This window comes from Pungitius pungitius, chromosome 17, assembly GCF_949316345.1.
Source record: "Pungitius pungitius chromosome 17, fPunPun2.1, whole genome shotgun sequence".
NCBI classification, from domain to species: domain Eukaryota; kingdom Metazoa; phylum Chordata; class Actinopteri; order Perciformes; family Gasterosteidae; genus Pungitius; species Pungitius pungitius.
In genome coordinates, this window is record NC_084916.1 from 14,852,557 (window position 1) to 14,918,200 (window position 65,644).

The 65,644-nt window shown below is 47.8% G+C and overlaps 1 protein-coding gene across 2 annotated transcripts; it reads right to left on the bottom strand.

The window, feature by feature from the left end:
• Positions 1–18,605: 18,605 nt before the first annotated feature.
• ptprua (protein tyrosine phosphatase receptor type Ua) lies at positions 18,606–59,845 on the bottom strand. Of its 2 annotated transcripts, XM_062558416.1 has the most exons (26): positions 59,686–59,845; positions 58,799–59,092; positions 54,566–54,892; positions 52,560–52,669; positions 50,561–50,762; positions 48,493–48,595; positions 46,738–47,032; positions 45,573–45,609; positions 42,101–42,239; positions 40,585–40,614; positions 40,000–40,160; positions 39,564–39,751; positions 37,211–37,283; positions 36,901–36,977; positions 34,589–34,606; positions 32,396–32,432; positions 30,094–30,191; positions 29,376–29,492; positions 29,122–29,276; positions 28,402–28,537; positions 27,462–27,611; positions 26,058–26,372; positions 23,075–23,200; positions 21,058–21,215; positions 20,401–20,536; positions 18,606–19,588 (listed from the first exon to the last, which is right to left on the bottom strand). In XM_062558416.1, the coding sequence occupies exons 1-26, from the start codon at positions 59,795–59,797 to the stop codon at positions 19,526–19,528; spliced, it is 3,657 nt and encodes a 1,218-aa protein (XP_062414400.1). In that variant the 5' UTR covers positions 59,798–59,845; the 3' UTR covers positions 18,606–19,525. The 2 variants fall into 2 exon arrangements, with proteins under 2 accessions (XP_062414400.1, XP_062414401.1); XM_062558417.1 differs by lacking the exon at positions 34,589–34,606.
• Positions 59,846–65,644: the final 5,799 nt, after the last annotated feature.

Here is a 65,644-nt window from a genome sequence, read left to right on the forward strand (position 1 = left end):
TTTAAAAAAAAAGCAAGCCAGGAATGTTAAAGCTCGCAGGGACACAAAGTAATGCATTCCGATCCCATCGAAAGATTGTGGTGTGTCCGTTGGAATTAAGAGGACTCAATGAGACTGGCGATGGTGACGACCATTTGTTGATCTCTGACGAATGGTGCTGATGAAGTGGATCGGACGAGCGATCTCACAGTCCTCATAGGTTTTCTGGAATGATTGACGTTTGAGCCATGAGCATATAGTCTTTGGGATTCAATCCAATGGTAATGGACGGTAATAAAAAGGAACACGTCGTATTGTTTTTTGACAACATGTTGTCTCTGAGCCACAAGTGGGTCTCTGTGGCGTCAGAGACAACATGGCGTATCAGGTTATGATACGTTAATTTGTTTATTTGATGTTATCATGGGATTTATTGACAGATTATGTATCCAGTCTAATCCTCTAACGTTGGTATGCCGCTGCTATTTTTGCTGTTTCCTTTAAAGACGACGTCTTTTAGGGCAGTTTAGGGGATAAAATATTGATTGTAATACAGCTGGGTGTTCTTTGATCCCTTTGATCAGTATGAACCCGGACACTTTTTTCTTATTTATTATATGACTGAATATTCTGCTAAGTTTACGCTGTCCCTGATGCAAGCGGAGGGGAGGGGAGGGAGGGTGGGGTGGGGGGGTGATGGATATTCATGAAGGTCAAATATCTGGCACATGGAATCTCTGTCTTTCCAGCCATCATCCTTCATGAAGCCCACACTGACGCTTTTTGAAGAGTTGTTTAAAGGAGGTTAGCCCCCTGCAGTCGCAGCATCCCATTTAATTTGCATTAGGGGAGATAAAAAAGTCCAGAGATCATTTTCCACAGCGATTACGCTTCCTGACTGAAAAACGAAGTCGAGTCCTCCGTCTTTTTTTTTCTTCTTTTTTCGGGCCCACGTCGCCCGGGGGGGCCGGATCCCTGCCGCACTAGAGCCAACACGTCAATTAATGGGGGGAGACGGCATATTTGCTACGGCTGTCAGTGGAATGAGAGGTTGCTTTGTCCTCGTCTCTGCTTCATTTCTGAGATGCGTATGGATGAGTAAAAACCTTTTCAGAGCTTCTGCCGAACCTTTTTCTTTACATTGTTTTTTTTTTTTCTTCCCCTTTCCAGACTTTGATCTTTAGTTATTCAACATTAATTAAGCGTTTGATGATGGGACTCTATGGGAGTTCAGGGTAGTTAAAGGAGGTATACAACCGTCAGGTGGTTCGATGCAAATCTATGAATATTAAGGATATGTGATTTTGTTGTAGATTGTTACAGTGATTTTACATTGAGTTGATTGTGGTCAATTTAATAAAAAATTTCAAAATAAAAGGGATTTGGAACAGACTTTTGTCCAGAATAACCATGACTTGAAATTTCAATAATGTCCCTTTGCCTGAATGAAATCCTCTGAAAGCGAGCGGATTGGGAGTAAATGTCAGAGAAATTACTTTGTTTGACATTTTGAGCGCTCCGTTTTCATTGGGCAATGCCTTCGCTGCGTGAACCTCCTTTGACAGTGATGTGCAAATTTTTTTCGTGTTTCACCATCTCAGGGGACATTTCTTTGGCATGAATTTGAAGACAAAAGACACTTTCCGACAACCACGAATACACAGCGCGGAAATTTGTCAAGAAATGAATCCCTTCTCTCGCAATTAAATATGATGTGTTGGGGAGAAAACTAAAATAGCTCCACGTCTGCCCCGGGTTTCAAAACAAGAGCAGTGAGCAAACACCGCCCCCCCCCGCCCCCTGCTCACCACCGTCTGGGGCGCCGCCAATGAAGTTTATACATATTAATTGTTTGTTTGTGGCTGTGTTTAGCCAGCCATCACATCAGGCCCTCTGAATCTAAATGTTCTTCAGAGAGCTCCGGTGGACACAGACGATATCACTCACTGGAGGTCCGTGGATCTACCCGCAGACGGATGAAAGCCGTCCCGTGTAACCCCCCCTCCTCCCCCCCCCCATCAGGGACTTACACATTTGTTGGACGAAATGGGGTCAGTGCAGGATGAAGTCAATTTTGAATATACATCGTATATAAAAATGAATTCAAAGGCTCCACGGTAATCCCCCCCCAAAAAATAACAGGTTGTATGACAAATATAATAACTGTATTAATATTTACAACCACTGAACGGCGTTTACGGCGTGCTCATTTTCCCTGTTGATGGACGAGTGACCCGTGTACCTGCTAATGGGCGCGATTAACCGACGTGCCCCGAGACCCCGACGCTTGCTAATCACTGCAATGATCCCAACGTTCCCCGTGACCCAGTTTTTAGTTTTTATTGGTTGCGGGGGGGCCAGTCGGGCTCCTCGGCATCCCTTCAGTTACAGTGTCTTCATGAAGAGACACGACACCTGCTCCTAATCTGTGACTGAAGGCCACCTTAACACATGATATGAGGGGGCGCCAACGGGCCCCAAAGCGGGCGCTGAAGCCACACGGAACCATTGCGGCGGCACAAAGGCGACGCTTCTTCAAACTTTTGCGGGCTTTCGCCAACTCTTTAATTGAAGCGGCGCTTTCCTCCAGTCCCTAATCGAGGGTTGCGTAATGGAGGGGGGCGGTGGGGGGGGGTTCAGTCATAGGAGGATCTCCCTTTATAGATTGTTTCATTAAGTCAATTATCAGGGGAAGGCCTCGAGGCGGAGAAACCGCCTGCGTTTATCACGCGGTGATGACACTCCTTTGCCATTGAAGATGTGTCTGTCCTGCTTTGCCACGGATGGTATCGCAGCTGGAAGCCGGGGGTCGATAATCCTACAGCGCAACAGCTTTTTCTAGGTGTGACCGGTCTATGGCGATAACGTCACGTCACAATGTCCCGTGACAACTGACACTGACTGACAGGCAGGGTGAGCAGTCAATGCTACAAAAGATTGACCAATGAGAAGCACTTGAGAAGCTTGGGCTGTTGCTTAGAGAGAGACCCTTCATTGTATTGTATCGTGTATTTTAGTAGGCCCTTGTCCATGTAGTCACAGATTTGTTCGTTGACGGAAACCACATTTGATGTCACTGGGTGTGTTGGATCTACTGTTCGGAGTTGAGATTGTATTTCACTGGTATTTCTTTGCCATGCAGAATGTGTGGAGCATTTTCTTTCATCGTGTACAAAATGTTATCGCCCTGAGCAGAATCTCTGCTCAACGTTCACTCCAATGATTCCTGTTTTCATCCATGCTTTCATGCACCACGATGTGCATTCAAATGCAATATTTCTATCTATGAGAGACGGTTTACATTGTGCATTGTTACGTGTACAGTGGAGATCACCCTGTTGCCTGGGGGAGATCCTCATTAGCTGTGTATGTAAGGACTTATTGATGCCACTCATGCTGCACACATGCTGCAAAAATAGCCTAAAGTCAAAGCATCATATTCAGTCCAAAGCTGTTTTAAAAAAAAAAAATCATATCTGCAAGACGTAGCACAGAAAACGATGGCTCCGTGCAAGCAATCAGTGCCGCTTAATTTGTTTAACTCAGTGGACAAGATTATTTTGTGCGTTGTTCATGTGCACGGCTATAACGGATTTGCACGAATCAGGAATTGATTGTGGGGGGGGGAGAAAAAATGCACTGGATAAACAGGGTAAAAAAGTTGTAGTCTAATAGTGGGCAGAGAATGAGATTTTAAACTGCTTTGCATCTATGCTCCATGGATCCATGTGGGAGAAGTACTTTGAGTACCACTAAGTGATTTAACGCTGATTGCAGCTGTCCCTGTTGTGATAAACGATGCTGGTAATGAATTGACTTTTGTCCGGGGGTCAAAATGCATTCAACTCTGGGTGCAGACAACAGTTTCAGAGGGGGGGGGGGGGGGGGGGGGGTGTCCTACTACAACCCCCCCCCCCACCCCACCGCCTGTGCATCCATCTTATAAAGTGGAAAGTGATTGGTTGCCCTGTGCCGTGTTGCCCCATCAATCATGATTGGGTCGAGTGTTTGAGGTTGCACAGAGGGAACCTGAGGTGGTCTCCGGCGCTGTTATTGAGGGAATAAAAGTCAGGCTCTGCTGGAATTTCGGGGCTTAGCGAGCGCAGCGTGAACCCCCCCCCGCCGAGCGACTGGCGTTGCATGCGCACCATGTGACCTCACAGCCTGAGCCACACGACTGCGTTGTGTATTTGATGTACACCTGCTCCCCCGTTTTTGGTTTTTTTTTTTTGTAGCAAAGTCCAAACTTGGAATAAATGGAGTCCCCTGGAGTCGCTCATGCTGAAGTACGGTAGTGACCCGAGCTTGTCCCATCGACATGTCCCTCTTCCTGTCTCCGCAGTGACCCCGTTGTCCCGTGGTCACATGTGATCTGCGACCTCAACAAACTCCCCCAGTGGCTTCGTATTGAACCCGTCACCTTACGTCAGTCAGCCCTGCGGCGGATGATGATAATTGTATTATGACTTTAAACGGAAGCAACCGATTTTTGCATCCATGTGTGACATCATTAGACGTGATGACACACTGAAGCAAACAATTCATACACTGACATGATGTTTCCGTTTCAAGTGACTAACCCCGACTCGCGTTTCTTGGAAATAGTTTAAGACCAATGTGGGAGCAGATGGTGCCGCTGCTGGTGTGCAAATAACTGGAGATGATTTTCATATTGCAGCATTAAACATAATCAGTATTTACATGTCAATGAGAATGTGGAAAATGCACAAAAGATGAACCCCGCAAAAGTATTTACTGTCACTGCAGTTGAGATTACTAATTACTAGCGGGGGCCTTTCAGGATGCAAATACACACAATAGGACGACCGACAATAGAATTAAAAAAAAGTGACATTTAACTCTGCACATAGTTTTAAAAGTTCTGACTCACAACTCGTATGTTCATAGTTCAGACTGAGAGGCGGCGCAGTCTGAAAATAAATAGATAATTCTCATGCTTAGGAGAATGATGATGAATACTAACGGGGTTCGCCTTTGCATTCATCACACCGTGTCTATTCGCATGCTCAGAAAAATCTGTCCCAGCTCCCTGTCACATCTTTCTCATTACCTGCTGGAGTGCAAGTCAAACAGGGACAACCTTTGCACCTTGAAAAAGCTTTTTTTTTTTTTTTATACAACGCTGAATTCTAAAAATGTACTCCAGCACTCGGTGCCTAAAACAATCACCCCGTGCCAGATCATGTTTCCTCTAATTCGGCATTATGAGTCACATGCTCAGTTAAAAAGCCAACGATATTTATTTTCCGAGAACATAAAGAATCACGCAGCGTTCCGTCTTCCCATAGAAGTGGTTATTTTTAATCGGGAAATTGTGTGTGTGTGTGTGTGTGTGTTTTTTTTAACCATATCGCTTGATAGCCGAAGGGCTCCCGTCAACTTTTAATTAAAAAGAAGAGAGATGTATATTTTAGACCTAATTAGCATGCTGACTCAGGGGAGTGAAGTGATTAGATGAGTAAAGACTCCCCACGGATGCTGCAGACGGGGGGGGGGGGGCGCACACGCCAATGCGCGCCAATTTGAGGCTGCGTGCAATAGGACTCCGAGCCCCGGCAGCACTTACAGTAACGTTTCACTTCGCCGGGTGACATTTTCATTTTGCAGCAAGCGGTGCCAGCTTTCTGATCACCTTGAGCATTTGAGGCCTTTTCGCAGCTTTCCTTCATCAATAATTGGCAGCCATCACCCATTGAAAGGAGACGGAAAGAAAGAGACATTATGTGAAAAACTGCAATCCCGATTTAAGTGTCAGGTGGTCACAGGGTGGATAAAAGAGCAAGAGGGGAACATTAACCACTTGCCAGGCTTTGTGCTTTCAAGCATAGGACAAAAAAAAAAAAAAATAGGTTGTGAAGTTATAATTCTGTAGCTTTGAGAAAAAGGGCAGAGGTCACGTGCGAAGCGCCGAATAAACTGAACTGGCAACAAAGAAAAGTCAGTTTGAGCACGTTCCTCGTCCGGCAGAGGGAGAATCACCCGCCTCATCTTGATGTGTTTCTATCTTACGCTGCCATTATACTATTTCAGCCGCTGAGCTCATGTTTAAACCAAGTACAACATCTGTGAGGCGTGCTTGCACTGTCTGTAGCCGAGGATTATCTGTGAGCTCCTCTCTTGCAGGAGCACGACCTGCTGCTCACAGTTCCTTATAGAACAGAGTCCGAGGTTTCCCAGCACCTCATGAAAGAAAAAAAACTCAACAGTAGCTTAGAATATAGTCCTTCTGGTTCTTGAAGTCAGACATTGGCTCCATTTAAATACCTGGTTATGTGAGCCTACTGGTGTGTGTGACATATTAAGAAGGGGTTGATAGGCACAATAGATTTTGGATGTGCAGTCATTGCTGGGTGTGATTACTTAATCCTGGATCCTGTTACGTTCCTTGACTCTCACTTCCTCCAGAAGCCTCCTCGCTCCTCGTCTCCTTAAGGTGCATCCAACCAATTCAATCCCATCGGTCACAATGGTGAGCGAGCGTTTTCTATTATTTATTTTTTTTAGTCATATGGCTCCAATAATGTATTTCAATGATAAATGAATCTATTTTCAGCCATTTTAATAAGAAAGTGAAATATGTGCGGCGTCAAATATTTATCATGAAACAGAACCGGGGCTGCCACCTTGCTGGCTGAACCGTGATTAGTGGATGGATGTCAAAAAAGTCTGCCCACAAAATTGGGAAAAAGTTTTAGCGCTTGACATAAAAAAAAAAAAAAATTGTTAAGCGTAGTATACAATATAATTATTAATTAATTATTATTATTAATATTAATTGTATAAAAATACTATTATGGTGTTTCTTCATGGCATTTCACATATATATTTTTGTAGTGTAGGCCAGTAATAAAAAAAAGGGCATTAAGGGCATCATCAGCTGTAAGAGCCTCATGAAAGCCGTGCACAGTCTCTAATAACTGTTCATTTCTTTCTTGGTCAATCCGCATTATTGGTTTTTTAAGTGAGTGTAACTGGAAAATTCACAAAGCTAACCATAGTTTAAGAGGATGTTCCGTACGGAAAGAACACTTTCAAAAGCATAGGAGGTATTTTAGCTTTTATCTTCAGTTTTCAGATAAGGGGCTGCCAACAAAAATACTTTTGCGTCAGTTTGTTCTTGGACCCCTTTGTCTGCTAGAATACATTTTGAGAGAGGAAACCGACAAATATTTAATCTGCACCTGGAGAGTACTAAGAAAAAAAAACTGCCATCGATCCAATGCTGAAAAGCAGTGACTTTCACAATATTATAAAATACTAGTAATTGATTGATTTCTAAATAACTTCCACCCATTTGACTATAATTGAATTTTCTCTTTTAAAAAACACGGTTCTTTCAACCAATGAAAACAAGAAATTTGCAGTAATTTAAAATCCTTCTCAAACTGGATTTAATAAGAAACACGTGTTTCATTTTTGTTTTATATTTTCTTAAAAACTTTTTTTTCCCTTTTAAAGAGAATAAATTGTAAATTTGCCTGCATTACTGAATATATTTGTTTTGTTGTATTATTCATCATTTGTCCCTTTGTTCATTTCCCATTCATTTATTTCTCGATTATTTTAATTTATTGTGGTGAATTTATTAATAACTCATTCACACCTGGGCCTCCAATTCTGAGGAAAATACTGTTTCCATCAACAACTTCCATTTCATAAAAAATCCAAAGTCACGTGTTGTTCTGTCATGTGCTGTGAGCCATGGTCAACGTTTACACACAATAAATGTTGGAAATAAACTATAAAGGGGCGACATTTCTCTTCCGCGGGGCATAAAACGAACACAACCTCCCTGATTGGCTTTGAACAACTGTTTGTACGTCCGCTTGGCTTCATCACAAAAAAAAACCAACCCACTGCCACACAGAAACCTCCGGCGTCGTGACTGGAAATGGGCCCATGCAAATGAACGCTGCCTGAGACAAAGTGTGACAAATGTGCTGTCATCGGAGATGGCGGCGAGCCGCATCGCGCTGCCCCATCGCAGGGCCCCCCCCCCCCCCCCCCGACGCCGGCCAGGGAGAGGGCTCAGCGGCCCTCGCGGGGCGCCGTCAAACATCGCTTAGAGAGTGCACGGGATGCTGCGTGGCTGCAGCGCCGTGATGAACTGCATCATTCTTTTTTCTTTTTCTTTTTTTTTTGTATTGGCCTATTGGGTTTTTTCTCAGAGGTTTTGCTTTGTTTCCCCCGTCGTCGCGCCGACGGAACATCGACAAGAAAAGAACGATTCATTCGAAGGTTCCTGGAGCTCTGCTCTAGTTTCCCCTTTCTAAAGAATGAAGTAGAGAGGCTTTAATTATAAGTGAAATAGTCTTTTATCTGCTGTGAACAGGCTCTGATTTCAGACAGCAACATACCTGCAGCTCAAATACTGTATTCATTTGAATTTCTTTTGCTTTCTTTTACTTTTTATGCGGCTGATTTTTATGCTTCTGATGAGACGATTGGGGTTTTGTTTTCCAACACATGTTTCATGAATATTTCAATATTTTCATTCAGGGTTCATATAGAGAATAAAGGTGGGTTTTGGTGTGTTGTTAGTATCTGGCTATTGGTAATGTGATCGGTGAATTACCCCCGTAGGTAGGCACAGGAAATAGAGTTCCAACGCGACTAGTTGTAGAAGCACTTTCCACAATACTCTGTGATTTTGAATGAAACTCCTTGATTTCAAATTGCAGGGTAGAGCGTGGAGTGCTCAGGTGAAATTTGGGGCTAAGCAGATGGCACTTCTGTCAGGACCCTATATTTCATTACTCGATCCATCTGCGTAATGTACACCGTTTAAACCTTTAGCTTTGAAGGCTAAAAGTATGTCATGGTATACATTTGGCAGAAAAGTGTTGCGTCGTGAACCTCGGAAAACGTATGAAAGATTTGCACACATGACAGGATGCAACGATGGGGATGGTGTTCGTCTACATTTATGACACTTTAAACTGATTTTGTGAGTATTAAACTGGACATTTTTGTCAATCCATATTGATTTTGCAGGACATTTCACCCCTAAAATTCCTTTCCTGAGAAAGCAGCGCATTGCTCTGATGCCGACCCACCAAATTATTTCCCCATCAATTACTGTATTACTTTTCATTTTTTTACTGTGAAGCTTCTCCAGTTAGCAGCGGGGTTTTGGCGATGTAGCGCATTTCGCGCCACTTCTCGACTCGTGAAAGGGAACTATGCGTAAATGACTTGACGTATGACCTCCCCTCTGACCTTCACGATGCGGGGGGAGCGTGCCTTCTAAATCCAACACGGTGGGCAAACGCCCCCCCCCCCGTCACAGGGCCTCCTGGCGCAAGCGAAATGGGGCTCAGCCATGTGACTGCGTGCCCGTGGCGGCTGTGGGGATCGATTTTAAAGAGAGACCCTCGGGGCGTCTCAGGCCACCCGCCCGCCTCAAGCCGCTGATGTTAATCTTTCGGCCTCCCACCCCGAGAGACGTAAGTCATTACGTTAGATTGTTGAGTGGATCCCGCGGAGAGAAAAGAGAAGCTCTGGCCAACGATGCGAAGAGACGATGACACAACAGTTGTGACAGGACAGAAGCGACGTGACCATGACTCGATGTTTCATTAAAGAAATACACAATTAGCCGTCAGAACATTAAGCGTACAAATCACCTATTGTCTTTTCGGGCCAAGGGCCTTTTCTCATGATGGGTATCCAATAGCCGTCTCTCCAATTTGTCCATTGTGCCGTCATGAAGAATTAAACTGGGGCCATTTAAACCACCTCTATTAGAAGAGGTCAATCCTGCTGAATGATTGCCTTCCAAATGACTCATTCCCTCTCTCTTGGCACGTCCATTTTCGGCAAAGTCTCATCAGAGCGCCTTCCATTTCACGAAGCCTCACTTTGGGTACCACTCCGACGGCTGTGTGTTCGCAGAGCAGTGTGTCTGCGTGTCACGCTCCACAAAGCTCCCCGTACGCCAAGCGTCATCTCCCGCGTCACCTCAGTGACGACGGCCCGACACCGCGTCGATCTTCCTCCCGCCTCGCGGATCAGAAACGGGAGCGGGAAGCAGCCGATGGGGAAACACGGAGTCCCGCAGACGTGCGCCCAGACACACACGGGCTGGAGAGATGTCCGACGAGGGCACAAAAGGAGCTAAAGCACCAGTCTGTGTGTGAGTGAGTCCCTCAGTACGACACTCTGGTCCGGAGCAAGACAATCGAAAAGTCCATTTTCCGTGATACCTGACGGGCTACTTGTGACCCGCGAAATTAACCCCGAGGGATGAGAAGTCTTTCAGCTGCAAAAAACCAGCACAAATATGACTTCTTTAAAGAACCCACAACAAGGGTGAAACAGACCTTTCAGAAGAGGAGACATTCCAGAAACACACACACACACACACGACAAAAGCCATCAATTATCTACAAATCTATCAAACCCATGAAGATATGAGAAGAAGCTCACGTAGTCGTAGGCCCTAAGGACCCTGGATGCCTCTCTGTTTATTTCTCTCTTTATCTGTGAAAGGAAATTTGGGTCACGGCTACAGTTTTTCAGAGTGATGTTTTATTACTACTTCCACCGGGGGCCAGAATAACCACCCGCTGGGGGCTCTCTAACCACAAGAGGAAAACATAATACATCATTTCCATAATACATCTTTTCGTTGACTCAATCATTGGTTATCGATAAAGAGAAAACTTTTTGTCTCGGGGTACGTAGATCGTTGCAGTGTGAAGATCAGAAGCCCCGGCCGAGCTGCGTTATGTCACGCATTGGTTTGACAGCAGATGTTGACCCCCCTTGTGTGTGTGTCTTGCAAAAAGTGTGCCTACAAACTCGTGTGCAGCTGGGCAAAGTAAAAAAAAAACTAAAACAAATGCGCAGTCTGCATGATCAAACATGATCAAATCCATTCACGTTGAGCCTGCAAGATTTTAAAAAAAAGAGTGCTGATGGAAGCACATGAAATACGTGTTGATAGGCCCGAGGGAGTTTTTTTTTTTTAAGATACCCCCAGCAGAATGAAACGATAAGGGACAGATGAGTGGGTGGGAGCTAAGGGAAGGCATAAAATGATTCACCGTGGCCTAATTCACTTCTTGGTCACTCTCAGTCCTAAATGTTTCAGAGCAATTTTACACCCCGCCTTGATATGCTGGCAGGCGGGCCTCGGCTTCAGTCTCGGCGCCACTGGCTCGCTCGCCATCACCGCAGACCAACGCGCTTCCCGGCAGGACCGCGCCAACAGACGGGTCCGAAAAGCCGCGCCTCCGGGCAGGCTCTTCATGTGCCAAACTCGAACCCGCCCCCCCGGCAGATGACTGCCGGCTGCTCCAATGCGGATGTCGGCAGATATGGCATCCGCAATCTGATCAATATTCAAAGGTTCAGGGTTCACTTCAGGGTCTGAGAGGGGGTGGTTTTGGGGGGTTAGGGTTATTTCACCCGGCCAGAGAGGAAAAATCCAGGAGAGGTGTGAACCAGTGGGCTACTCAATACGGCATACATCTCCTTCATCGTTGGTTTCCACAGGAAGAGGCATGGAGTGTACCCATCGTCTGTGGTTCTGCTCCACTCCACAGCACCGTACATGGACACAATGAAGGTGAACTTTGGCTTTTTTCATCAGAAAAGATGATCAGGAGGCCTGCTCGATATCCCCAATTAGGACAGAAAGAAAGGGGCAGCTGAAGGAGCTTCTGCTCTGCACGGACCCTTAGCTTTGCAATCGAGAGGAGTTTCCTTGTTGGTTTTTGTGTGCAGAAGGCTAGAGGTCCAACGGAAAGGCAATGGAAAGTTACACAGAGTGAAAAAATGAAACAGGCTCTGTAGAAGGAATAAAGATGACATCATTCCATAGGAAATGACATTGGGATCGGAGGGAGAAATGGATTTCCATTTTAATGGCAGAAGGTCTGTGATACGAATTGGGGATGTGAGGTTTAAAAGCTATGAGCATTTAAATAGAGTACATTTGCATTATGAGTAATCTAGGGTGTAGTGTTAATGCAAGCTGGCCCAAATTCCAAATATTTCTGCCCATGTAAACCAACTTTAGGAAAGTTGCAGCCTAAATCTTGGATTGGTCCAACGAATGGTTTCAGTTCTGTGCTTCTCTGGTTCTTCAACAGCATTGGTTGATTTCATAACCCAGCTGTTTGATGTGTAAATATACGACTATCTAACTAACTTAAAATATTGTAACATTGAACTTACAGTGGAAGTTACAGTGGAAATAGATCAGCTACTCCTTTAAGAGTTTTGGAACCTGGTTAGCTCCTGTTTATTGCTCCATTGTGTGACTAAACCTCAGATCTCCACCAACAGACTGTAACTAGACAGAGCAGAAAGTAATTGGTGCTGCTGAGGGCAACTCTGACTGTAGTCCATGACTCATTAAGTTTAGCTTTTAACGAAGGGCTGTGGCGCATGATCAAGAGAGCAAAGACCCGACGCCCTTTCACATTAGTGTGCTTTACAGTCTGGGTTTAAGCAAGGGGGGGGGGGGGGGGGGGGGGTTGTTAGTGCTTTTTGATGCCACATATTCATTTTTGAAGATTATTCAGCATATCATCTTTCAAGGTGAGGAGAGGGGAGCTTTCCGTCGATGGCGTTCAAACCAAGCGACAAACGCCCCCCCCTCCCCCCTACACTTCAAAATGCGTCAACAGCTGAGAGTAACCAAATAATGCTGCAGCTCATGAAGGATTCATAGCAGGGACCAGTGAGAACTTCAAAGTCGGGTTTAAGAAAAAAAAAAAAAAATGACTGCAACATTATTCATCAACCGATATGCCGAGGCTCTAACAGATTTATTTTATCATGCTGTTGTGGTTTATGTCCTGGAGCTGAATCCTCGGTGTGCCTCTGCTATCATTACACTGACAGGCGTGCATGCTTCCACCCGGCTCACCAGCGCACAGCAACATCGTGCAGCAGGGTGACGGCTGCGGCAAACCACGGGGGGGGGGCTATTATCCAAATGAGAAAATCTACATCTGGGGGGCAATTAGTTGGAAATCAACACGTTGGCATTGATTATTTCCGCCCTTTCCTAACTATTTTAGTTACCGACTGCGATGGGGATCTTTACAGAGCTGCGAAAAAGCAGGGTCCGATCCCCCCGAGAGCTGTGTCGATGCGACCTGAAGGCGCTTTGATTACCGGTCGCACGCCAGATCAAAAGCACTCGGACACTTGGCGTTGGGAGAAGGTTGGCTGAAAAAAAAATGATCACTCAACTGCACCCCGGGATCATGCAAAGTTCCCCCCGTTTGGGGCGATCAATCTCCATGCATCTGCTCTCTGTCTCTTTCTCACTAGCTGTCTTTTCCATCCATCTGTCCCTCGGCCTCTTTGGCACCAGGTAATGCATAGGGATGGTACTAAAATATTCAACGAAACAATCTAGAACGGAGCCAGATTCATCTCACTATCAAGAATGTTTGCCAGTGCTGCTCTGAAGCCACACAAAAAAAAAAAAACACAGTAAATACTCCCAGGCACGTCGTTAGAATAAACACAACCACTGTAATTTATTCTGGACTGCCCTCAACAGGAAAAACACAGCTGCGGCTCAACAAAAAGGAAAATGTTATACAAACTACACTGCTATCTCTCCAAAAAACAAATTCAGCAGCAGCGGGACGTTTTTTTTTTTAAAAAAAGCTCTGAGAGGAACGTTCCCGCACAAATACCCCGCGCCTGCACATCCGGGTAACCCTAAGCCTGAGGGGAACACACATTATCCCCAGAAATACAAAGCGAGGGGTTAACGTCCTGCATGCTCTGACTCGTACTGTCACTATGCAGCATTATAACCGTGGCCTTTAACGTTCCCCCCCCCCCCCCCAGAGTTGAGTCATGCTCGGCAACAACAGTTCCTGCACCACCGGGTATCTCTAATCTCTATGCTAACCCACGTCCACCGTGTCAAAGCGAAGCCCACGAGCCACGAGAGACGCCCCGAGTGAAAGTGAGAGAAACCATTGATCGCGCCCCTGTTTGTGCACAGGAGCCGTGCTCGTGCTCAAGTCGAGTCCCGATGGGCGTGACAACTCCAACAAAACACAGTGAAGCCCGGCATTTAGATACTAATAAAACATAACTCCACCAAATGGTTGGAACTGTCGTTGTCTCTTAATCTGGGCGGAGACGTGTGTCCCGGGGGGCGGGGGGGGGGGGGGGGGGTTAACTACATGAGTCCGCCCACTCATACCCTCGCTATGTGATTGGCTATTGATTTTCCATCCGTGCAGTAGATTGGCCTGAACAGAGACAGAGGAGAGAAATATTGTCCCTTGCCATTTTATTCCTAGGACCATTAGCAGGGTGGGACATGCGAACCGTTGGTGGACTGTCATGTTCTCTGCTGCTTCGTGGTGTGAAGCGATGGCTCCAGTTCAATAATCAAGGTGTAATGACATGTAAGACGCCGCTGTGGAGGCCGGTGAGTGAAATCCTGCAATTCAATGAAAACCCACCCACGCTGTTCAATGCCACCTCTGCGGCTCAGCAGCATCGCGCGCGACGTACTAAAGCAAAGTACCAGTGGAGTCCAAAATGTTTAAGAAGTAGTCATCTGGTGTTAGTATTCACAGTGCGCTCACAAACTAGGTTCTTTGCAGACTCTCCTACTTTCCCGTTTGAATGAAAGGGAGGAATTGAAAAGAGTTCCAGAGTGGCACAGAGGCTTTTTATCTGCCAGGAAGCGAAAGAACAGGGAAGAGAGTTTGAGGAACTGAGTCACTGCTTCTTCTTCTTCTTCTTCTGTAGATTATCTCTTTTTACTCAGCATGCCAGTCAGAGGTGTTTTTGGTTTTGAGGGGTTTTGGATGTCTTCCCCTCTATGCAAAGAATGGATGACTGTCTACAGTGTCATTCGAAAATTCAATAGAGATATGTTGCAAATTAAATTGATTATAATTATGCCGTTACTATTTTATGGGGTTAGTTTTCCAACTAACAATTAAGAGTTTAGTCAAGTTATCCAAATTGCATGATTTAGATTCCGTTCATTTCAGAATGTAATTCTAAATTAGTCAATTATTCTGACAGTTCACAGTGTCATCGTCATCATATGAAAAGCACAGGTGTTTATCATGACAACATCAAGGGACAGTAACATTCACTTTATTGTTTACTCATCCAGTGAATAAAGCGTATCACGTGTCGGTATCCAATCAACATGGAGTTCTAAGTGGTCCTTAAAAGAATTGACAAAGAACTTGAAGGAAGGTCAGTGCACACCCCCACACGGCGTAATTATGGCAGGGCTGTGGGGCAAGGCCGGATACAAAGCAGGCGGCGGGGGGGGGGGGGGGGGGAGGGGCAGCGGCATTGAACCCATGTGTGTCCACGGAATAAAACCCATGGGAATTGAGTAAGAAAACAGGCCTTATAAGTGTTTTCCATGGCCATTCGATCAATACAAAAGGGATGGTGATTGTTTTCCGAGTTGTTATGGCTACAACGTCACGTCAATAGAAACGCTGCATGGATTAAGTGTTTTTTTTGTCAAAACCTGGAAGTCAGCACGGTCTCCCAAAAAAAGGCGACAAAAGGCGGCGACTTTACCCTCCGACGCCGGTGAAAATGCCAAAATAAAAAATAAGCAACGTAGGGGAAAGTGGGGTGATTTGTGCCATGTTTTACTCAAAGTAAGTTGTGTCTTTGAAGGGAAAATTGTTTTAAAAAACTAGCATGATTTAGCAGTTAAGAGCTAACATCATGCTAACTCTATAGGCTCATTGTGTAGCCCGCTGAAGCACTAAAACATGTGCGAAATGTTTTCAAACTTGTCTATAATTGTTTAGACACTACAATCAAAAAACCTTAATCATAGAAATTGTACTTTTAAAGGAAGGAGGAGGTTTTTTGAGCGAAAATGTGCTTCCCTCTCATGCCATGTATCCCTCTTCTTTGAAGGATGAGTAAAATGGATGGCTTTTCAAAATGATGTGGTCACATGACCAATTTCTTCTATGGTTTTCCAGAAACAGGGGGTGGATCTACTCCCCCACCCCCCCCCCCCCCCCCCGCCCCCCTCCCTCCCTCCCTCAGCCTGCGCGTGGGCTTACTGTTATTGTCTTATCCCGCCGAGAGTCCCAATGTGGCGAAAGGAGCCCCTCGAGTCACTCGTTACAAAGCGAGGTCATCATCGACTCGCCCTCGGCTGCCTCCATAGATTTTGCTGTGGGTGGGAGAGCGGTCGCCAACAGATTTTTCTCCGTCCCCGTGTTCTGCAGCGGTGCCGCCGGGGCCGACCGTGACCGGAGGCGCTGCGTTTCTCGCCGACACGACACGTTTGCCATTAAAATCCAACCCGCCATTGACGTTCCATCATCCGGTCCTGACGTGATCGATGACGATCGCCTCACATAGTGAGACATTAATCGCCGGCAGCCCTGGCGTCTTGAAAGGGCTTCTGCACACCTCGTGCGGCATCATTCGATTTGACGTTGTAAAGAGATGAGGGAGGTTGGGGGGAGGGGGGGGGGGGGGAGCTTCCGGTCCACAAAGCAGTTAAGGGGAATCTAATTTAATGTAATGTAAAGTCATGTCAGAGATGAGATGAATCCGCGCGGAGCTCAAGTTGAGCTCAGATTGAATCCGCCACCGGTCCGGAAAAAAAAAGGAGCGAAGCGGATACGTCTCCATTCCCCAGACGGGTCGAATACCCGCCTCCCGGGGGGGGGGGTGAATTTGTGTCAGAACGGAGGAGATGAATTGGTTTACGTCGCTACCCCCCCCCCCCCCTGCGCGGCTGGAGACTTAGCACAAAGCCGGGAGGAGGAGGAGGAGGAGGAGGAGGGGGGGGGAAGAGATGCATCTTTTGTCTCCGTGTTTGCACAGCTTTCCTTCTGCAGACTCGTGACGCCGCGGCACCGTTCCCTCTGTTCCCAGGACCGGTTTCTTAACCCACGGCCAGGAGAACAGAGGAGGCCCCGCAGTCTGCTCACGCAGCTCAGCGTGTCCGTGCGGACGATAAAAAAACACAACGAGTGAGAGTTCGAAACAATTCGAAACGCCCTCGATTTGTTTGCGTGGCGATGCAGCTGAAACAAAACAAAACAACAACAAAAAAAGGAGCAAATGATGAACAAATCGTGCGGAGCGTTAGCGTGAGAGCACTGACTCAAACAACGCAACCGCTTTTGAAATACCCCGAGCTTCATTGCGACCTTCGCGTACTTATCAGACGATCTGTAGGATTGTGTTGATTGCGCCCATCGAGGTAAGTGTTCCCGGATACCCGCCAGCCCTTCCGTCTGTGCTCCACTGCATTCACTCGAATGCCTAGAAAGCCTCAGATCCCAAGCGTTTCTGTGTGGAGACAAAAGCTCCAGTAATTACAGGCACTGCCGCTGTGACAATGAGACTCACACCGTCCTCACATCAGCCGTCCCGAAAAAAAGAAGAAAAAAAAAAAAAAAGGAAAGAGGCGGCGGAGACAAATCTGAAGAGTTTGTGTTTTGCTTTGAAGCAACACGTGAAAAAGAAGAAGAAGAAGAAGAAGAAGAATAAAAAACACGGCGGCGTAATCTGACACGAACAGGCGCTCTGAGGCCTGTTGTTGTGTTCCCTTGAAGCAGAGGTGCGGCCTTCTATCATCTTTTTAACCCACTGAAAGGAGATTTATTGCCTTCGTGAACGCAAAGAGGGAGAATGTTGGCGGTCAAACTGAACCTGCTAGCGTGACCTTTGACCCGTACGCCATTATTGGCTTATTTCTGGAGTGCATTCTCCCGCTCTGCATATTTTGATAAAATCATCCGTCAAAGTCCTGTCCTCTCAAACGAGAGAGTTGAGTTTATTGATCAAAACGGAGCGCAGAGTTCAGGGAAGGGTCGAGCTCCTAAAAACACAGTAAAAAAGATGCGACATCGCTGGTAAAGCGCTACGTGCAGTCGGGCCCTCGATCAATGCATCAAGACCCTCCAATTAAAGAGGTGGCTGAATTCTAGAGGCTACGTTTGGTGGTAAAAAAGTTCATTAAAGTTGTTAATTAAATTAATTAAATGATAAGCGTAAATGAAGATACAGGTCAAATGGATGAACTGTGTTGTGTTTTTTTTTTGCATTAATACTAATAAAGTGGCTGCAGCGGTGGAGGTGTTTGGGTGGAGGATGTATCTCCAACTCTTCCTTCCAAAACTTCCATCAAAGGGCTCAAAAACAGTTTATTTTGGCGGAGCGTGTTGCCACTCACGGGTTCAAAGGAGAGCTTTTGTAAAGTAGACAAAGAGCTTTAGTTTTGCACTAAGACACGGTTACTGTTTAATCGTGCAACACATTATCAATTAAAAGGTGTCTATGGGACTCCAAACGTCTCCTCCGTGGTCATTTGGAGCGTCCTTGTGTATTCTTTGACCTTTCGTTGACACTTTGTGGTAGTTGTGAGTCTATTTATGGTCACTTGACTCTCTTTGTGGTCACGCTGAACCTCTTTAGAGTCATTTGGCGTATCTTGTCGCTTGAAGCCTTTTGGATGTCTCTCGGTGGACATTTGACAGCTCTCACTGGTTCACTACCATATCCCAGAGGACCTCTTTGGTCATTTTGAGCGTCTCTGTGTTCTGCTCTTTGACACTTTGTTGTCACGAGGCGTTCGAAAAGAAATCCCCCAGAAGATCCTGTTTGTTAAAGCAACACCATATTTTATTTATTTTCCGGTTTTATACACTGTTTAGAAAATAAAACACATTGAATAAATACAAATTTAGAAAGCGACTGAACCCCGCCGTACTCTCTCTCTCTCTCTCTCTCTCTCTCTCTAGCGGAGGGATTTGCGTTGCAGATTCCATCCTGAAGCAGACTTGGGCCACACACACTGCAATGAAAACACTTAAGACTGGGCATGCAGATGCTGAAGAGGTTCCCATTTACAGACACAGAGAGAAAGGGGGAATCGGCACATTGATATGACGGCGAGAACATCTAGAAACACCCCAGGGGGGGGGGGGGGGGGGAAATAAACATCTATATACACCGAAAATAAATAAAGAGAAATTAGGTCCAAGACAACTCTACTGTACACGTATGTCCATCGGGTGTGACCGACTTCATTCCCTTTCTCGACCCCCCCCGCCCCCCCGGTCTAAACCTCGTCAGCCTCGCCCACGATACAGTTCAAATATAGTACAGTACGACATGGGATGTTTCACCAACAGCAGATTGCACCATTTACAGTGTCACAGACAAACACAAAATACCCCCCCCCCCCACGGTGGTGGTGGTGGTTGGCATCAACTGTAGTCCCCGTGCAGTGTTTGTAAGGCAGGACACAGCTGAGCTCTTTGAACCCCGTCGCCGAGGCGTCGGTCTTTGTGTATAAAATGAACTTTAGGGGGTGTGGGGGGGGAGCAAAGAGGATGTCGGTGGTATGTTGTGTCCAGCGGGCAACGTTTCATCCAGGCGTGGCAAAGAGAGGGCAACCCAGAGCTGTGTGCATGGACTCAGGGGGGCGGGAGCACGGATCCAGGGTGCTGGATGGAGGATCCAGATCTCCTCCTCCTCCTCTTCCTCGAAGAGGGGGCCCGGTGGTGAGGGATTGGTGCTATCTGACCTCCAGGCAGTCCAGGTACTTCTGGGCCAGGTCGTAGCAGAAACGATACTGCTCCTGCAACAAGCACCGATAGCGACTGGGATCATTTTTCCAACATCAACACCACCGTGTTCTGACTGACCCGATGAACTCACCCATGTCGTGTTGCAACATGCAAACAGCCCCTAACTGGTAAATGGACTGCATTTCTAAAGCGCCTTTTCTGTCTGACCGTAAATAGCTTTTACAGCTTTTCCTCTCTTTCAGCCATTCACACACACACACACACACACACACACACACACACACACACACACACACACACACACACACACACACACACACACACACACACACACACACACACACACACACACACACACAAAGAGACACGCTGTAATGTGGATACCCAAAGCCTGAAAATGCAAGGGCACAAAATGTGCATTAATCTAGTGGTATAAATATTAATGTCTACTAAGAGCTCCGGTTTTCTCAGCTGTTCAAAGGAACTGATCATGCCTTTTTTTATTATTTAAAAGGAAAACAGACAGGACCTGGTTGTCACTATTGCAAATACTAATACAAAAATAAAGTCATTACAAAGTTTAACTATAAAAGAATCTGTATGATTTGCGCCCAATTGCTTTCCTTTTTAATTTGTCTGCAATATTAACAATATAACAGTCAAAATCCATCGCACACAATTTTCTCAATTTATCTAGAATATGAGAAAAGTAGTGCATAAAAAAACACATTTGATTCGCTGTGCGAGGAAGCAACACGTCAGGATCTAATATGTCGCTGTAGAGAGATGATGAGGATGATGATGATGATGATGATGATGATGATGATGATGATGATGATGATGATGATCCCTGCCTGCTCACCATTGTCTCCACCATGTTCGGCTTGGCGTTGCGCAGCGTCTTGGCAGCGAAGAACACGTCCACCATGCTGTGGTGACGGATCATCTCCAGGATCATGGTGCTGGCACAGAAGGTACCGCTCCGCCCGCCGCCATTTCTGCCCCCCCCCCAGGAAAGAACGGACACACACAAGAGGAGAAGAGCGGAGACGTGAGCGATCTGATAAAAGGCGTGGGTGAGCGTCCCAGACAGCCTCTCGGGGGGGTGGTACCGAGTGAAATGTCACAGTTTGACTGAGCACGGCTCGAGCGTGCTGTCAGAAAAAGGCCAACTGGCAGACTTTCAAGATGAATATCTGAGTAAAGTTCTCATTAAAATACAGAAGCGGCAACTTAATCAGATTTGAGACACCCAGCACGCAGCCTGACCTCCGGAGATCAAAAGGGCCCCGACGTGGAGATGAGAGAAAGATGTAATGGAAGTCAGCCCCCCCCCCTCCCCTCCTCCCCCCTTTCAGCAGCTAATGTAAAGACGCCAACACTTGAAAACCGTGCCATGCTTTACTAGTCTCATTCCCTCGTAGCTGAAGAGGGAGGACGAAAAAAAGAAAAAAAGACGTCCACGTTCCCAACGACGGCGTCGGATGGCGGCGGGATGCCTGCAGGACGGACTACTTACAGGCAGTGCACGATGGTGCGTCCCTCTCCACACTCCATCTGCCAGTTGTGAACCTGAGCCAGGAGGCTGAGGAAGGCCTTCTTGGAGTCGGGCACGTCTCGGTACGGGGACCAGCGCAGGAACTGGAAGTGACGCACCACCAGCTGGCCTTCTTGAATCTGCAGAGTTTTTGGAGAGGGTGAAGTTTTTTATATATATATATATATATTATATATGCATTGAATCCACAGCATGCGCTCGACACATTACAAACTCATTCAAACATCCATCTGGTTTTCAGCCGGAGGGGCTTTTCTGTCAACACTCCTCAAACCTGCTCCGGTACCTGCAGTTCTTTACTTCCAAATGGCTGCTGTGACCAGTGTGCCACCACAAGTGTCAACACTGCATTTTTTATGAGGCTCCGATGGCTGTAGCTGAAGCCAAAAAGCCGGAATAGCCTCCCCCTCCTGCATTGTTTACAAGCAGGCTTTACATCGGCTGGGCTGCTTTTTTTGCGTCCACACCTCGTGTTTGCGCGCTGCCTCGTTTCTGAGTGTGTGTCCTGCTCCCCGCAAGATCCAAACAAAAAGAACCCCGTCACACAGCACTGGTCAGCACTCCACGGGGGGGGGGAAGATAAGCTCTAATAGAACCATCGGTGTTAGCAAGAAGCTGTAATTCATCTCAACAGCGGTGTCCTTTGTTACGCTCCCCCCCCCCACGGCACCGCTGCTGCATCCACGGGACAAATTAGTAGAGTACCTTCTCGGGACAGAGTCTATCGGTGTCTCGCTCTGCGGGGCCTGTCACCTCTGGATCCTGCAGAGAGCCGCGGGGGGGGGGGGGGGGTCAGTTTCTCACACGGTGTCAAGGTATTTGAAGGGGGTTGGGGCACTAACGAGGGGGGGGTGGGGGGGGGGTTTGGACGGACTTAAGGGGCCAGATGAGCTGACTAAAAGGACAACGAGGAAGCATCTACTGGGGACTGATGAGCACCTGCTGAGGACAGAGGAGGGGAGCTGGAAGGGTTCCCACGGTGCAAAGTGGGTACTGGAGCTAAGCTAAATTACCCAGACAACACGCAGACATGGGATTACACACACACGCACACCCACACACACACACACACACACACAGACAGCGGACACATTCAGCAACATAAAAAAAACATAGTGAAATACTGCAGCGAGAGGGTCTGTTTGCTTGCTTTAATATTACATAATTACCCGTAAAAGGAAATCAATCTGCTTAATAAACAAGTGTATTTTTAATAACATCACTATTCTGCTGATACAGTTGTTTATCTGAGAGCATGATTATTATGCTGCAAATCCTTCCCACCTCTAGGAACAACAAAGAGCAGCTTGGACCTATGTCTCCATTCTGAATCATTAAATATCAGCATTCGGCTTCATGAACCTCTTAAAAGGGAATGCAGAGCGTGAGCTGCTGTTTCTGCACGTATCCATTATTGAAAAAGAAAACATGTTTTTTGATAAGAAAATGAAATGAACTCAGTTAAACGGACGTACCAAGGCAACTTGGGGTGGCTCGGAGTTTATACTTGTTTGTGCTGCCAAGACAGCAAAATGAAGGCAATTACATGCTTTCATTAAATGGATTCAGGAAATAAACAGGTTTCACAAGGAAAAGTAGAGGGTTCAGCCTCCTACAGCACAGTCATCAAGAGCTGACTGCAAACCACTGTATTATATTACATTAACAGTGCTGAGAGATCCTAAAAATACCAGTTTCATCTTGAAGTGTAAAAAGCCACAATTTTTGTTCACGAACCTGTAGGGGACACAGGTTCATGAAATTTGCCATACCTACAACTTAAGATTATAATTGAAATGTTGACATGAAAAAAAACCTCTATGTTTAGTGTTAGCATGTCAGCTGTCCAGATACCAGTTTTTTGGCAGACAATGAAGCGGAAATTAATGAGTGAAATTATCAGTTGCAACCCTGAAAAAAGTGCGCCTCCAGTCGACATTTTCTGGACATTTCTGCTGGATGCTGCCGATGCACCTACCCGAGTGATGTTCTGGACCCGGAAGAGACGGATGATGATGTCGTCGTCGGCAGTCCTGGAGAGAAGCTCCACCGTCATCGGCCCGAACTGCTGCAGCCCCGGCTCGGGCCAATATTGCAGGCAAGGCTGAGGGAGAGGAGAGGAGACGAGGAAACGGGTCATTAGCACGCTCGCTCCGGGGCGGTGACGAATCGTTATGTCAGCAGTCAGTGCTGGTGAAGCCCAGTAACAAGACACCTGAGTATTGACAGCAGAGACAATTAGCCTAAATGACAATGATTATCTACAAATAGCAACCGTAAATTAAATGAGCAAACACCCCCCCCCTGCCCGTCGTTCATATAAGCCACGTCCACGTAGCTTGCATTATTCATGACTCCAAATCATTTACCATTAGCACATTATAAATTAATGGAGAAGGGGACCTTGGTTACACTCGGGAGAGATAAACAGGAAGTTAGCCCCAGAGGTTGGGGCGCGCGCACAAGCCAAGGTCTCCATCGCCCCCCCTCCCTCCCCATAGTGGAGGAAAAAAACACACAGGGGGGTCGTGTTGACACGCTGACCTGTCCTGCAGAGACTTTGGGGCTGAGGGGGGGGGGGGGGGGGGGGGACCCCTGGAGTAGGAAGTGATAATGGCATTTCACAATGACATGAGGGTATTAACAGGTGACATTGGGCGGGGGGGGCGGTAAATATTTATACATTCAGACAGGAGACAGGCAGCTCCAGCTCAGGAGGGCAGAGTGTGTGTGTGTGTGTGCGTCAGGGGGGGAGGGGAGGGGGGGGGGAGGTGAACTGTTAACCCACTGGCAGCAAGGGACAGAAAGGGACAAAAAGAGAAGATTGACAGAGGAAGAGCGACAGGCTGCAGCTGACAGGCACGTCGGGAGCGTCGAGCTGACAGGGCGGCGATAGCGAGGCGGCGGCAGAGCGAACCCGCCGCCGCCTCGCCAGCGACACGTGCGGCCCGGGAAACGATAAGAACGCGGGAGCCGCGTGACAGCTCGAGTGACTCAAATGGACGGTCCGCCTCCCCCTTGGCTCCCCCGTGGCTCCCGCTCACTGTCTTGTCTGACGGGTGCTCGTGTTCGACGCGGCGGTGATAACAAGCGGTCCAGCAGAACATTACATCCGTGGTTTCGAGTTCCCCGGACGGACGGCGTGGAGAACACGTGGAGGACGACAGGCTGCAGCAACGCTGTGACAAAATAGCTATTGGATCTCGTACCCTCGCGTGGTTGAAACGTTGGTACCAGACGTCTCTCATTCCAGCCGTGACAATGGTCAACAGTCCTGACCTTTGACATGGCCTTCTATAGCATTTAGTTGGCCACGTGTTTGGTCTCAGATGTACTAACTAGGCATTTCAGCACTAAAACTAGCCGGAGAGTCAGATGGGGTCCAAAGAACTCCTGACTAACTGAGAGTAGTTCATGAGAGTCATCGTGTCTGAATATTATCAATATACAGTGATACCAAATTTGTATGAGGCACTCAATCGTCATCACAAGTGATGCTGAGAAATCTCAACTGTCTGTCAAAAACTATTCCGCAGAGCACATTAAATAATCCTGACTGTAATTATAGCATCAGGTCAACTTCAAGTGCATTGGGTGCATACTCTGACGTGTGGAATTAATCAAGTTCAGTGTTCTTGAGTGTAATCTCATTATGACTTTCTTAAATCACTTACGATAATGTCCATGAAGCACAAAGAAGGGTTCAAAGTGTGTGTGTGTGTGTGTGTGTGTATACATGTTGCTGAAACATATCACAGGCTTCATGCCTCGTCTGCCCGTCTATCTTTCGGCTTTTAAATTAATGATTGCGTCATGCTCCGGTGTTCTAATGGAAGAGAGAAGTTTCCCTTCAGGTTCAATGACTCGGATCGGGCCAACTTTTAACCAATGGAAGCCCCAGTGCGAGGGTTGATCCATCAAACACGAGGTCATCGGGAGGAAGTGGGTCAACGAGGCCGATCAATCAGCTAATCACAATTTATGGTGCAAACATTCAAAACACACTGTGATTGTACTACAGTTAATATTGTTTTGCTTTAACTTTAATTATTATGATCCAATGGTTATCATTTCTTCTTCTCGTTAGGCGCGGAGGTGATCGTGAACGTTCCAGGTGTTCAGGAGCTCTTCATTTCGGATTCCTCAGGCAGGTGTATTGCTTTTTTTGCAGGAGAGACTGCTGTTAGGTGGAAAGGACTTTTTGTCTCCATAGCTCTGCTCCGGTTTTCAGCCGTTACTGTTGGCCTTGAACTGGAGGAAAGACGGCTCTGACATTCCAGACTCCCCACATGTCCTTTAGGTTATACGCCGAGTGCACTCAGAAGATAAGCTGCTGTTGGTGGCAGAAATACCTATTCCTGTCCAATTTTGGAACAGAAAATGTTGAGAACGCTCTAATATTACATTGTGATGACTAATCTTTTTTTTTTATTTTAGTGTAAGAGAACAGCAATAATCCAACTCAAATCCAGCCGTAAAGCAGACGCTGTCACACATATGGGTTAATAAAGTTACCACGAGTAACAAGAGGATCAAATAGAACAGTGATTCTCAACTGGTGGGTCGCGGGCCTTTGCATGGGAAAATAAAAATTAGAATATAAATAAATAAATCCATCCTGTGATTTTATTTTGAAGGGACTTTTTTAATGCAGCGGAGTGTCGGTTTTTTGGCCGTTTTTTTTTTTGTGATATGGGTGAGACATTGTGTTTTTAGGATAATTAAACATCATGAATATAAAATATAAAATTCAGCTTATGAACTTGTTTTTGAATAAATTTGAGATTTTGAGAATGTTTCTCGTTTTGGGGAGCGGCTTGTCATCAAGGGATGATGGTGGGTCCCATCCCAGACCAGTTGAGAACCAGTGAAATAGAAGCTAATATCCAAATGACGAGATAAGTGCAGACAAGTGAAACTCCAACTTTCTTCCGTAGCCCCCTTTTTTTCCCCCCTCTTACCCAGGCAGAGTTGGACTGGTTCAGCTGGTTCAGCATCACCACCGAGGTGCAGCCGTAGTCGTACAGCAGCCTCCAGAAGTCGGTGGTGGTGCCGGGCAGCGGGTGCGGCGTCACCACGAAGGCGGCCGGCCGCAGGAAGCTGTCGGCGAGCGCGGCGTTGATGTAGTTGCTGCTCTCCCCCTCGGTGGTGACCAGGAAGGCCAGGGAGCGGTCCGGGGGCAGGACGTCCATGCTGCGGTTCTTCTCGCGGTTCCTCGGCATCAGGGAGATGCTGCACTCCTCCACGTCCAGGTGAGGGGTCACCGAGTTCAGGGTCTTGACGGAGGAGGAGGAGGAGGAGGCGTGGAAGAAAAGAGAGTGTGAAGGGAAGATAATTAAAGGGGCGCCTGACAATGCTTTTGGGATTCCAGGCCACGCGAGATAGCGGCTGAAAATAAAGATTGCGATAAGAGGAGACGGACGTGGCGGGAGGAGAAATAGGATCAAAAAGGGAGACGGAAGGAGGCCCCCGACTGTCAATACTTGACAAGCACAACTATCTCCAAATCATCTCCGGGGGGGAAACTTTAAAACACATTCATTATCAGCTAAAATCCCCACCCGGCTTAATGGATAAAAACACATTTCACCCAATCTCATGCATTATGAATAAGAATATTAGGGAGCAGTGGAAGTGGGAATGAACTGATTATCTCGCTTGTGAGTTTGTAGAACATTGAAGCTTATAACTGGAATCTTTCATCTAAACTGCAGGTCCCAATTACGAGAGGCTGTCTTATTGGAGAGCTCATACTGAGAGAGGGTCATTTGGAAGAGGAAAAGTCTGATTATTCTGGTCAAAGGTCACTCATCAATAACACCATTAAAACCGGTATCGGCTGAACAAGGAGATACCATTAAATAAAAGAAAAATACACTTTCTTAGCTGCAATCCGAAACCTTTTTTGCTGAGCAATGGGTTTTTATGTATAATGTACACTGATTAGAAAATCACTCTTGTGCTGACTTCATTCATTTTATAGGACCTGGGCATATTTCTCACAAAAGACCTTCATTCCAAAAACAAACTTTGTTTAGGACAAATGCAAAAGCTCTCGATAAGAAGAAGTCATACACTGAATTGGAAAATAGCCAAGGTAACACATTCAGAGGGAGACATACTTTGAGTGATTTGTCATATTTAAATGCCAAAACAGTAAGAGGTGCACATTTGAGTCTGAACTGTATTTCTGTATTCGCATTAAAGGGCCCAGAGCTGTGAAAATCCTGCATCCTGTTCACATCGGAGCCACGACAACACATACTGTGACACGTACGCAGCCGACATCAGCACGGAACGACAAAAAGTACCTCACGAAAATAAACTTGCCGATCTGAGGTTTTAAGATCGAACCCAGTCGTTACCTGAAACTCCTCCCGGAGCTGCGAGGTGTTGCTCTGAGAGTCGACCTTCAGCATCTCCTTGTAGGTGAGGGCAAACTCGTTGACCGGGACGGCCGTCTCTCCGCACAGACAGGCCTCCAGGATGGCGTCGTGGATGAAGACGTACTGCTCCTGAGGGGGGGTGAGGGGGGGGGGGGGGGGGGGACGGACATTTACAAATGTACAGAGCCACGCAAAAAAAAAAAAACATCCAAATGCTGCGCTCATGAGCCTCTGGTTAATTGCCCACTTGAGAACAACAATGCAGGACTTAATTACTGCTGTGGATGTTGACTAATAGTCGCCATGCCCACTCGTTGGCATTGGTCCAAATGCAGAAACGGGTGTAAAAAAATAAAAAAAAATAAAAAAGGGGTGAAAAACACACAGCCCACACACGGCGGTTAAATATCATCATGGGCCTTGCAATTGACCTGGAAAACTAGGACATTTGTTTTGACATCCAACCAAGCAGAGGATCAAAGGCCGAGGATATGCTAGAAAAAATGTTTATTCATCATGAAAACCCAAAAGAAGAGGAATACAAAAATGTATTGTGTTCCCGATGTCAATAATGAAACATTTCAAAAATGTTTCCTGACTCTAAATATTGTGGTATTGGTTTTATTTAAAACTACTAACACAAATTTGTTTTGGTTTTTGTTTCCTCAAAGATGGAGTGGATCCTAAATAGAATGATCATTCTAAACTAGTGTGTGTTTCAACAATTAGGGCATGTTTCATGTTTTCAGGAACTAGGCAAAAAAAAACGATGTATCTTTGACTTTACTTTATGAAATTAGAACAAGGACAGTCCTTCAGAGGCATTTCCGGCCAGAAAATTTACAATAAATATGGAGATGGAGAACGTGGGCTACCAGCAGCTCTGTGAGCCCCCCCCCCCCCCCCCCCCCCCACTCACCTCTGTCTGAATCATGTTGATGCGCCGGGAGCAGAGCGTCTTGACGCAGTTGTAGATGTCCACCACTCCTTCACACTCGGCCATATCCAGCATGACGTCCAGCACAATGTAGCAGCCGGTCCTGCCCGCCCCCATGCTGGTGCACAGGAGGGAGGAGTTAGGTAACACAGGTTACGGTGTTAGGGTTAGCGCCTGATCGCCATCCGGCATCATCGGGTTATAAAATCCCCCCCCCCCCCTCAACACATTCCAAATTTCGATACGGTCCAATGCATCTCCTGTAAGACAACGTATGCTCAAACGAGCGAATCGATGTGGTTTCTTCCAGTACAAGTGGATCCAAACACATCCAAACAGCGTGCAGAGGACCAAGAATCTCTCAGAAGGCTGAGCTTATTCTCCACTGTCAACAATCCAACTGCCCACGTCTCTGCGGCTTTGTGGCTGGTTCTGTTTGAAACACATCTCGTGCCTTTTTTTTTTGTGTTGTATTTGTGTTCCTTTCACTTTTGTGCTCCCCACCTACACGTTTACTCCGCCAGGAGGGTGAGATGAAGTTATTTTGGAAAATGTAGCTGAAGTAGAAATAACCAAAGCGTGTTGCCAAAAGAGATGCGTTATTTAATCAGAATGTGCTTTATTCGCTTTTTATTTCGACGCCGGTACACCCACTGGGTGACTAATGGAGGGAGGGGGGGGGGGGGGGGGGGGGGGGGTTACCTGCAGTGGACCACCACAGGCCCTCCGTCGGGGGGTGTCGAGGCCTTGACCCGGCGCAGGAAAGACAGCAGCCCGGTGGCGTGGTACGGCACGCCGTGCTCGGGCCAAGAGGTGAAGTGGAACTGGCACACCTCGTGTTTGGCAGGGTAACCTCTCTATAGGGGAAAAAAAAAAAAAAACTTCGATGAAATTAAGATGCTTTTTGGCATATTTAGAGAGAGAGAGAGAGAGAGAGAGAGAGTTTTCACACTCACCCTTTCCATGGCGAAGGTGCGCACGGTGTACTCTGCCAGCGTCTCCGTCTTCAGCAGCGTTATCTTAATGTCGCCGTAGAGCTCCGTGTCGTCCGGCCAGTACTTGCAGCACTTCATCTGGAGGCACAACGACGACAAAGAAGCTGAAGCTCAGGAAGCTCCCGATGAGAGCGCACACTGGCGCCGCTGGACGACCCGCAGGAAAAAAAATGGCGTCGCTCGAACCCATGTGGTGACCTTTGGTGGATATTTGGACTCCCGACAGTTGTTCCAAATAAACATCTCAGATAAGAGGGCGTGTGAGACATTTTCCCCTCTAGGAGAACGAAATTTTAGTGGGTCGCAACATTTTCCTCCTCATCAGCCTCTGGACTCATTTCGTGATTCTCTTTGTCATCGTAGACATAAAAAAAAAGAAAGGTGCGCGCACTAAAAGCTAAAAACGTTGTCCCATTTATCTGGAATATTATGACAGTAAACACAGGACACGAATACTATAACAGAACCGACCGTTTCCATCACCTGCATCGAGGCTTTCGACCTTGCGCCGCCACCCAAAAGAAAAGCCAAAGATGATCGTTCATGACCAGACAGCAGCGGCCATTTCCTTCGGCTCTCCTGATATAAAGTGAGCCCCCCAGGAATGTATTTTACCTCCATCCATCTTCTCGGGGTGGCTGGAGAGGTCACGGGACAAAACGGAAAGGGGGAGACTCACCCTGCCCACTTCCACCAGCTTGGTGATCATGACGATACTGAAGCAGTTCTCCTGCCACACCATCCGCCAGAAGTCGTAGATCATCTCCTGCTTGGGGCCTGTGGAGGAGGAGGAGGTATACAGCAGGAGGTGTAGGTATAGAAGTAGGGGTGTGGGGGCAGTGAAGGAGAGGAGGATAAAGAGGGGCAGAGGGATGAGCCAAACGTCAGAAGGAATAGCAGCAATAACCATCAGGGGGAGGGGGGAGTAACGACGTGTCCTTCATGAACTGTCGCCCGCTCTGCGTTCTCCCTGAAATGCCACAAACACAAACACACCTGTCACCTGTGTTGCTGGGCACCAGTGGAGAAGATGCCACTTTTCATTGATTTAATTACCCTCGAGCGTTGATAGTATCAACAAGTCCTCCCTCATAACTGCCTCCTCTGCCAAACACACTACACACCTTTTTTTTTTTCCCCAGTATGTAAGACGTCTATTTATTTCACCCACGCACAATATTATCTCTTCTCTTGTCCCTGACCTGGATGACTGCACCTTCTAATCCTTTCTATCGGCTGGTAGAAGAGTATATTCCAGCTGCGTATACAGTATAAATATATATATATATATATATACTTAATGAATTCAATAATGTGTTTCCTGTTTAGCAGATATCTCCTGACCTGGAAGAAGAAAAGGGCAGAACGAGGGCGATCGAATGGACCATCTATCAATCATTTTTCTTACTGAGAGGGGGTTTGAATAAAGAGAAAAAGCCTTTAGTGTTGATTCTGTTCTCTTCTCTCAAAGAATAAATACGACCCAGTTCTCATATAACTGCACCGGCAAAATGTCACCGGGCATTTTTCATAGGTCATTTCTGACTGAAAAGCCAGCTCTGCAGTAAACAGGTTTCCAGTGGAGATGTCTGAGGATCTGATTGAAGGTTTTTGGTTGCAAGTTAAGACACAAATGGGAAAAGAGTTGAAGCTTTGCAGGAAGCTGAAGGAGCACATCGCTGTAATCCGGCCTGTGGCGTGAATCAAATCTGACCGGAATTCAAATATCAAAATATCAAGCCTCGACTTCAATTTTAAAAAGAACAATTGGATGGAAACACACAAAAAGTCCGGCTGAGGATCTTCGTCTCCACGTAAACAAACAATCTGTATGCACAGCTCAACACACCAAGGCTTTGGACCCCCTCCCCCCGTCGTCCTCCCCTTCCTCATCTCTGGACATAATAGAGACGCCCAGAGCACCTGCTGCCTTAAGGCTCATCTAACGCACAACAAATCGACCTCAACCCGCGCTGACCGCAGTGTGAGGGGCAAGCGACAGCGCGTACCGCGTGTGTGTGTGTGTGTGTGTGTGTGTGTGCGCAATGAGCTGCAATGACTGTGGTATCTATAGCTCACTGCTCTTTGCAGGGCCGTCCTCCAACCAGAGAAATTATTACACTGACCTTCTGTGTTCCACTTGTATGCACAACAAAAAGCCTTTGTTCATTGAATATTCCTCTGTTGCTTATGTTTTGTCATTTATTCTTACAATAGAATGAAATTGAACATTTAATTGGAACCGTTTTTGCAACCGCTAACTGGCAAATGTGTCAAATGTAAGAGTGTCTTTTAGTAAATAAGGAGTAATGTTCTATTTAATGAGTAAAAGACAATGATAAAAACATTGGTCCAATTTAATCCGGTAGTCCTTAAATGGCACATCCCGGCACTCCTTGCACGTTCCAGGGTGCATCTCCTGCACGCAGAAAGACTTTGTGAGCAAAACGTGAACGGGGGGGAGGCGCAGATTTTCGGAGGTGACTTTTTGTGAAGCGTTGGAACTGAGACCAAAGTGAAAGATGGAAGGAAATCAGAGGGGGATTACCAAGTGAAAAGCATATTCGCTGAATAAATAGGATCAGAGCTGGGAAAGAATAAAAAGAATGTTTGCCCCTCTCTCTCTCTCTCTCTTTCTTTCCCTCTGCATCTCTCTCTCTCTCTCTCTATGGGCCGCTTGGGGAATACAGCTTACACGGCGCATCAAAATGACATCGGAGAGAGATTGTGTGCAGCGTACGATGTGGGAGGAGAAAAGGGACGCGGCGGCAGAACTTCACAGAGGGGCGCCGCTCAAACAGGCGTTACGGCGCAGATCGACTGACGCGGGGGGGAGGAAGGAAGCGGCGTAGGGCAAACGCAGGCTCCTTTGTTTGTGGTCCACGCCATCCACACCTCAGTCAAGTCTGCAGCGACAAAGCTCACACACACACACACACACACACACATCACCGCTCAAGCCGCGGCTATCTCACACTCACCCTGTGTGGCGATGAAGTGGTTCGATCGCTGGTAGCCCTGTGGGACAAAGAGAAAGAGACGTTAATAACTACGAGAGCGTGAGATGAAGTGAGGGGGGGGCATTCGTTCTCTTTCTCCACTTTCAGCCACATCTCTTATTCAACCCGCCGCTCCACTGTGAAATCTGCTCTGCCTTTTGTCTGGATGTCTAATTTCGACCGTGCCCTCGGATTCTTGCCACTGTTTTTCTTTTTAATCCGGGCCTCCGAGTTCAGGCAAGACCCGGATTATCATGCTGAAGGAGGTCTCAGGTCTCAGGGAGATTTGACAGGTGAGGGACCTGTGGCTCTACCTCGGTGACACCGAGACTGAGCCGTCTCCTTCTCGGGCTCGGCTCGCCGTTGTCGGTGCTTTCACGGCGCGGCGCTCTGGAAAGCCACCGGTGAGGCCATCGGGCCGTACCACCCGGGCCAATTAAGACCAGCGTCCCTCTCATCCAATCATGCGCGAAGGTGATTTATGGGATTTTAAGTGTTTTATAGGAGCGACGTGTGTAAAAAAAAAAAAAAACTGTTCAAAAGCCACCAAAACACACAAACCCCCCCCCCCCCCCCTCCCCCCCAAAAAAACACAGGCACTTATGTAAACATTATTCAGCCGGACAGGCGCACAAATTACATTCCGTAACTGTCATGCCACAGAGGGAGGCTGAGATGGATGGTCATCGCCGTGAAAGAGTGCAGCGACCCGCGCTCCCCACCAGCTTCCCTGAGCCTCTCCTGTCCGTCACCGTGGCAACCACGTCTTCCGGCGGGGGCGCGCACGACAACACCAAGCAGTGGAGTTCACAATGGATTGAAAGTAATGGAAGTAATAAAAACAAAAACATGCAAGGTCATTCGAGAAGTGACGTTGTGTTGAGGGGTGGACTTTGGGTAAATTGCATGGCGAGTGAAATAAGACGGAGGGAGGGAGGATGCTCCTTAGGCACAAGGCTATGGATACAGTTATTGAAAACTGTTTTTTTTAATCTTTCCACAATTGCATTTCAGAGAAACCCAAATTATCGCTGCCGTAGCTTAATTTCCTTGTTGCCGAAAATGACGAGAATCCATTTCCCGTGGAGTTATTTGTGTGAGAACAATTACCATCTAATCACGAGCTGCAACAAAACGTTTAGATCCACTTGATGTAGCTATTGCAGCATTCCGATTTTTTTAAATTAAGACCTTCACTTATGTTCACACCAGTTAGTGCTGTTTTATTCCATTATTTTCACCGGATAGCTCTCATTTTTAACTTTGGTGAATGTTGACACACTAAACTTGCGGTCACTGTTAAACGATGTTATCAGAGATAACACTTTTGAGCCAGAGCCGTGTATTTTAATAAAAAACAGAAATGTTCTCCATTCATCTGTCAGACAGGAGATACTCGTGCAAATAATTGATTGAACTCGCCAGCTGGAGGGAAAGAAACCGTCTAATTCAATCTCAACGACAGAAAAAGCGGCGGCATTTGAATGTTTGATCCACATCTTTTCCGTTTGGATTAAACCGACCCCCCCCGCCCCTCGATCCAGATCCGGCTAACTAAAGCCGTTAAACAAGCTAACCGGCCTCCTGGCACTTGATAACTTGTTCACCGGAAGCTAATCGCGCTAACTTATGGACTGGCAATGAACAAAACTTCCTAACTTAATAACTGGCGGTTACTACTTTAAAATAAATGCTAACTGGAGAGTAACGAGCCAACGCGCTAACTGGGAGTCAACAAGCTGTCTGACCTTCAAACAACCTCTCTGGAATGCCACCTGAGACTGGCTTCTACTGGGCTTTTTGTGACTGGCGCAAAAGATGACCTCATTTCACTGGTTGACTTATTCCGCCACGACGCCTCGCCAGCGACCCGGGTTCCCAGGAGGTTCACGCTGCGCCTCGACGTGCTCACCTGAGACCCGGACTAGCCTACTCTCCTCTGTGCAATGCCAACGGGTATTTCTCCTATAAGGACAGCCGGATGGGAAGCAGGAACCCAGTCGGTTTGGGGTAGAGAAAAAAAGGAACTCTGGGGGGATGGCGGAAGAAGCTCAGAAGTTCAAAAGGGAAACTGGAGGAGGGAGATCTGCGGTTGGAGGGAAGCCACGGAGGGGCTGGCAGGGACGGCATGAAAAGCCAGAGGGGATGAAAAGAGAAGAGAAGCAAGATACTTACTTCCCTGTTTATCCGAATCTAAGAGACGCCAAAAGGTTGAAAGGCAAGAGGCGGAAAAGACAGATAGAGAGAGAGAGAGAGAGAGAGAGACAAAAAGACAGAAAGGAGGAGAGGAAACAAGAGCTAGTTATTCTGATTAAAGACCAGGAAAGGAAGGGAAATGAAATGGTTAGAAAGCAGCTTGCTTTGAGGACCTGTGGAGAGAAATATGTTCAAAAGACTCAAATTCCCATCTTCCTGCAGCGTGTTTGGTGCTGTGGAATCAATTTCGGGTGAACCTTCTGACCTTTAGCACATCTTTATTTAGTTTTCAGGAGAGAGAAAAGTTCTTGATCTGAAGCCGGTGACGACAGCGATTTGTCCTCGGTGTTAATAACACAGATGACACTTTGGCACAATCCGTAAGGACAGAGGACGCCTGAGGAAACACACGCGATTGAATACATTCTCTCAAAGGGAAGGTTCAAGTGTTTTCTGCAGGACTTGAGCAGTCTTTTTTTTTTTTTGGAATTACATCCCATTTTGGATGATTCCGCACTTGAGAGGTTCTTCTTGTTTGGGAATCGGGTCGAGCTGACATCGAACCATACGATGACTGTTCATGCACATTCGGCGGCTTAATGAAGAAGACGTCTACAATGATAAAAAGACAAAGCTGTCGTATTATCCAAATTATCTAAAGTAGCTGGCCTCAGGTGGCAATCTACTGGGGTTGCCAAATTATTGGATTTAATGAATAATACTTTCTGGTTAATTTACAAAGCAAATCATGAGGTTCAAAAATTCAAAGAGTCATAACGGGAGGCAGGTGACGGTAAACAGAATATCTATTTAAAGATGTATCATCATAAGACATATTTACAGACCGGTTTATCTTTTCATCCCTTTTTTGTGATTTTTTTTGTTCTAATTCATTTTGAAAGGAGAGCCTCAGAATTTGTTAATCGCCTTGGTGTTAAAAACCGGTTTGAACCACTTTATTTGGAAATAAAACCAAAAGTGAGATCACCCGAATTATGACTTATTGAACAGAAAATAGACAATGGTGATGGGAATTAGGTCTGTAAAATGTAAAATCAACGCGTGGACTAAAGGGTTGAGGTTTATTGTTATTTAAAGGTGACAGGGGCCGATTAATTGGGTCGTCCTCCAAAAACACGTCTTCCAGGCTGACACACAAACAAAAAGACACTTATCGTAGTACGAGCTTCAAGCCAAAGTCGAAATTGAGGCTCCCCGAGCTCCTCCCCTCATCACGATTACTGTCGATTTCCGACGCAAAAAAGAGTGACAGGCGTCGCCGCCTCGGGCGCCAGAGCCGGAAAAGGCCTGACTGACAGCGGCCGGTTAGCTAACCACGGAGGACGGCCGTGTCCCGTCTGTGCCGAGCTGCGCCTGTCGCACAGACGTCACGTCTCGCCACCCGTGCCGAGGAGAAACGATGCGAAACTGCAGGTGAACGAGAGGAGAAAGGGCTGGACGTCTTTTCTTTTTTCTTAACAAAGCGATGTTTATTATTCATTCCAACCCCTGGCGCCTTCCATGAATACTTGGGGAAATCATTCCGCTGCAGTGTCGGGGGGGGAGCCCGAGGGGGGGGCGGGGGGGGGGGTGTCTTGGCACGACGCGTGGTTAATGACACAAAGGTCCTTGGAGCGTCTCGAACCCAAATGGAGCCCTCGAGGACGCCGAAGGGGGACGAAGTGGCCACGTGCGGCTCTGCGAGCTTTGACGTCCTCAAGGCGTCCGCCGCTGATCACCCCCCCCCCCCCCCTCCCTCCCCTTCTGTCCACTTTGCATTTTTCCTTTTTTTCCGGCACACACAAAAAAGGAAACAACTTTCCCTGCAATGAGTGTCAGAGAAAAAAAAAAAAAAGATAAAGGCACTTGAGAGCTTCTCCGAGCCGCCCTCAAGCGAGCTGCTGCTGCTGGAAGTGAACCAGAGGCTCACTCCAGCTCAACTGTAGGTGAGCTCAAAATATCTGAGAGCGGATGAAAGGCTCAGCCGCGCGATGCAACGAGTCCAACAGCAGCCGCCTTACAAAAAAAAGGCATTTGGGGGCGAGTCACGGGGCTCCCGAGCTCATGGGCTCCTGCGATAAGATCCCGAACCTCAAAAAGCCTGCATGGCCCAGCGCGCACGTGTATATGTTTCTATGCGTCGTGGGCGTAGTTACTAAGCGGGAGTTCAGATGAGGAGGTGTCTTGTGGTCAACAAACAAACGGTGGAGGAGCAGGAGCTCTTGTGGAATTGGCCAAAGAGGAGAGAGGGGGGGGGGGGGGGGGAAGGAGTAGTAGTGCGGGTGACTCACGTCTATGTAGTTGGCGTTGACGTAATCGGAGCCGGGGTCGGCCAGCAGCGAGTGGAGCTTCACTCGATGTCGATCGTCTGAAACGATACGGGAGCAAATGTTTGCCTTTTATTATTACAAAAGCAGATCTCGGGCTGTGAGATGAAATTCGTGTGTTCATGGTGGTGTTAACAGAGTTCTAAGACATGGGGGGGGGGGCATAGGTAAATGGAGATTTGCTTTGCTGTGCTTAAGCGTGGTCAGACTGAGATTCAGAGCCCTCGTCACCCCGTGTTTCTTTCCTTTCGGGGGGGGGAGGGGGGTTACTCACGGTTCAGCAGGCTGTCGTGCCTTCCTTTGGTCTTGTCCTTCTTTTTTGTGACGTCCCAGCCATCAAAGAAACTCTGCAAACAGGTACAGATCAGTAAAGTCAAGCAAAGACACCTCATGCACGACTCTTTAAACTCACAGACGAAAAGCACTTTGCTGAATGCACTCCAAAGCGAGAGCCGGAGGTTGTCTGAGGGACTCGGGGAGTTTATAGCCCTCTTGCCAAGTCATCAACAGACATCTGCCACAACATAGCGCGGGGGGGGGGGGGGGGGGGGAGGCTGAGAACTGAGAGACGACACGCGGCACTGAGCGATGGCTCCGGCCTTGGGGAGGAGGAGCAGAAGCAGGCATCTCCCCCCCCCCCTCTCCGCAGTCATTGTCCTCCTACGCGCTGTGCTCGCTGCCTGAAAGGCCTCGGCCGGATTGAACGGCTGGATTTTGCGATCTATTGAATTCCGGCGCAACAAATGAATCAATAAATGAGTTGGCGGGAGAAAATAGACGTGGATGGATCCCGGATTGAGGCGACCATTGCCCCCCCCCCACCCGTGTGTGAGGTTGAGGAACCACCTGAGACCCCGGCGGGATGAGCGATGTCAGCTGACCGGGGGATTGCACCCGTCTGGGGCTCCAGTGCAGCTGATCTCTGCTCCCCATCAGTTCATTAGTTGCATTGAACATGCTCAACACGAAAATATTAAACTGTGTAACATTCATAAGTAATGAACGGGCTTATCATTTATTAACGACACAGGCGAGCCGATTCATTGAGTGTGTATGGGTAGGCAAAATGAGCAACCCCTCCCCCTAAAATGATGTAATACAGCCAAATCTTTGTTATTGCATGGAAGTTGGAACATGGATTTATCCAACTAAGCCACTTAAAAGAATGAGCCAGACGTTTCTCATGTGAAAAGGCCCATTCTTAACGGTTTATTTCATACTCATCATGTGAAACTTTGTACAGCTGATTACAGTTTTTTTAAACAAAGGTAAAATCCTAGATCCTGTTTTTAAGTAACTTTTGTTCGCTGAAATCGCAGCAGAGACATTTGTTTTAGCCAAAGACTTCCTTCTTGAGGTCATTCAGATACAGGTTTATAATAATAATAATCATAATAAAATAATCATTTTGGCATGTTGCAAAATTGGGTTCTTTAAAGCCTCACAAATCCACCATTGAGCTACTTAGGGGGGACAAGATCCAAAAGAACTATTGCATGAAATTGGCTGCGGCTGCAATTTGACAATGAAGTTTTAATTATCAGACCCGCGGGTCCCTTTAGAAAATGTGAGAACAACGCAAACGTTGGCCGATGTAAAACCGGCCGAATCAGGCTGAATTTAAATCTTTAGGATCAAACTCGATATTTTGACTGGCACCAACAAGCGGCTGTTCCCCGCATCACTTGACCGTGTCACAGTGTCGAGGGGAAGCTGCAGTTCCAGGTGCAAACGCGATGACGGATTCCTCCTTTTAGGAGGACTGCATCAGTCGCGCCGAAAGAGATGTTTTCCGCAAACGCGCTTCTTCCCCGGCTCCAGGTTACAAATGTTTGGCTTCCATGCACAACGCACATAGAGCCCTACCCGCCCCACACAGAGGGCCTGACTCATATACAACCCCCCCCCGCCCCACCATTATGCCTTGCAACATGCCTGATCAATGGCAGCAGTCCAACCCAGTGGGAAATAAGGGTTATGAAGTCTGACAGCAGTGTGCACGCTGATCCTCCTCATCTTGTTTATTTCTCCAGGCGACGGGGAGCCAGACCGACGGGTGAAAAAGTGACCCATATATTGATTTTGTTGAAGGGGGAAATTCGTGCGACCCCTGAGGGATGTTAATCAATCAGAAAAGTGCATCTGGCTTCCCGCAGGTGAAAAAAAGAAAAAGACTCATCGCCACTCTTTAATGTGGAGGGCATCAGAAAGCGCTTTTGACCGCACGCCCCTGAGTGTCAAATATTGCATTTCAGCCACTGCGCTTGTCTGCAGTAACACAGAGAGATAAAAAAAAGAAAAAGAAACAACATCAGCAATTTTGAAATGACGCCGCGTGTTACATTGTATTTGCCGCTCTTTTCGTCCCCCGCCGGCGAGAAATTCAGCTCCTCCAAGAAACACAATCTTACAGGTTCTCGCTCCTGATCTGCCACGTGTGTGATTGTTCCTGCTCGCATTGCTGTATAGTGCTTTCGGGGAAATGACTTACTCCACAACCTGCCCCCCCCGGGGGGGCCTCGCAACGCGGGCACGAGAGAACGCAGCCCCAAAATCACATTGCGCGATTGCCCGCTTCGAGCAACACAAAACCAGCGACCGACCGGCGGCGTCCGCTTGGCTCTCACCTCGTACTCTTGTTTGAAGCCGTAGCCTTCGGCCGTCTTCATCTGGTTGATGTGCTGCAGGAGGTCGGCCACCCTCACTGCGGGGTGCAGCTGGCCCGTGTGGTAAGGCGAGCTCTTCCTTCGACAGTGGCGGTGGGGCGAGCCCCCCAGCAGGCTGCTGGACTCGTTGACGGAGCTGCGCTGTTCATCTGGAGGTGGGTGCGGGGGGGGGGGGGACACAAAACAGTTTGCATCGTTTTAACTCGGCTGAAAGGTCTAGGAAGAAGGTGGGGGGGGGGGGGGGGGGTTCAGCGTGCTTCTGCAGAGGGTTGACTGGCACCGCAGAATACGCAGAAGAGAGACGCAGCACCTTACCGAAGGTCAGGAAGAACGCTCTTCCCCCCCCTCTCTCTCTCTCTATCAAGAGCGCCCATATGTTCTCCCTCGCTTGTCTTACTTCGAGCGTTGCAGCCGTGGGCGTCCATGAAGGAGTGGGCCATCCTCTCGTCCTGCTGGAGGGTGCTCTGCTCGGTCATGCTGCAGTCCAAAGAGCTCAGCTTGCGGCTCTTCTCCTGCCTGTAGGACATGGCGGCCTTGTTCACGGCCACCTTCTTCCTACTGTAGAGATGCAGAGAGGAGCACGGGGGGGCGGGGGGGGGGGGGGTGAAGAGAAGAGAGGACAGCAAGGGGAACGGGGGCAGAATGAGAGAAAGACAATCAAAGAGATAAGGAAGAAAGGGAAGGAGGCGAGGAGATGAGAAATTGGACTGAGGGGGGGGGGGGGGGAATATAAGAGCCACGAGATTGAAACTGGACGAGGGGGGAAAGTGCGATTTGGCGATAGCAAGAGAGCCTCAGAAGTGGTGGTGGAGGTGGAGTGAGAGGAGAAGGAGGAAGGAAGGAGGGGGGGGGGATCTATCCTGGAGCATGAGGTTGGAGATAGCGGGGCTCATTTCCACTGAGGTGATCCTGGAACTACGAAGGGCAAGCAAAGGGGAACATGGCGTCAGGGCGGTGGGAGATGGAAAAAGGATTGACTTACGGATAGTAAGGGTAAGAATAGAAGTCCCTTCTGATTAGCATGAGGGAGGAGGGAAGGAGAGACACAGAGAGTGAGGAGAAAGAAAGAAAAAAAAAGAAGAAAAAAAAAGAGAGGTGACTATGCTTTTATCAAGATGAAGATGCTCAGAATGTCTTGGAATGTTCCGAGCAGGCAAAGAATGAAGGAGACTCCGCTCTGCATTTTACAGTCAGAGGTTTTCGTAGAGGTCGCCTGCATCCATGCTGCTGTATTATCTGCTGTCATTTTCATTTTCATGTGCCATTAAATACACACGTTAAAGCTAATTTCATTCATAGAACAAATGAAACCACAGGACTCAGAAAATAGACTATATTCAACAACAACAAAAAAAGAAATGCCCACTTGCGTTTCTTTTCAACAGTGGAAACTCCAATTTCTTCACAGTGTAAGTCCTTAAGTCTTTAATAGGATAAACTTAGCTAAAATGTGTTTTTTTCAGTATTTCATTTGGAGAAGTAACTAGCAGTATTTCCTACGCCGTCTGTGTCTAAAATAACATCCAAAATCTCTGGCCTTTGTGCTCTCTCACTCGTAGAAAGTTAGTCGAGAGCTGAGCTTTGGTTTCTTCTTCTTCCTCCTTCTTCTCCGCTGCCTGCGTTCGACCTGCACTCTGCTGAATTACGCTCTCTCTTCCCACCCAATCAGAATATATTTACGTATACAGTCCGACTGCGTACGAGTGACGATATCTGCGGGCTAAAAAATGCCCACGTCCTGTTTCCTGCCTGTCGGCTGCCTCGCTCCTTTTGTGCCTGTGAGATATGCCCGATGAATCTTATCAGTGACTGCCTTCTTCCAGACATCCCATTCCCTCTCCTTCCATTCTCTGTGAGAAATCTCCTCCAGGATAGACAAGTCCTCCCCCCCCCCCACCCCCCCCCCCCAAAAAAAGCAAAAAAAAAAAAAAAAAAAGCAAAAACAAGCTTCCTAACCAATTACTAGCTCATCCACTGGCACCTCCCAGCTGCTCGCCTCGTGTAATTGAGTGGGCAATGGAATAACATGCCCCTAGATGAAATATTTCACACTCAGATGACTGTTGCACCGCGGCCCGTGAGAGGGGGGGGGGGGGGGGGGCGGCGCAGGGAGAACGCGCTGCAGGTGCGGCCGACAGAGGTAATTTGCAGGTGGAGAGTCGCCAGTGACTCCGGTGTTTGAATGGGGCTCAGCCGGGGCGCACAGGCCTCGGAATTAGAAGATGAGATGAAACACACAAAAAAGCTTGGCTGAGGCAGCAGGGGGGGGGGGGGGGAATTTTGGATTAATGGCGTGCCGTTCCACTAACTTTGGCTGTGATTCACTCTCATTGCCAAATCCTTTCTTTCTTCAATAGACCCTCGCTGCCAAGAAACAATGAATTTACTCCTTGCCACACAGGAACAAAGGCACTTGAGGGCCGCTAACGGTTTGCCTGTTGAAAAAAAAGCTCCGACTCTCCCCCCTCATCAATTTTCACGGGGGGGGCCCCGCTCACCCCTTCTTGACGATGACGACGATGGCGCCGAGAAGCAGGACGAGGACCGCCAGGCCGCCGGCGCAGGCCCCGAGGATCAGCCCCATGTCCTCGGCGTGCTGGGACACCTCCAGAGCTCGCTTGGAGTCCTTGCAGGCCGCTGCGCGGGGGAGGAAGAGGAGGGTCGCGTGAACGGCTGCTCGGCTCTGGTCGGCAGTGAGAGAGTGCCGTGGGGATTCCAAGTCAATTAATCACTGTCACATTGGTTTGAGCCTAATGGACGAAGACAAACAGGCGGCGTGTGCCGGGCGTGTCTCCACAGTGGATGTTGGCTTGGTTGGGAAATCTGCAGAATTTCTTTATAAACCCCTAACCCCTAAACCTTGTTCTACTTACACCTTTTACCCATTGTTTTGGATATCTGTTAAAGTCATTTTGACAAATACACAAATGCACAAACAAATGATGACGATTCAAAATCCTTTACCAGCTAAGTGGCTTTTTCCTGTTTTTCACCTCCTCATCGAGGAGGGTTTTCATTGGAACTACTTTAACAATCTAGTGATGCAACGGGTGACTGGGTCCCGCTGGCTCACTGTCAAAAAGAATAATCGCCCGAGCAGGTGAAAGTCCTGCGAGCAGCGTAGCGGTGATATGCAGCACGGGAGGGGGTGAAGGGGGGGGGGGGGAATCCTACGTCGAGGTACCCGCAGATCATATTTTCATAGTGATACTTCACTTTCAAGTGCAATGTACTATACATAACACGTGGCCAGGAGACGGATACGAAGAAGGCTGCTGTTTGGTTGTGCACGGGAGTGTTTACTGTAATCTTCCTACCGAGAGGGAGTGAGGCGCGTTAGAGGTCGCCGCATATCCAATTTGAGCTTTTCCCCACGAGAGACAACAGTCGGCGAGCTTGTGTATTACTTATTATTTGGGAGTTTGGGAGGGAGAGAGAGAGAGAGAGAAGCAACGCTCTGGTTATCTTAGCAAACTGATGCACGCTCTCATTCAGGCTGTTATTTCCCTCCTTAGCCATATGTCACAGTCGCACAGTCTCAGCTATAGCCAAGAGCATGAAAACCTCCCCCCCTCCATGAATCATCTGTGGCTCCCTGTGGTGTTCCGTCCAAAAAGGTTGAAAAACTTGCTGTCACGAAAGGCGCGTTATCGCTTTTCTGGCAGCGTGTCGTTCATTAACGAGCCGGCGCGCTGATGAGAAAACAAACGAGGTGGGGGATCGTTGAAGGGTCTCGGGCGGGTACGGACCGGTTCGGCGGCACAATCGAATTTGAAGCACGTTTCGGGTGTTCTGACAAAGCGACGGGGCTTTGATAAGCTGTGAATTGGTGGCCGGCTCCTGGCAGACGACGCGGCCCGAAACAGACGCGCCACCATCGAGCAAATCGAGCCGGGGGGAGGGGGGGGGGGGTGACTCATTCTGCTTTTATAAATAAATGTCATTGCACCAAAAAGATCCAGCTGTGGTTCTGCAAAGGCGATGCCTTTGTGCGGCGTTTAATGGCGGAGGCCGTAAGCTGAAATGCGTTTATGCAACTTCAGGACCAGGAAATTTGAGTCACGTGTTTTGTTCTATTATGAAACTTATCTAATACAAGCTGGTATTTAAAATGAAAGGTTCCCGCGCCACATCGTTCACACCGTCTCACAGGTTTTAAGCCACATTTTCAACGGCCTGATTTGAGCATGTGACGCTTCTACCGGCTGAGCAAAGAAAAAACAACAGTTTTCTGGCAGTTCATCTTTCGAGACGATTCGATTCGATCCGTAACACGTTCACACGTTCACACTGTTGTTCCGTGTCATGTATTGTTAGCCCCATTTCCTCTGAGGACAAGGAAAAAAACAAAACGAAAAAAGCAAACAAAACAAAGAGCGGCGAGGTGAACACAGCTGGCGGCACCTGTGCGTGCGGGAAGCTGGTGAGAGGAAACGAACAGCAGCCCGGAACCGTCTTTAACGGCACCTCTGGAGCAACATCAGCAGATCCTCCCGCCTGCCACAGTCGTATTAAGCAACTACAGTAAAAAAAAAAAAAAAATGGCTCCTATAAATACACCTGCAACCCTTCCCTTCCAATTACGCGACACGCCCGCAGACACCAGCGAGGCGGAATTCTTTGATGTCATCGCACTTCAGATGAGAAAGAGTTCAGCAAGAAGAATCCAATTTAACTGCCACCTTTCTCAAGAGCACTACAAACTTCAGACATAATTCAGTGGGGAGGAAGTGTGTTGGGGGAGGGGGGGGCGGGGGAGGGGAGGGGAGACAACTTCATTTCACCCTCCGTCTGTCTCCCTCTCACCTATTGTTTGAACTGAGAGCCTTCTATCTGCTTCTGTCTCTCTAGCAAACACCCCGGGGGTCGCTTCCTCTCTCTCGGGGAGAAGAGAGGATACGTTTCTGCAATCTGGAATTTCAAAGGCATCCGAGCCTGAGAGGGTTTTTTTATTTTTTTATCCATAATGTCAGCGTTAGTGATTGCAGAGAAGCAGAGAGAGAGAGAGAAAGAGAGAGAGAGAGAGGACACAGAAGCCTGTTTTCTCTCACCTCCCCGCTACCCCCGAGTCTCTGCTTGGGAACGAGGGCCTCTGCCCTTCAGCGCCCCAAAAAAGAAAAAACACCCCCCCCCCCCCTGCACCACAAAGAGGAATGCACCGGAACCGCAGTGGTTATGATCTCCAGGAAACAGCATTTGGAGGATATAGCTTTGCATTATCCCCATTTTCACACCATCGGAACAACAAATGAGTTTTGTTCAGCAGGGATGTGACCCCCGCAAGACACAATTTAATAAAGGAGGCCGCGGGGAGGGGGGGGGGGGGGGCGCTCCCACGTGAGCAGACAGACGTTGAAAAAGTCCCCCACTATCGCCTAATTATCTTAACTAGTTGTTATGATAATCATTAAGATCCATTAAAGCCCTCCAATCAACGGCTTTGTATGGCGCGGGACGTCCGCGAAATACGACACAGCTCGCAGAAACGTGGCCGAGTTAAGATGAATTCTTACCTCAAGAGTAAATAGTTTGGATGAAAAAGGCTTCCACCGGGGGCCTTAAAAAATAAATAAATAAATAAATAGAAACCTGTCTGACTGCTAATGTGTTTGCCGCGGGACCCCGGTTGTGAAACTGTCATTAGCGCGTCCCAGCAATCCCCATTTTTGGAACAATAAAACTCGCTTAAAGTTGGCGACGCACGCGACGCAGGCGACTCGGGGGAACAGCTAACGGCGCGGCACATAAATCACGTGAAGCGCCACCGTCCACAGTGTAATTAAACGGATCACGTCTGAGGACTCTGTAAAGACCTCGAAAGCCAAATAGGTAGCTAATAAAATATAAAAAGCTCCTGTGATAATCACGTTTTAAGACACACTGAATCACAACCAATGTGACAATGAATTATTGATGTGGAAATGCCCTCAGAGCACCTTTTGAAATTAAACAAAGGGAAGTCGGCGTTACCTTTGCGAGCGATCCGAATGCAGTTGATTCTGGTCTCCTGTGAGCAAGAAAATGGAAGAAAAAAACGGCTTCGTTAGAACCATTCGGTCCCATTTGGTCACAACAATCAGGCCGGGATGATGCAGCGTGAGTCGGTCCGGAGGAAAGTCACCCGGACCTCCGACCCCCCAAAACAGCCACCTCTATCCCATAGGTAGAGGGGCATGTTAACAAATTAAGATTTAAGTAAGTTATATCAGCCTTTATAGGCAATTATGCTAATCTATGCTCTGAAATTGGAGTCAAAACCTTTCCCCTAAAACGGTTGCCAAATTAGCTTTTTTAATTGGAAATCTGTTACAAGTGGATTCCTGTCTCCTCTCCTCTCCTACAGTGACAGAGAAGTCACATTTACTCCCACGGGGTGGGGGGGGGGAGGGGGGTTATTAAAGCAGCAGCAGGTACTGCGTCAGGTGTCATCCTGTCTCCTGTCAAGGTGGGCTTTTGGCTTTTGGAGGCAACAGTGCTTTATAATGCCGCACGGCCTTGAATCATGTTGAGATATGGGGGCGGGGGGGGTGAATAACGTTAATCAGTGATAGTTGATATTAACAATACAGTGAAGATGAAGGGCAGCATTTTCTAAATTTGTGCGTTAATATTTGCTAATAAAACAAAAAAAGATACCAGTGGTAATACTGGTAATACTAGCATTTGACCTCAGATGGATCTGAGGTCATCCAGTGAATAAACACCGATGACAAGGGACAGTTAATCCCAAAATCGCAACAAAGGCTTGAAAATGGAATATCATGCATGCATGATGTTTTTCATCCCGACAGACAGCATTTATTTAGATAACGACTCGCTCAGACTCAAACAGGTGGAACGAGTGAGAAACCCGGCTGCAGCGATGACGCCTCTTTCACGCGCCGCCGAAGACACTTAAAAGTCCATAAAAGCCTCTTATGCATCTAATTCGTCCCGGGTAATTGTCAAAATAATATCGTTCGACCCCCCCCCCCCCCCCCCCCCCTGTAGCAGGCTCCTCTCTCCTGAAACGCAACTATTACACATTAGAAGATACATTCTGAGATGAGGCGGCGTTCAACTCTGTCTCGAGGGTGAGGATCCATCTGCGGATAGTGGTCTGCGAGGGGGGGGGGGGGGGGGGAACAGCTCCTACCCCTCTGAAGTTGCTGGTGGCCTGGAAGTAGACGAGGTAGTTCTTGGTGGGGTCCAGGGGGCTGTTCCAGTAGCCGTTGTAGGTGTGGTTGTCGCCCACGGTGAAGGGCGTGGCCTCGGGCAGGCTGCTGGGGGCCAGCTCGGCCGTGTAGTAGTGCGGGGGCCCCCCCGCGCCTCTGGCCGCCGCCGCCGCCTCGCCGTGGGGCCTCGGGGCCGGGAAGCAGTCGACGGCGCCCAGCTCCCTCCTCCTCACCTGGCGGGAACCGTCCTCCTCCACCACCACCACCTGGTAGGCACTGCGGGCGGAGGAGCAGAGGGCGGAGCGTCAAGTGCCGCTCGGACACACATATAAATGATCTGACTCCATGGGTTTGTCCCCTGTCCCTTTGTTTTTTTTGAAGCCACATAACCAATAAATAATGTGATGTGGCACATAAGACCATAATTATAATTAATTACAGAAATGATTTTGTTCCAAGTAATACAATGTCGCCATTAAATAGGCATTTAACACTCGTTAATGGCGCCCATTCTTCTGAGGAGAAAAAGGAGGTATGTTCAAAGTGACGCTTTGTATTCATGAAAGCCACTGGAATTATTTCTATTAGAAATCTTTTGAAGTCAACATAAGAAGTAATACTGCGTTAAATTCCAAAAGCTTTTGCCGTAATGGAGAATAAAAGGTAAAAAGAAAACCTCCAGCAAATAACGTGTTACTGTAAAACAAAGAATCTGTGTCCCTCTGTCTGCGTTATTCGACTGTCTTGAGAATCGCTCATCTGATCTTCTCCAACCTGGCCGCCTGGTGAACATGTCGTTAAGACCAGCAGGATGTTCACACTAATCTGAAAAGGTAAACCCGTTTTTGGGTGACAAACTCATTAAACCTTCATCTTCTTTCACTCTTTCACGTCTTTCACTAAAAGAGCTTAAAACCTTTTCTGAAGTGAAAGTACTGATAGGAAAAACTCACTGTGAAGATGATTCATATTTCCACCTGAAGCGTTACCAGCACAATGTCCTCAATACTTGGTCTGCTTGAGGTGGTGCTTTTCATTTATAACTGGATAGCTCAACGAATATTAATCCCAGATATTTTAATTATCACATGTTTCGTGATCTGAATTCAGGTCAATGGAGCACTTCAATGACTCCTTCTCTCAAGTACGAGTTGCGCCGTGTTAAATTGCTTCTGGGGCTTTCGGAAGGTTCTCTTTGGGTGCAAAGAGGAGCCTCGTGGGACAATCATCTCACCGTCGAACCTAAATATATTAAAAAGATTCACTACAGTGCTGTTTGTCTTTGATAAAGCCTCAAAGGCCACGCAACATATATTCATATCTGCCTCGTTATGTTTGACAAACGAGAAATTCCAAATGATTGGAGTTTCATTTTCATCTTTTGATGTTCCTCAACCCTGACTCCTCTCTACGGTGGTGACTCAGCCGGTTTGGCATGCGGTGTCACTCCAGAACCGTCTGACACGGTGAGTCAGGCTTCAGGATGGAGAGGGGGGGATTTTTTGGGGGGTTCTTACGTCCTTTTTGGCAGCTCAACCTCTCGAGGAAAACACCTCCCTGATCAAATCAATTTATTAACCTTTTTTGCGTACGTTGTCACATCAAATTGTGTCCTCCATGCTACAAGCATAGAGAACTATGTCAGGGTGCTGAGAGAGGGCCCCGTTCTGACCGCAGGTATGAATAGGCCTGAATGAAGGTTGGCGTGGGGGGGGGGGGGGGGGGGGGTGTTTTACCTGACCGGAGCGCCTCTCGCCAGCGCAGGGCGCAGCAGCACGGTGATGGTGCTCTCCGACTCGCTCAGCGGAGACGGGACGTCTTCGTAGTCAAACACGGGGGCTGAGAACAACAAGAAGAAGAAGAAAGACATTTTAAAGCAGGACCACATGGAAGAGTTTGGGGGGGGGGGGGGGGGCAGAACCGGGGAGAGCTGAAACTACGGTGGGAGGACAAAGGGAGAAAATCACACATGTTTTGCTCGAGTATTTAAAGAAATTTAAGGCCTTTACGCAAAATATGGTACGCTATCTCTATTCATTACCCTCACATTTCCCCCAGGGGGGGGGGGGGGGGGGGGGGGTGTGCACTGCAGTGTGCGCAGGCCTCCCGCACGCCGCCAATGACTGAGGACTAGAAGCAGCAGCCGGCTACAGAAAATACAAGAGGCCCTTATAAAATAATTAGGACAGATCTGAGAGCTGCAGGACCTTGGCTAAAGCTCCCCGGGGGGGACGGGGGACGCTGGGGGGTTGAAGTGTTTCCATCTCTGTTTACTACGAGGGAGTGAATTAACCGGAGTCTATGCACAGAAGCAAACGGCTCTCCAGATCCACCCCCCAAAAAAACACAGCGTGCCGTTAATGCCCGCTGTAGAAAGTCTCCTCGCGTGACCCGTCGTCGGCAAAAACACGCTCCGAACAGCGAACAGTGAATTATGCATAGCGGCGTCGGAGGGGGGTGAGAGGGGGGGGGGGGGCGGGGGGTTTGCATGTGAGGTGGTTAAATCCGGGCATGAATTATTGAAAGGCAAACTGTAGCCTCATCTCGTGTCTTGCTTCGAGGGCGGCGCTTGAGCTGTTGAATCTCCTTCAACGCCGCGGCGCGCACGTTGGCATGCACGTTGGCACGCATGTGGGCGACCCCCCCCCCCTCAGGGGAGATGGAACAGGGGCCGGTAAACGAGGAGGGATGGGTGTTGTTGACAGAGAGAGGACTGAAGGACTGCCCACCTTGTTAAACGAATGGTGTCATTCTTTAAATTACTCTCATCAACCTTTGATTAACCTCACCGGTGTTTTGCATCGGCAAAACCTTTACAACAAACTCATTTGTATTGGGGGGGGGGGGGGGGGGTCGGCGCGCAACCTCCACGCGAGCAGTGGGAGGTGGTGTGCAACGCTAAAGAGAAAAAGTGCACAATTTAATAAGCGCGCGTGAAGTGCAGCTTTCACAGCGGAGAATTGTTGTAGCCTTTGAGACACACAAGTCACAATCCACGTGGCTTTTAGAGATGATTGACAGATGGTTGTAAATTCGATTCATTCGATTTAAGGTTTTGAATCTCGTCGGGTTGCAGCGTGCCGGCGTTGAAGCGTGCGGCTTGTAATTAGGAGGAAGTAATACTTCATGATCTAATTGGAAAATTCACTTTTCCCATAATGTTATGACTTCCAGTGATTTTTCCCTTTGGAAAACGTCACGATAGCGTGAGACGTTTCATCCGAGTAAACGTGATCAGTGATTGGTTTGCAGCGGAGGGCGTTTCACGTTCCCCACGCGCACGTTTTCCAGATCAATTTCACGATCCGCGCCGACAACCTTTTTTTTCCTCCATCTCCAGCCTTTCAATCTTCTCCTTTCTGAGCTGCAGCGAAACTTTGAGAGGTAAACAAAGAGCTCCTCTGAACCCAAACCCATTCAAGCTCAACACTTGTTGTTCTCCAAGCTACAGGTCCGCCATTGTCATCAGACAAAAGCAAGATGATGAACATAATTGGTATAATTTAAAGATGTATGTGTAATTTAATCAAAAGCAGGTCAACGTCTTTTTGTGCGCAAATGCCCCCAAAAAACACACTTATTGTTTGGAAAATTGCTTTCTTTAAAAACGACGCTCTCACGGTGAGGGAATTCCACGTTATCCTTCACACACGTGTTCATTATTCAAATTTCCCGTTCAAGGCCACAATTTTCACCCCGTTTCCCAGGCAACGAACCCCATCAGACACTCCAGACCTAAAACCCAAACACAAAGACGCACACACACACGGGAACACGAGAAACCAGAGACTGCTGCCGCCTCACCGGAGATGTTGGTGGTGATCTCGGTGAGCGCCGTCTGGCCGAACCCCTTGGCGGTGCGGGCTCGGACCGACACCAGGTAGGTGGTCCCGGGGTGCAGGCCGGAGAACATGTGGTAGGTCTCGTTCCTCAGCTTGGACACGGTGCGGCGGGGGCCTGGCACGTTGATGCCCGGGTCCGACGACTCGATGCTCTGGTAGCTGATCTGGAGACGGGGTGGGGGGGGGGGTGGAGGAAAGACGAGGCCTTTCAAAATAAAACGTGTGGCTTTCACCGTAGGGGTGTTCACATTAGTGGTGGGTTTTCCCTAATTGAAAACCATTGTTAAGCCAGAACCGCACAAGCATGTAGACTGTGTTAGTATCTGTAATATGAGTCACGCAGCCTGCAGTTTTTATTATTCACCTGAAAGAGGGAATATGAAGGGCATTTCATTCAAAGGCTCCCTCACAAGAAACGCCTCTCAATTAATCTTAAAATGTCGCCTCACGCCGCGCGGCTAATTCATCTCACGCTGCCGCAGTCGGCCTCTGATAACCAGACTCGGGTAGATTCCGTGTCGTATGCTCATTCTACACCACCGCCGGCCTGATTTAACATTTAACATTTTTTTTGGATTAGTTGATGAATTAAAGCTGGAGCGTATGAATAAAGTGATGTCATTGCTTTCCTTGTTTTCAATTTGAAAAAATGTGCCGGAGTCAGTGGTTCTAGATCCATAAAACCGAGGAGAACAGCACATCCGTTGGCTTCACTGAGCAGCGCCACCTCAGAGCTTCTCAGTTTGAGCCTCAATCAGCTTCTTTCGGGGGCTTCCGTTGTTTCATTTGGGCTTTTCTGGCCACCTGGCACCACAATCCGCTCCTTCGGGTCCTGAACAACGTTCTGCAAGTCAGCTGCAAACCCCCCGGGGACCACGAGTGAGTTGCAGGGAATGTGCTCGTCTAACTCTTGCTTGGTGGGGCTGCGATGGGCCAGCGACCTGCCCTCCCATTTGCCCCAATGCATGATGGGATCGGCCCCGAACAGTATGAGCAGAAAATAGATTGAGACACGGACGAATGGTGCAGATGAAAGGATTATTGAGGGAGTAGCGGATATGACTTATGGTGAACTACTTGCTACTTGAATAGAAGTCACATTTATTCTGTTTCTATTTTTTCCAAATTTTATGTCATAGTTTCTTAAAGTGTGTGCCCAATCTTTTTAGTTTATAGTCAACCTGAAGGTACGTACATTAGAGCGAACACTCCGAACGAACAGACATGTAAAATCTGTGCAAACGTAAGCACAAAAATAAGCTTTTTTCCGTCAAACCACAGCTTTGACATCATCATATAGTTGGTTGGGGCGTTTGTGGTCATGTGTTGCTCGCGGCCCGCTGACGTTGCTCAGCTCCTCTGGACTGGTTGACCGGTCCGAAGGGGGCAGCAGATGGTGGCACGGCTGGTTGGAGGTGAGGGAGCCTCATCTGCATCATCAGGTCCTCGCCTCGTTCCCTCAGTTTCCAGAGCCGTGGAGGGAAACTAGTCTCTCTCTCTCTCTCTCTCTCTCTCCACGTGAGTCAGAGTGGGTCTTCATATCCACTTACCAAAAAAAAAAGAACCCGCTCCAAAGCCCGTACTACAAAGGTCTACGGTTTGATACGGGGGGGGGGGGGGCATCAATAATTAATTAGAAACATTTAAAAATTGCCCCCTTGTGGAGGCATCTCTTAGGCAAATAAGTAATTAGAGCGGTTGTCCCCCATGTAATTACAGCCCGGAGTCTGCGCCTCGGCTTTCATTACCATGCGAACATGTACAGTAAATCCCATGAACTGTGAAAAGTGGGTCCTCCACACTCCAGCGGCTCAGGCTCACCGTTGCCTACCAGCGTTTGGCCAAGAACCAGAAAGAACCACCCCCCCCCCCCCCCCAAACAAAAAAAATCAAAGAGGGGGAGCAGCAGGCTCTTTAAAGTGAGCAGAGGACACAGTCCACCTGGTCCCGCGGCGTCCTACCTCGTACTGCGCGATGAGGCCGTTGGGCTCGACGGGCTCCTCCCACTTGAGGAAGATCATGTCGTCGAGCGGCGTGAAGGTCAGGGACTCCGGAGCGATGCCGCCGGGGACTACGGGGGGGGCAAGAAAACAACATCGCTCTGAAACAATCACTCTGTGCAAGGAATAACATTTTTGACAAGAGCAGAAAAACGTTCTCGGGTCCGTCCCCCCTCCCCCAGAGGGTGTATGGAGATTCTGGCTTCTGCTGTCTGATAACAGAGCACAGCGTCCTGCGGCGCGACACTCCATTTTTCATCTTTAGCACCTCGCCGACAGAAGAAAAAATGGCAAAGTGATTCAACCCCCCCTGAACTGGCCGAGGATCTCTCTGCATGTTCTGGGCTTTAATGGGACGCGCCTCCTTTTTCGGTGGCTGGACCTCTCATTGCGTTCTGAGAATAAACTCATCCACGGGGGGGAGTGCTGGGTCTGGTGCCCCCCCCCCGTGGTAGCGCTTGGTGATAATAGCCCTCCGGCAGGAACATTTCACAGAATTTAAGAGAGAGTCTCATGTGTTATTATGTGCTGAGGCTGATGGTGTCGTGCAGGAATGTAAAAAAAAAACCACACAGTTGCTCACCTGAAAGGGTCCCAAAATAAACCCGACTGCATCTATTTCGAGGGAGTCACGTTTCCATTTTAAAATGTAGAAATTCAGGAAGGAACAGGAAACGAAAGCTAAAGCAATACAGCCCCGGAAAAAAAAAACGATTGTAGGCAAAACAACGAATGCACAACAATTCTTTTATAAGAAATTCAACCAGCAATTCTTGTGGGAAAAGCAGGATTTTCAATTCTACGTCCATTTTTTTATCCAACACATAAAACGATGACAACTTCATATTTAAGTAGCTAAGTCTAGCATTGTTGCTATTATTGCAATGATCTGCTGATACCGAGGTACTTTATCAATAAATCCAATGAAAACACATACATCTATTCCTTGGACATGTATAAGTTTCCAATCCTAATGCTTCCCCATGCTAAGCTAAGACAGTAGAGGTTGTCTGGGTGTCAGAATGACTGAATTACGCAATGCCCGCTCGCCTGCATCACCAAACTCCCCGGACGTGTACAATCGGAATGCAAAGAACATGCTTCGCTATCGCCGAGGCGCCTGTTGTTTGATGCTCGCAGCGGCCCGAGAGGAGCTGTCACCGGCCGCGGCTCAATTACCGTAGTTGTGAGGGTGACGGCCGGGGGGGGGGGGGGGGGTGTAGGGGGGATTGGGGATTGTCAAACTGTCAGACTGGCACCAGCAAAAACATTCCAAATCGAGTAGAGTGGAGACAATCACAGCTTCTTCTTCTTTCTTTTTTTTGGAATCTTACATTTTTCAGACATTCAGCTTTTACTTTCCAGTCAAATCTAACGAGTACAAAAGCACCAAGCTACACTGTGTCATTCAGTTTATGTAAATCCACTTCCTCCTGCCTACGATGCGTGTAGGTGTACATGACGACATTTGATCTTCCTCTCATATCATTCGCTACTCGTGATGCCGTAACGTTGAAAGACAAACAGCATTCCGCGATGCTAAAATGCATTTCGATGAGGGAATGAAAATAAAACGCTGCCCATGCCCCCCCCCCCCCCTCACTCGCTCCACCGGGTCAACAATCTCCCTGAGTGGCATTCAATTACATTGAAAAGTCTGGCTCTATTCTACATAACAATAAGTGTTTGACCTTCCTTCCTTGCAGACTCTGGGTATTTGCATTAGAATGTGTGTAATCTGCTGATGTAAAAATAATAATACCAAGATAAGCACGATCATTTTAGCATTTTTGCATCAATGTTAATGATTAATGTTTCGCTGGTTTCCATTTAAAAGGCTTATTTTGTCAGTCAATATTTGTCTTTTTTTGCGTAAAGGCACGCATCCGTGTGCGCAATTGCACAACTATTACCTGAGCCTAGGCCCCACCTTCAGTGCATACACGAAAAAAAAAAAGCCCACTCACTGTCCTCCTCCGTCTGGAAGGTGACCTCCCGGCTCTCCTTCTTGCCCTCGGGGTTGGCCAGCGCCAGCCGGACGTGGACCGCGCGGAAGGGCGGCAGGTCCCTCAGGCTGAAGTGGGAGGTGTTGCGGTCCACGGACAGGCACTCCCGGACGGTGGCGTTGTTCCCGCCGCCGCCGCCCCCCCCCGTCGGCACGGAGTAGCGGTAGCACAGGGACAGCGAGTAGGTGTGACAGCGGGTCAGGTTGTAGCCCAGCGGCTCCCACTGAAGGGCCAGCTGCCGGGGCTGGATCTCGGCGGCCGTCAGACCCCGCAGGGCCCGCATGGGCTCTGAGAGGGGAAGAGAAAGGGGGAGGGGTGGATTATGAAGGTGCACAAGCAATATTTAAAAGAAAAATGGAAAGGAAATATGTGTAAAAATTAGCTATATCTGGAAGATGCTGCAAGTGATTCTCAACTGGTGGGTCTTCTAATTTTTATTTTCCCAAAAACGCTAAAAATTTAGCTTGTGAACTTGATTTTGAATAAATTTGAGATGTTGAGAATGTTCCTCGATTTGGGTCGCGGCTTGTGATCAAGGAGGGGTGATGGGGGGTCCCGGAGCCAGAGCAGTTGAGAACCACTGGTTTAACGTAAACGTAATAATAAGCAATAATGTGGAGTCTTAGGTTCAAAAAACGGCATTAACCTCTCAAACTCTCCCTCTTCAGCCGTGTTTTGAAGCTAATCGCTGACTGACTGTTGTTCTGGAGCCGATGTGCACACACACATTTAGAGGCAACTCGAAAGAACGATAAACCAAAACAAATAACCTCAAAGAAGCACCAATCACCAGGAAGGGGGGGAGGGGGGGGAGATTACCACAACTTCCCCGACAGAAGTTGAGCGACGGACCTGCTGACCCACGGGTTTTTACTTTGGCTCATGTGAAAATTCATGCAAGTGTTGCACCATCCGTTGATCTGAACTCCATTCCCCTCCCAGATGGTCGTAAGCTTCCAAACCCACAGGGCAAGCACACAGAATCGAGGGATCCTTTTAATTGTGTACCTCGCCCTCATCATGGGGGGGGGGAATACTCAGATGGTCAGTATGACTGGAGCCAGTTGGGATGGTTTAGGCTTCTAATCGGGCCTCCTGGTTCGTCCGAGTGGAGGTCGAACTGAGCGGAGAACACGCCAAAGCGGTTGATTTTGGGGGAGACAGACGTCTGACCACTTTGCTGCCGCTGGACGTAGAAAGGAATGAGTTGGGTATAATCAATTTTTTTTTTCCTTTTGCAAAAGGACGACACACCGCCAACGGGTTTGCAGCACGACTTTGAGATTTGTGCTGACAGGAGCGTTTTCACGCAAAAAGAAAATCGCCCCTTGATGCAGCTAAAAGGAGGAAACCAGACAGAGAAAAGGTGACGGCAACAGTTGCAGCCGACTTTGCAGAACGCGTTGAGCTGCCTGAGGAAGTAGCGCACAACATCAACAACAACGCTGCGTTTCCATCTCTGCTGGCGCGGAGGAGGTTCAGCAGAGGAGAATCATTGGCGACGCGTAATAACTACTGTCATGTGGGACAGCTAGGATTGCGGATATCCAAGTCCCCGTCACGGGGGGGGGGGGCAAGGGGAGGGGCTGTTTCCTCCCCAGAAGTCTGGCTTGGAAGTTCAAGTGTGTTTCTGAGACATCGGATAAACACCGAGAGGGAGGCGACGCCTTTCAGTCCAGCACAGGCTGGTGGGGGTGGAGTGAGGGGGGGGGGGGGGGGGCAGGCTACAGCCCTGCCCGCTTCGCTGAACATAGATCAGCAATGTCACGGAGGAGACATCGGCGCTGAGGGGACAGAGAGCAGCCGGAGCAGAGGATGCCCTTTGCTGACGTGAAAGACGCGTCGACAAAAGGCTTCGGGTTGATGTGTTTTTTCGGCCCGACGCACAAGATAAAAACTCAAAATATCAGCAGTAAATCACGTGGTAACAACGCCAATTTGAAAGAAAATGATGCGGCGTGTAGGAGAAAAACAGGACCTGATGTTGTATGAACCCCGCACACATATTGTAATGCTGCTCTGAACTCGCTCTGCCACCAGGGAGCCACCGACTGAACGTTCACTCCGAGACGCCATTACTCATCATTACGGCGGCAGTGAGCTCCGTCCTTCTCCGCCCGCCGCTCCACCACCAGTCCTGCCCCCAGACTGACATTCAGCTTGATTAGCCTAATCAGAGGGATTAGCCGGGGGGGGTGGGGGCGTCCGCCTGGAGAAGCCGTGAGTGGCGGAAGAGAAAGAGACGAACGAGGAACAGTCCTCGAGGGCTCTGCACATTTCATCCCGTGCTCCTCATCTTTAACAGCTGCTTCAGTGAGCTGCCCCAACCCCCCCTCCCCCCCCCCCCACTGCCAGCAGCTATCCCGGAATGATGATGGACTATCAGTGCACACCCTGATACTTACCATTGAAACCACATGAGGCTTGGACTACTGATTCATATTATTGCAGGAATCCCCCTTTTTTTTAACGAATTGACCTCTAAATCATTTTGATGCTCCACGGCTTCGTTTAAGTTGAAAAAGATTAAGAAACAATCCCGTAATTGATATCAAAGATGTGCACAGATTGGCCTAGCAGAAAAAAAAAGAAGAAGAATACAACTTGCAATAGTTGCATGTTTTTCTTTGCTTGTGGGCCGCAGAGCATTGGCCAAACGGCATAAATCGTACTTCTGTGATGCATAATGCAACGAGTGAGACAGACGGAACCTTGCAGAAGACTGTTAACCGACACTCAAACACAGTGTCCCCCCGGCCTGCTGGGCCCGACCGATAAAGAACGCCGTCGCGCTCCAGTCAGAAGAAGGTCGTCCAATCGGCGCGTGACTAACCCGGGCACCGAGAGCCGCAAGTCAAAGCGCTGTCGCGTCTCGACACAATTAAACCCGCGCGGAAAAGGCAAGAACACCACACACTTCTGCGGGGGGGAGGGGGGGGGGGGGGGGTGCGTCCTTCCTCGTAGGCATTCACGGGCGCTGCACTTGGTTGATTACGCAAAGAGTGATGGACAGTCTTGATAAGCGTATTGGAGCATCGGGGTGGATGAACTGAAACGAACGCACGCACACACACGCACACACACACACACACACACGCACGCACACACGCACACGCCAGGCCAGAGGTGGCGTGCGAGGAGCACTTCTAGATTCAAAAAGTCGCTGATTTTTGTAGCCAGTGTCGTAGTTCCGGATGAGATGAGCAAAGCGAGCAGTGTCATCCAAATACCTTCATGACATATCACTAAAGGGTATCCACATGGTTTTTTTCAATTCAATTCAATAAGAAAAAAAACAATCAGGGTGACCCTGTTAATTGGAGTCACCGACATCGAAACTTTTTTGTAGGGGAAAACATTTGTTCCACATCCAAAGGGGTTGGAAAGCTCGAAGGTTAGAAAGACATCGGTTTTTGGAGGGAGAAAAAGCACGGGACCGCGTCGGTCGTTTAGCGTCTGAACTGGACCCCCCCCCCCCTCAACAATGGCCCGTGGGATGGCCATCCTCCGCGCCACTAAGTATGAAATGTCCCCCTCGCTGTGCAGGAAAGGAATGTCCCCTCCGTGGCACGTTAGGAAGACGAATGTATCCAGCCTCGTGTCACAGGGCTGATGAAGCTCCACGTCTGAGCAATGAGAGTTGACAATCCAGGGAGGGGGGGGGGGGGGACGAGAGGTGAGAGACACTGACGAGAGTGGATCAAAGAGTGTGGCAGGTGAAGGGGGACGAGGGGAGGGTGTCACGCCGTCTACCCGGCAGAGCGTTTTTCGCCCGGATGAGCAGCGCTGCGACTGGAACACAGAGGAAATGTGGCGGGACCATCCCGACCCTCGCGGATTCCCCCCCCACCCCCGGGGGTGAAGGGGGGGGGGGGGGGGGGGGCTCACTGTCCTTTCCAAGAGTGAACCTTCACGCGTCATCTGTGTCTACGGGAGAAAAAAAAAAAAATCCCCCAACTGGTAGACGACAGCGAAACGGGGCCTTTTGTTCTCCGGGTGGCTGCAGGCAAACGAGATGTTAAGTGATGCGGCTCCCACCTGCAGCGCACAACTCGGAGGGGGGTGGGGGGGGAATTCCAGAGGCGCTCGAGCAGGGGGGGGGGGGGTACGCGCTCAGAGACGCAAAACATTTGCGGTTTCTTCATCTTGATCGTGGTGGCGTTAAATGGGTGGCACTGCTCGATGGGTACTCACCTGCACACTTGGTCCTGCTCGTGAGGGGGGGTCCCGGCGCCCCTGTGCCCCCGTCCCCGGGCCGGGTGAGCAGGACGCTGATGCGGTACTCGGTGTCCGGCTCCAGGTGCCAGATCTTGTAGGTGAGCGAGCCCACGCCGTGAGTCTCCGTCCACGTGGACTGGCTGGCCCGGTACTGGATCTCCCGCCGGATGACCGGTCCGTCCCCCACGATGGAGTTGGTGTTGAGCTGGATGATCAGATAGGTGGGGCCCGCCCGCAGCAGCTGGGGGGGGGCTATCGGTGTCGGAGGCACTGTGGAAAAAAAAGAGCGACTCGGCGTTATTTTGTGTAAGACCTTTTCTGCAGAAAAAGAGCCAAGTCACGTCAGCAGATGAGAAGTCAAGGATTTGTGTCATTGATTTTTTCTCTTTTGTGTGTTACAGTTTCGATAACATTATTTCTGCAGAGCATTAAGTCAAAGTCCTTTAATCAACTCAAGTATAAGAGAGAGAGAGAGAGAGAGAGAGAGAGAGAGCCCTGAATGCTGTAAATTTTTAATTTTAATGAAGCCAAATAGAAGCTTATTTTAATCAATAATTGCATGACTAATTACTGAAGGTCCTCTTTGCACATAAAATAAAAGCTCTGATGAATAATATGACCCTTGTAAACTCTTTGAATGATTAATTGATGAATCTCATGATTTAATTACTGAGCAAAGTGACTGAACACCTAGGATGACAATATTTATCAGAATGTGACAAAATGTATTATCAGTGGTTTACCTGAGGGGGGGGGGGATGATATTAAGGATTATTATTAAGGTTATTATCATCGTATCATATATCACACTCTCACTTTCCTTTTTCCAACAACATGCTCAGACTAAAACAAATCCAGCTCACCTCTGACGATGAGTTCCCCGAAATTGGAGACGGCGGCGCCCCTGGGGGACAGCGTGATGCAGCGGTAGAGGTCCTGCTCGCCGCGCTGCGCCTCCACGTGGAACGACGCCATCAGCAGCTTGTGGCTCAGCCTCGACAGCAGCGAGTCGTCCACCACCGCGCTGTTTCCTCCGCTGCCGCACAACAGCACATTCGGGGGGGGGGGGGGGGGGGAGCAGTGAGCCACCTGAACCCAAAAATGGGCAGAAGGGCCCCGAGACGCAGACAAAAGAGAGCGGCGGCGAGGGGAGGACGGCAAATGCTTGATAAATGTCACCGGTAACAATAGTGTTTACGCTGACACGGGCCTCCTGGGTAGTTGTTACCCAGCACGAAGGAGGGCAGGGGGGGGGGGGGGGGCTGCTAATGTGTCAGCGCTTTGGGGGCACACTGGCAATTGGCTAAACTGCGAGGCTGTGGGGGGGGGGGGGGCAAAAAGCGTTTCCAGGTGCGAGCTGCAGTATATGCGGGCCACCTCACGGAATAAGCAGATTATTATGTAAGCCGTCGCCATGGTCTTGCTGCTCTTCTTTTTTTTTTTTTTCTCAAGTAAGTGGGTTTGACATTTGCCTTTTTTAATTGGTTCAGTAGCAGAAACCTGACCATTGCACGCAGAGTGCCTGGGTGATACCACCTTTAAGCTACGGAATTAGAGCACTTTGGTGTCAATATAATAGTTTGCTTCCTTCACTCACTTGATGTTTTTAGCTCTTTTAAAAAAAATATGTTTTCTACTTTGCAGAGCGTTTGCAGTTTCTTGCGTCACATTGTTGTTTTGCCGAAATCCAATCCAGACTCGGACTAGTCGCTTTATTTTGTGAAAATAACCGATATGGAACTGGAGACCGGCCCGCCAGAGGACGCGTGGCGCTGATTGTCGAACAAACGCCAATGCGGGCGGTTCGTTCGAGGCCTTAATGGAAGGCAGCAAAGTGCAAGTGAGCAGCTATGGACCCGGTCCAGAGAGAGAGAGAGAGAGAGGGAGAGAGAGAAGAGTGAGAGAAGAACCTCCCCGGGAACAGGAGATCAAAGAGAAAGCGGCAATTAGCTGAAACTGCGCGCTGATGATCAAACGCGGGCCCCACGTCGACAAATGGAAGGTACCGGATGGCGGTTAATGGTTTGTGATACGTCTCCATTTTCTGCTGCTACCGGGTCTTTTTTTCTCTTCTTTTCTCTTAATGAGAAAATTAGGGAGGAGCTGAAGAGAGCGTCGACTTACCAGAGAACTTACAAAAAGACGAGCCTCGTATTGTTTGTTTTGCCTTTTTCTTGAGTCGCGTGCATTGTTTGTCTTTGTTTTGTTTGTTTTTTTGTCTTTTTTTTTCTCGCTCAGTCAAGAAAGTTGCAAAAAACTGATTTGGGAAAAAAAACAAAAAAAATGAAAAAATGTAATTTCTCTTTCACATGCCGACGATCTTCAAAGGCCTCCATCCGAGGATGAGAGGGGGGGGGGGGGGGTGTGAAATGAAATCGAGTGGAAAACACAAGGGACGGATCACCCGGCACGCCGAGATATTCATTTGCAAAGCCGCCTTCTCGCTGCTGCTGCCGTCATTTCAAAAGCACTTAGATGTGCAGGCTTCAAGGCCAGAGGAGAAGAGTGGAGGCATCCAGGGATGGATTTTTTGAAGACTAATATTAGCTCATATTGAAACTAACAGAATTGAAACCATCTTTTACTTTGTGTACGAGATACTCTGTATATGACTTTAGGGGCTTTGGTAAAAACTAAATTACACCACAATCAAAAAGCCACTAAAGCAGAGACGCAATCATCCAAAAAATCCCTTCAAAATGGGCAATTTCCTTGCAACATAACATAAAAAACTAAATTAAAAATACTTTTTAAGAGAGAATTGTGGGAGAGATTTTGAAAACAGAAGCTGTGATCTCATGACCTGGAGTACGTTAAAATGTTTAGTTCCACAAATAACGAAGAAACTGGTGTTTCTTTTCTTTTAATCCAAACGCCTTTCGATCTTGGTAAAAGCTTACAGCTTTAAAACTTAAACCCCCCCCCCCGCCCCCCCAGCTTGTGTCGCGGGCTTTCAATTAAAAAGGCTGCGTGGCCGAGATATGTAAGCCACGTCACGCCGATGATTATTTTAGAGCTGCCCGAGAACTCCCTCCGAGCGTCTAGACAGGTTTCAATCCAAAATGTGGCTCACGTATGAACAGCATTCTTCAACAAAAAGAAAAAATGCTTCATAAATAAATAAACGTGTTTATTTCCACGAAAGGCGTATTAGGGGTTGGTTCGTTGAGACAGACGCTTGGTTGGGGCCTAATTGTCCAGCGGTGCGAAGAAGAGGCAGCCGCCATCATTGATTGGACCTCCGGGGGGGGGGGGGGGTCACTCATCAACATTCTAAGATAGATTTTGGTCCTTAAAACAGCAGCTTGGACATTTGGAACCAGTAAAGTCCTCTCAAAACAAGGCTTTTGCTCTAATTGCCTTCTACCATCCAGGTGTTGAGATGGTTCGGTTTGACTGTTTCAGCAACACCTTCACACACACACACGCACCTTCACACACACACACACACACACACACACATCATGTTCTCACCTCCAGGAGGAAGGGCTCGGTCTCCGAGACTTTGCCCGTGGCGACACACTGGAACGAGGCGTTCTGGCCCGGCATTCACCTCCACGTCACCCAGCCGAGCGAAATGAGGCACCTTGTCTGTGAACGGAGGACACGCAAACAAACACACACACACACAGGGATGAAAAAAGGCACATCTGGAGCCGAGCATCACTGTCAGAACACGATCAAAAACACAGATGTGAAGCGTGATTTATTCACAGTGTATGACTATGACTACACAGCCAGGCCTGATACAACCACACACACACACACACGACATGAATAAGTAGATACTGCAGAGCCAAGAGAACACTAAACATAACCTTACCCACAATTGACTCTGCTGGCTATATTTAACAAAACATGCTTGATATGTTTTAAAGAATCTAAGTCAAATTGGTCAAAGAGTGTCCACTTGTCACAAAGGGCTGCAAATCAGACGAGACGATTTATCGATGCAGGAAAACTTTTCAGCGGGGACAAACCGGAAAAAAAAACACCCGCCTGCGATCCGAAATAAGAGTGTCGTCATTTAAAATAGGGCATCATTTACACGTTATCTTATGTTTAGTTTTGCTCACGCAGATGGTCTTTTTTTTATTTATTTTTGTTTAACCCTGATATCGACGAAAAAGGTTGTTTGTGTTTCCTTCCTCATCAAATATTTACAGGTTGATACGAGTGCTGTGTTTTTCTACATTGAGTGTTTGTGAGCCAGCGCTTTCCTTCCTTTTGTTGGGCAAGTTGCCTCCTGTTTAATGGAAAGAATTCAATCAGTTAGAGCTTAAGAAAGTAAAACGCAAACGCACACGTATGATGTAAACAGCGGTCCTTTATGCTAATGAGTCGAATTATGATTTACGGAAACATTTCACTTCTCCGCGATAATGATTTGAGTTTGTTTTCATTCAACAAAAAAAAAGGAAACACGCTTCAAAATGTGATCCGATGCATTAAAAGCATAAATAGAAGAGAGCATTTTGATAGCGGATCGTCTTTTTAAAGAAAATCAGCGTCAGCATCAAAGATGGCACCGCAACAGTTATACAGCGATATTTCATCATATGTCAAACTCAGTTTCTGTGCTTTGCCAACTGTGACCATGTCCGAATGTCTCGTTTTCCAGTTAAAGAATGATATAAATCAGACTGTGAAAGAAGCGCTGCCCTTTTTTTTCTCATGACTGTGCACTCCGGTTTGAAGTGGTGCTTCAAAAAAAGCACTAATGCTTCACTTGGCCGCGTGTCAAGCCCCAAAAAGCATTGGATTGAACTTTAAAAGTAATGGTGGTGTTCGACTAACAATTATCTTTAACTATTAGCGTTTCTCTAAGCAAATCGTAACCGGCCCATCATTTCCATTAACGTAATAACAGTATAACACACACACAAAACACACTCTATTGTTCAGCATTATTATAGTATGACTGAATATGAACCAGCAATAGCCGGCTAAACTGAAAAAAATATATATATATACATTACAGTTCTAGACAAAAAGCTACGAGGAAATGTTAATCGCTCCCATATATATTTTGGCTTTGTCCAGAAATGATTAGAATTCTGGCAAAGATGTTCATACCACCATTGTCAAAATCCTGGGCGATGATGTACCGAAGTCACGTATGTTTCTTTACCCTTGGAAATATGTTAAGACTTAGGACTCTTGAGGGGTCCCCTAAAATGTAACTATAAAAAAATACTTAAGACTACCGTTGCTACACTATATACTGCAGGCAAAATGAAATACCGGTAGACATATTTTGAAGGTGGGATAATGGTCTTGGGATGTTTTTCATGTTAACGGCCATTACGACACCTGTACCGTAGCCCCGGGTCTCGGACCCACCCACCCCCCGCCCCCCCAAAAAAAAAACTCTTCGGATCCACACGATTCACGTGGATGACATTTTCCCATTCAAAGCTCACAGACTTGAATTAAGTCCTCGCTATCTTTTGGTAATCACTGACTGGACAATTAGCGTGGTTTGCTAGCTTTGAATAACTGGTCTAGCTAACTGCTACATGTCTGCTGTTAGCTAGCCGTTTGTTTGGCTTCATTCACGTACAGCTAGCAAGAAACTCTTCTAATCATTACGTTACACTGCGTATCTAAGTTAGTTAATGCCACTTTTGATATAGGAACACCAACTCCAAATATTTTACTATTATAAGCAATTATTATGAAGATATAAACATATTCGAAGCACTTACTTTTCATGAGGGATTTCACTCTTTGAGAGGCTTCGTTTTTGCCGCGTTCAACAGTAACCTACGTGTCTGCGTCACAGAGCACTAGCAACAATCTGTGATGCTATTGGCTGCCCTGATTGCTGCCCAATCGGGTTAGGAAATAATGAATTATTGTTGTAAATATAAAACGTCACTAAAAGACCTATCATTTTTAATGTTAAAAATATTTGTCGGGGACCCCCCAAAATCTAAAAATAAATTCTTATAGGTGGTCCCTAATGACTTATAGGGGGTCCGGGACCCCCCCAGATCCCCCTCATTTCGAACACTGTGTATATGTGTATATATATACTGTACATATATGGGTGTGTACCCGTTCTGTGTTGAAAATGCAAAAATAAAGTGATAAAAAACACAGTTGAGGCTGGCGTTCAAACTTTAACAAATAGCTTTAAGCTTTTGTCGAGCTACGTGATCAAACAGCTGCTGATGGACATTACAGAAGCACAATGGTCAAGCACCTACTTTGCTTCACTGGCACATTAGTTTTTAGCGGAAAATTAGCTGGCAGATAGTGTATTTGTAGCTTACTTAGCTTTACACACTGATAACTAAAAGGTAGCAGTAGTTGTATCTCTGTGACATCTGTTGAAGCTTTGATCTATTCATAAATTAAACAAGCACAAACCAGCTGTTATCCTTTTCATGCTTATTATGTGCAGCTCGAAATAAAGAATAAAGATAACACGCTGAAAACATTTTGAGGATGAAATATATTAACCAACGTAACTAGAGCAACAAAAGCTCTGTTTGTCTAAAAATTATACAGCGTATATAATTTGCTTCTATCACTGAATTTTGTGACAATGACAATACAAGCAGCTTATTAAATTACCCAAAAAACTTTTGCCGGGGTGTAAAATGTTTGCAGGCAAACGGGAACAGACAAAACTTTTATTCTGGATGGTGCTATTCAAACAACACCCACTTTTTTTCCTCGGTTTCCACAGAAACCAACCGCAATTTTACCCATTTTCTCTTTCCACTCTGCACTCCTCCTCAAAAAAAAAAAAAACATTTAGAGAAAGAAACACATTTCCTCAGGTGCATACCCAGAATAAACATAAACTCTGCA

Bases quoted from the DNA above. Each gene is read 5' to 3' on its own strand.
- ptprua (XM_062558416.1), bottom strand. From the start codon at position 59,797: ATGGCGTCGTTCCACGTGGAGGCGCAGCGCGGCGAGCAGGACCTCTAC. The intron at 30,192-32,395 runs GTGAGTGTGAGA...CCTCCTCCACAG, and splicing joins CCACTTCATCGCCACACAGG to GCCCCAAGCAGGAGATGATC. The intron at 28,538-29,121 runs GTAACCCCCCCC...CCTGTGCACCAG, and splicing joins CCTGTGGTGGTCCACTGCAG to CATGGGGGCGGGCAGGACCG.